Source organism: Aegilops tauschii, chromosome 7 (assembly GCF_002575655.3).
Source record: "Aegilops tauschii subsp. strangulata cultivar AL8/78 chromosome 7, Aet v6.0, whole genome shotgun sequence".
In the NCBI taxonomy this organism is placed as follows: Eukaryota; Viridiplantae; Streptophyta; class Magnoliopsida; order Poales; family Poaceae; genus Aegilops; species Aegilops tauschii.
In genome coordinates, this window is record NC_053041.3 from 444769222 (window position 1) to 444840058 (window position 70837).

General features: G+C 48.5%; 4 protein-coding genes and 1 long non-coding RNA gene across 10 annotated transcripts; 3 read left to right on the top strand and 2 right to left on the bottom strand.

The window, feature by feature from the left end:
• The first annotated feature begins 3890 nt into the window (after positions 1-3890).
• LOC109732672 (uncharacterized) lies at positions 3891-12489 on the top strand. 2 transcript variants are annotated; one of them, XM_020291853.4, is made up of 8 exons: positions 3891-4319; positions 4449-4589; positions 4753-4845; positions 4922-5048; positions 6120-6226; positions 6312-6392; positions 11788-11873; positions 11965-12489. In XM_020291853.4, exons 1-8 carry the CDS (start codon positions 3945-3947, stop codon positions 12182-12184), a joined length of 1230 nt encoding a protein of 409 aa, XP_020147442.1. In that variant the 5' UTR covers positions 3891-3944; the 3' UTR covers positions 12185-12489. The 2 variants fall into 2 exon arrangements, with proteins under 2 accessions (XP_020147442.1, XP_073360398.1); XM_073504297.1 differs by having other exon boundaries at positions 3910-4358.
• An 8323-nt stretch (positions 12490-20812) lies between these two features.
• Positions 20813-23224, top strand: LOC109732674 (putative protein ABIL2). 4 transcript variants are annotated; one of them, XM_040394027.3, is made up of 9 exons: positions 20813-21150; positions 21277-21359; positions 21498-21648; positions 21731-21830; positions 21974-22063; positions 22155-22203; positions 22290-22399; positions 22511-22614; positions 22704-23224. In XM_040394027.3, the coding sequence occupies exons 1-9, from the start codon at positions 21034-21036 to the stop codon at positions 22878-22880; spliced, it is 981 nt and encodes a 326-aa protein (XP_040249961.1). In that variant the 5' UTR covers positions 20813-21033; the 3' UTR covers positions 22881-23224. The 4 variants fall into 4 exon arrangements, with proteins under 4 accessions (XP_040249961.1, XP_020147447.1, XP_040249963.1 ...); XM_020291858.4 differs by having other exon boundaries at positions 20814-21150; positions 21971-22063; XM_040394029.3 differs by having other exon boundaries at positions 20814-21150; positions 21971-22063; positions 22167-22203.
• Positions 21057-22378, bottom strand: LOC120967784 (uncharacterized). 2 transcript variants are annotated; one of them, XR_012189172.1, is made up of 4 exons: positions 22250-22378; positions 21828-22140; positions 21265-21635; positions 21057-21136 (listed from the first exon to the last, which is right to left on the bottom strand). It is a non-coding gene; the product is annotated as an uncharacterized lncRNA (long non-coding RNA). The 2 variants fall into 2 exon arrangements; XR_005761504.3 differs by having other exon boundaries at positions 21828-22071; positions 22250-22377.
• A 1411-nt stretch (positions 23225-24635) lies between the features above and the next one.
• LOC109732673 (probable pre-mRNA-splicing factor ATP-dependent RNA helicase DEAH5) lies at positions 24636-28381 on the bottom strand. The gene has a single exon (XM_020291855.4). The coding sequence runs from the start codon at positions 28203-28205 to the stop codon at positions 24957-24959; it is 3249 nt and encodes a 1082-aa protein (XP_020147444.1). The 5' UTR covers positions 28206-28381; the 3' UTR covers positions 24636-24956.
• A 3623-nt stretch (positions 28382-32004) lies between these two features.
• LOC141027245 (uncharacterized) lies at positions 32005-32907 on the top strand. Its single transcript, XM_073504233.1, has one exon. It carries the CDS (start codon positions 32005-32007, stop codon positions 32905-32907), a length of 903 nt encoding a protein of 300 aa, XP_073360334.1.
• Positions 32908-70837: the final 37930 nt, after the last annotated feature.

The window sequence follows — 70837 nt, forward strand, 5'->3', positions numbered from 1 at the left end:
ATGTGCACAATGTGACCAAGGAGTTGATCACGGGATGATGTGTTACGGAACGAGTAAAGAGACTTGCCGGTAACGAGATTGAACAAGGTATCGGGATACCGACGATCGAATCTCGGGCAAGTACTATACCGGTAGACAAAGGGAATTGTATACGGGATTGATTGAATCCTTGACATCGTGTTTCATCCGATGAGATCATCGTGGAACATGTGGGAGCCAACATGGGTATCCAGATCCCGCTGTTGGTTATTGACCGGAGAACGTCTCGGTCATGTCTGCATGGTTCCCGAACCCGTAGGGTCTACACACTTAAGGTTCGATGACGCTAGGGTTATAGGGAATAGATATACATGGTTACCGAATGTTGTTCGGAGTCCCGGATGAGATCCCGGACGTCACGAGGAGTTCCGGAATGGTCCGGAGGTAAAGATTTATATATGGGAAGTCCTGTTTTGGTCACCGGAAAAGTTTCGGGTGCTATCGGTAACGTACCGGGACCACCGGGAGGGTCCCGGGGGTCCACCAGGTGGGGCCACCGGCCCCAGAGGGCTGCGTGGCCCAAGTGTGGGAGGGGACCAGCCCCAGGTGAGCTGGTGCGCCCCCCCACCAGGGCCCAAGGCGAAGAGAGAAGGGAAAAGGGGAAACCCTAGGCTCAGATGGGCCTAAGGCCCACCTAGTGGTGCGCCCCCCTCTCTCCCCCCTTGGCCACCCCTCCAAGTCCCATCTAGGGCTGGCCGCCACCCCTAGAGGTGGAAACCTAGGTGGGGGCGCAGCCCCTCCCTTTCCCCTATATATAGTGGGGGTTTGGGGCTGCCATAGACACGAGAACATCTCCCTCATGGCGCAGCCCTACCCCTCTCCCTCCTCGTCTCTTGCGGTGCTTGGCGAAGCCCTGCTGGAGTACCACGCTCCTCCACCACCACCACGCCGTTGTGCTGCTGCTGGACGGAGTCTTCCCCAACCTCTCCCTCTCTCCTTGCTGGATCAAGGCGTGGGAGACGTCACCGGGCTGCACGTGTGTTGAACGCGGAGGCGCCGTGGTTCGACGCTTAGATCGGAATCAACCGCGATCTGAATTGCTACGAGTACGACTCCTTCATCCGCGTTCTTGCAACCCTTCCGCATCGCGATCTTCAAGGGTATGAAGATGCACTCCCATCTCTCTCGTTGCTAGTTAATCCATAGATTGATCTTGGTGATGCGTAGAAAATTTTGAATTTCTGCTACGTTCCCCAACACATACCTAGTTCAATCTCGTTACCGGTAAGTCTCTTTACTCGTTACGTAATGCATCATCCCATGACTAACTCATTAGTCACATTGCTTGCAAGGCTCATAGTGATGTGCATTACCGAGAGGGCCCAGAGATACCTCTCTGATACACAGAGTGACAAATCCTAATCTCGATCTATGCCAACTCAACAAACACCATCGGAGACACCTGTAGAGCATATTTATAATCACCCAGTTACGTTGTGACGTTTGATAGCACACAAGGTGTTCCTCCGGTATTCGGGAGTTGCATAATCTCATAGTCATAGGAACATGTATAAGTTATGAAGAAAGCTATAGCAACAAAACTAAACGATCATTATGCTAAGCTAACGGATGGGTCTTGTCCATCACATCATTCTCTAATGATGTGATCCCGTTCATCAAATGACAACACATATCTATGGTCAGGAAACTTAACCATCTTTGATTGACGAGCTAGTCAAGTAGAGGCATACTAGGGACACTCTATTTGTCTATGTATTCACACATGTACTAAGTTTCCGGTTAATACAATTCTAGCATGAATAATAAACATTTATCATGATATAAGAAAATATAAATAATAACTTTATTATTGCCTCTAGGGCATATTTCCTTCAAAAATATGAGCGTCTGTCCAATTGGTGTATGGTATGTTTGGTCATGAATACAAGGAACGCCCGGGATGGCATTCACCCCCGTTCATCTTTGGTTTTAAAAAACCTCAGGGCGTTATGGTTTGTGTGCACGGGAGGATGTTGCAATAGAAGGGGTTGAGGCAACCGAGTGGTCTTTAATGAAAGATTTGTTCACGGGCACGATTTTGAAGATCCGGACGAAGTAGATGGCGAGGTGAAGGAGAACTGTGGCCATCCTCGGTGCATCAACTATGTAGACATGGACGATTCGAATCCGACCAAGAAGTGTACCTCTCAGGTTGATGGTAATGCTGGTTCGGCTCCCCTCCTGGAAAGGTGGTGTTGCGTGTAGGGTGTTCGAAGGGAACAATTAGTTGGTTATCATACCGCATGGGGGGCCACTCTTAGTCCGCCTCCTAAGAGCGACCCTAGGCATAGTTGAGGAAGTCATTAACTGGTAGCTGCTCGGTAAACTGGCGAGTAGGGGATTAATAAACTAATCAGCAGGTTAATCAAATAATCGACCGATTTATCAGTTTATCGGCTACTCAATGACTATGAGTAGGGATTAATCGGCAAGTTAACTGGTTAGTCGGACGAATTCTTGAACTGGAATCCCAGGAAAGTCAAGAAAAAATGCTTCTAAGGATAAAGGTACAACAAGTCGGGTAACCCTAGGAAAATATATGTCAGGCTCGATAGCGGTAGGCTCTCTTGCGGAGCACTGCCTGGAGCAATGAGTATCGTGAGCTGGAATTGTTGTGATATTTAAACACTATTACATTTCAAGAGCTTTGCGACCTTGCGAGGTAGACTGAACCGTTGATGGCTCAATATTCGACATTTTTTATGGATATTTCTTAGGGTTTTTGAAGGGTTTTTGTTGTTTTTCACTATTTTACCTACGCTAATCCTTTGAGAACGAAGAAATTTTGTTACCTACTTGATGTGCGGGAGGTATGATTGTGATCTCTATAATAGAGAAGAAAATGTAGAACATTCTTTATTCCAACGCTAATATGTGAAAGAAATATGAAAGGAGTTGAAGAAAGATTATGGTATTTGTCTAAAGACTAAAGCTAAAAAACCTTGTTCATATTAGGCAAATGATTAATGGACTGGATTACTCAAGCTTACGAGTTCCATTCCATGATTTTTGTGGTGGCAGTATGGCATATATGGGAGAATAGAAACTCATGTTGCAATTGTGAGGTACTTTCTCATCCTACTTGTGTTGCTGGAATAATTAAGGCTTATATTGACTTTATCTTGTTGAATAGCAATAGATTAGCAGGCTTCAACAGGTGTGAGACATGGACATCAATTCAAAAATGGTCTTGATACGTGTCAAATATATCTATAATTTTTTATTATTAAATGCTATTATGTTATCACTTTTGTATATTTTATATGCCATTTTATATTATGTTGTTCGCCAATCACTTATCCTTGCCGAAAACACAGGGGTCCAAATGTTTCAGGTGGCCTTAGACTATCTCTCGGTGATTAAGGAAGTCCAACAACAAGGCTTGGACAGATCCCGACTGGTGTTATTGTCTATGATAATAAGAATGGAGCTACAAAGTTTACATCATGTACTTTTAGACATGTTGTTCATATGTGTAATGAGGTTGCTCATGTTCTGGCCAAATCGGCAGAACAAGATTCTGGTTCTAGTTGGTTTAATGAGTGTCCTGATATGATGAAGGCCATTATCTGTAGTGAACAACCTTGAATGAATGAATTAGGAGCTGCCCATTTTTTTTTTAAAAGATTACATTCAAGCAGATCCATTGAAGACCAACACTTACCGATCGATTTGATTTCTATAATAGCAATAGCCGTGTTTTGATATGATGATCATCTGGAAGATCAGACGCGTTGGTATTTGTGTATGGATGGACAAGATTTGGACTTTGAAATGCCAAAACTAAGTTTATAATCAGAAAAAGATGAAAAATCTAAAACGCTGCTGTACCATTTTCGGTGTTCCGAACTTGGGACTGGTGTTCCTCTGTATCGACGAGCAATAAAAAAAAAACAGCAGCGGCAATGCTGGCTCCTCCCGCCTCCATCCGTGCCCTCGCCTTCCACCGCCGTCTCCCGCTCCTCCGCCCCAACCATCCCACCCTCCTTCCCCACTCGCCAGGCCCGCCTCCGCCTCCGCCCCCGCGCCCCTGCCCCGCCCCCACGCGCTCCCTCATGGCCTTCTCCGCCGAGACAGCCGGCGAAGAGGCGGAGGAGGAGGCTCTCCCCGGGGCCGCCGGCGCTGGAGGCGGCGGCGAGGTGAGCTCGGAGGAGTGGCAGCGATGGGGCACCTCCTCGCCCCTCCCGACCGTGGTGGTCTCCGTCGTCCGCCAGCTGCTCGAGATGGAGTCCGTGGCCGGCGAGAAGATGCGGTTTGGCGGCGTCGGCTCCAAGCTGAAGGCAACGCCCTTTTTCTTAACCCCCCTACGGGATCCGGAGGTCATGGCTGCCTCCGTGCTCGACATGGCAGGGGTTGAATCGACGGGAATGCTAGCGAAATCACGTCTCGACTTTTCTCTCAACCTGCAGGGCGATTTCAAGGACGTGGAGGACAAGAAGCACAGGGCCGTCTACGAGACGCTCGCCGACTCCGACCAGAAGCTGCAGTACTACTCCGCCCGGCAGATTGGGTGCCGTCTGCTCGGGAGCAGGGGGTACCTGTGCCAGAAGGTAGCGTACGAGTCCGTAAAAGAATTCAGTGTTATATATACACAATGCAGCAACCCGTGTTCAATGGTTTACTGAACTGAAGCTTGTTCTTGCATACATTTACCTTTCGTTCACTATCTTAATTCCAAGAGTTTGCCTGATGTGCTTACCTCCAAAACTGCAGTGCTGGTTACCAATGGAAGATTGTATGTGCTCAAAACTCGCACCTTGCAATTTGTGGAGGGGGATAAGATTCTGGCTATACATGCATCCAAAGGTCTGTCCAAAGATTTTATGCTTCATTTGCTGTTATGTCCTTGCTTTGGATTGTGCAAGCATCTCTGTTCTTTCAGGACTTCTTGCGGCAAAACAACACTGGGAAGTTACTCTGGCAAGTGTTTGGCATCCAAGCTGCGTCGTTGTGCCTCTTTGGCATCCAAGAGCATGAAGATATTATGTGGGATGCATTCCAGCGTTCAGGTAATCTCAAACCCACCTTAGATAAAGAAACATGTGGATTCTTGCTTGGGACCAGAGCTTGTAGACCTTAACCATGTCTGTTCTGATAGGTTCACTCGCTATGTTTACTTCGATTTACGCGTAGTATGGACTGTTTGGTATGGATCCGAGATCAGGCGCTTCTTCCTGCTAGCAGGGCTCTCCTCTGCTGTGGAGGGAGGCTCTATGGTCTATTTGAAATGACGGGGAGAGACTAGAAATCTTGTTTGTTCTTTGTTTAGTTGATGGTCCATCCTTACATACATGGATGCTACAGTAATCAGTGCAAACAGTAGCTGCTCTACCTTTTGCTGTTTTATATCCCACATCCTTAACAGCTTGAAATTGAACAAATGACATCCAAGGCTACCTTTTGTTTTGTGATTCAATTAGTGGATTGTTTGTACCGAATTCCGTGTGTTGTTTCTGTTCCTTTTCTGTTTCCATTAGGTTTTTTGTTTGTTTCATATTTAGTGATCTACATGAAAGTTTTTATTATATCAATCTTGAATACCTATCATTTTCCGACTAGTCTTATAACCCGTTCACATTACCACTTCCTATTTAAGACTCTCAAAAAGATTTAAGTGAAGCATGAGAGTGCAATCATTTCTATAGAATATACCACCACCGCGCTCTAACAAATATAAGTGAAGCACAAGAGCAACTGCATAGCTCAAAAGATATAAGTGAAGCACATAGAGTATTCTACCAAATTATGATAGATGTATGTCTCTCTCAAAAGGTGTGTCCAGCGAACAATGATTGTCGCAAACTAATAGCTATTGAACTGAATCCTTTGCTCCAGTTGCATTGATTGATCACGGCAGAACTTCAGAAGTTGATGTTTCACACAAAAAATGCATATTGCAAGTATCAATGCTTGGATCATTTTACTAGGAATGAATTGTTCTGTGGATCTCATTTAATTACTTTTTAGGGGAAATATCCTGTTTAATTGTTTCAGTAATTAATTTTGTAACCATATGGACGTGTATGATTATCCATGTTCTTCACATTTAAATACTGTATTTCCGTTCTGGTTTGTCCCAGGAAAGGAGAAGGTCTCATTTCTGTACCCAAACAAGAGTGCAACCCCCAAGTCTGTCAATGATCTTAAATTTGATGATTTTACCATGAATGCCGGCCTTCAGGAGGGAGTGTGTATTTCTTGTCTTTAAGCGTGTATTCTGTGGCTGTTGGTATGTATTAGTAGATGGTAATGAGTTAACTTCTGCAATATAGGGAGTGCAACATGAACCTCTTAACTTAGTTTTGCTTGATGGTACCTGGAGTAATTCTGCTGCATTATACAGAAGGCTGAAGGTATGATTCTGTGCATTCCTCATTTAGCATACTGCACTCCTATTAGTTTGTGTCCAGTTCCTCCTGAAAAATCTTTGTTGCTATATTGATGTAATCTTGGTTTGCATACGACAAACTAGTTTGGCCGTTCAGATAAGCTTCATCTTTTTCCTTCTTCCATGTGATTGTCTACTCCCATTAGACAAGCAAGGGGAAACAAGGGGAAACCACAAGTTGTCATTTGGGCTGCGCCTAGATCCTGTGAGCCAGCAGAGGAGAGCAGATTCTGCCTAGATTCTGTACAACAACAACAACAACAAAGCCTTTAGTCCCAAACAAGGTGCGGTAGGCTAGAGGTGAAACCCATAAGATCTCGCGACCAACTCATGGTTCGGGCACATGGATAGCAAGCTTCCACGCACCCTTGTCCATAGCTAGTTCTTTGGTGATACTCCAATCCTTTAGATCTCTCTTTACGGACTCCTCCCATGTCAAATTCGGTCTACCCTGACCTCTCTTGACATTCTCTGCATGCTTTAGCCGTCCGCTATGCACTGGAGCTTCTGTAGGCCTGCGCTGAATATGCCCAAACCATCTCAGACGATGTTGAACAAGTTTCTCTTCAATTGGTGCTACCCCAACTCTATATCGTATATCATCATTCCAGACTCAATCCTTCCTCGTGTGGCCACACATCCATCTCAATATACGCATCTCCGCCATACCTAACTGTTGAACATGTTGCCTTTTAGTCGGCCAACACTCAGTGCCATACAACATTGCAGGTCGAACCGCCATCCTGTATAACTTTCCTTTTAGCTTTTGTGGCACTCTCTTGTCACAGAGAATGCCAGAAGCTTGGCGCCACTTCATCCATTTGGCTTTGATTCGATGGTTCACATCTTCATCAATACCCCCATCCTTCTGCAGCATTGACCCCAAATATCGAAAGGTGTCCTTCTGAGGCACCACATGCCCATCAAGGCTAACCTCCTCCTCGCGCCATCATGTACTCGGTTTTAGTTCTACTAAGCGTAAACCCTTTCAATTCCAAGGTTTGTCTCCATAAAACTTCCTATTTACCCCCGTCCGACTATCGTCAACTAGCACCACATCATCCGCAAAGAGCATACACCATGGGATATCTCCTTGTATATCCCTTGTGACCTCATCCATCACCAAGACAAAAAGATAAGGGCTCAAAGCTGACCCCTGATGCAGTCCTATCTTAATCAGGAAGTCATCAGTGTCAACATCACTTGTTTGAACACTTGTCACAACATTATTGTACATGTCCTTGATGAGGGTAATGTACTTTGCTGGGACTTTATGTTTCTCCAAGGCCCACCACATGACATTCCGCGGTATCTTATCATAGGCTTTCTCCAAGTCAATGAACACCATACGCAAGTCCTTCTTTTGCTCCCTGTATCTCTCCATAAGTTGTCCTACCAAGAAAATGGCTTCCATTGTCGACCTCCCAGGCATGAAAGCAAATTGATTTTTTTTCAATCTTGTCATTCTTCTTAAGCGGTGCTCAATGACTCTCTCCCATAGCTTCATTGTATGGCTCATCAGCTTAATTCCACGGTAATTAGTACAAGTCTGAACATCCCCCTTGTTCTTGAAGATTGGTACTAATATACTCCGTCTTCATTCTTTTGGCATCTTGTTTGCCCGAAAAATGAGGTTGAAAAGCTTGGTTAGCCATACTATCGCTATGTCCTCGAGTCCTTTCCACACCTCAATGGGGATACAATCAGGGCCCATCGCCTTGCCTCCTTTCATCCTTTTTAAAGCCTCCTTGACATCAGACTCCTGGATTCGCCGCACAAAACGCATGCTGGTCTCTTCAAAGGAGTCGTCCAGTTCAATGGTAGAACTCTCATTCTTCCCATTGAACAGCTTGTCGAAGTACTCCTGCCATCTATGCTTAATCTCCTCGTCCTTCACTAGGAGTTGGTCTGCTCCGTCCTTGATGCATTTGACTTGGCCAACATCCCTCGTCTTCCTCTCGTGGATCTTGGCCATCTTATATATGTCTCTTTTGCCTTCCTTCGTGCCTAGCCATTGGTAGAGGTCCTCATATGCCCGACCCCTTGCTTCATTGATAGCTCGCTTTGCGGCCTTCTTCGCCATGTTGTACTTCTCTATGTTGTCTGCACTCCTATCTAGGTATAGGCGTATGAAACAATCTTTCTTCTCCTTAATCGCCTTTTGGACATCATCATTCCACCACCAGGTATCCTTAGCTTCGCTTCTCCTTCCCGTGGACACTCCAAACTCCTCGGAGGCCACCTTATGCAAGTCACCATCTTCATCCACACATTGTCCGCATCCCCTCCTTCCTCCCAAGGGCCCTCCTTAATGACCCTCTCCTTGAACGCCTGAGCTACCTCCCCCTTGAGCTTCCACCACTTTGTTCTAGCGACTTTGGCACGCTTATCCTGCTGGACACGGATACGAAAGCGGAAGTCAGCAACCACCAGCTTATGCTGAGGGACAACACTCTCTCCAGGTATCACCTTACAATCTAGGCATGCACGCCTATCTTCTCTTCTCGAGAGGATGAAATCAATCTGGCTAGAGTGCTGGCCACTACTAAAAGTCACCAGATGTGATTCTCTCTTTTTAAAGAGTGTGTTAGCTACAATCATGTCGTAGGCTAGAGCAAAGCTTAAGACATCTTCTCCTTCTTGATTCCTGATGCCATAGCCAAAGTCCCCATGCACCCCTTCAAAACCTGTGTTAGATGTGCCCACGTGGCCATTGAGGTCTCCTCCTATCAAGAGCTTCTCGACAATCGGTACACTCCTAACCATGTCCTCCAGGCCTTCCCAGAACTCCCTCTTGGTGTTCTCATTGTGGCCTACTTGCGGGGCATACACGCTGATAATATTGAGAACTAAGTCCCCAACTACCAGCTTGACCAGGATAATCCGGTCCCCACGTCTCTTGATGTCTACCACTCCATACTTGAGGCTCTTGTTGATCAAGATGCCTACACCATTTCTGTTTGCAGCCGTCCCCGTGTACCACAGCTTGAAGCCGGTATCCCCTGTTAGGAAGTATTAGAGCTTAGGTTATTTTTTTAGCACGCGCAACTCGTGCCGATCCAATCGCCACCAATTTCCTCTCGGCCGGACATTGCCTCCCCCACGATGCCGCCGTCTTCCTCTGGTCGGCTCGCGCTGCCTTCACTCCCCCTTCACGCGCCCTATCCAGATCGGGAGGTTGAGCCGCCCCGGTCAAATGCTGCGTCCAGATCGGGCTGCTTCGGCACCCTCGGATCGGGCCAACTCGGTCAACGCCGTCGCGCCAGATCCCATCGCCCTGAAGATCGCCGCCGCCCCAGTCAACGTTGCACTGCCGAATCACGTGCAGGTCTCCCGCGCCTGCCGGTGCTCCCGCTGGCTGCTCTCCAAGTCAGCCTCTCCAGGAGCGTTCTGCTCCACGTGCAAGCCCTGCGTGTTGCTTCCTGCATGCAACTGTAGGTTTGGTGTGTCTCCTGCCGTCCGCATGTGCTTCTCCAATCGGCTTGTGGCTGCTCATGTTTCTGGTCTGCGTGCTCCGTGCTAGCTGGATCGCATCTGGGTCAACGCCGATGCTCTGTTCCCGCCCGTCCGTGTGCGTGCTGCTGCGTTCAGGCTGCTGTGCTAGCTACTGCTTTGCTACTGCGTTCGCTCCTGCCTGCTAGATGTTGCCTTACGCTTCATGCACTTTTTTTTAGGTGTCGCGTGCTCTTTTGCTAGTTTTCTTTTTGTCCTCCGCGTCCACCAAATCCGTTGATATTTTGTGTTTTCTCATGTCATGTGAGTCCACCATACCTATGTCCGTCAGCTTTTTTCTGGTCATTGTCCTCTGTATACGATATTTGTGGCCTCTCTTTGCATTGTTGATCTAAGCCCATTCTCCGCCGAGCTTCTTTCGTTGTCGGTTTTCATGGGCCATGATTCTTTAAGCAATGCTTCTTCTCTTGATGTGCCATCTTCTTTTGACAACCCATCTTCTCTTGATACTTATCTTGTATTTTCAAGTGATGTGGTGTCTTCCTCTGATGTGCCATCTATTCGTTATCCCCTTTGGCGACTCGATAGGTTTTGAAGACTCTTCATGCTACAACGACACTCTCAAGACGCGGATTTGGATTATCATTTTTTTCTAGTTTTATACTTCTTCAAATGTAATGCTATTGCATACGCTTTGCATTTGAGGGGGGGGGGGGGGTGTTAGGAAGTATTAGTATAGGTCTAGGAGTCCTTATTAGTCTATGTCTAGTTTCCTTGCACCTCAAGTCATGTGTAATATATATATGCCCCTTGGGCCTTCAATAAAGATAAGTTGCTTTCCTAACACTGGCCAATACTAGACCTATACTAATACTTCCTAACACCCCCCACCTCCTTCGCCTTCGCGGGCGGGCAGGAGCCGGCGTATCGTGGTGTAGATTGAGGCGTGCTTGAAGCAGTGTCGGCCATGAGAGAAGGGCAGCGGCCCGAGCAAGATTGGATCGAGAGATCGAGAGGAAGAACTCGATCGGGAGGGCGAGTTGCGGCGCCCGAAAAAAAAACCTAAGCTCTGATACCATGTTAGGAAAGCAACTTATCTTTATTGAAGGCCCAAGGGGCATATATATTACACATGACTTGAGGTGCAAGGAAACTAGACATAGACTAATAGGGACTCCTAGACCTATACTAATACTTCCTAACATCCCCCACCTCCTTTGCCTTCTGACCCCTCCATTTGGTTTCTTGGACGCAAAGGATATCAACACTTCTCCTTAACGCTGCATCAACTAGCTCCCGAAGCTTCCCTGTCAGAGACCCTACGTTCCAGCTACCTAAGCGAACCCTGCTAGGCTCGGCTAGCTTCCTTACCCTTCGCACTCGTCGAGTCAAATGCGAAGACCCTTGCTCATTTTTCACTACATCCGGGCGCCGATGTAGCGCGCCACTAAGGATGCGACGACCCGATCCTCGCTTACTTGACGCCGTATCCAGATCAAGATACGGCGCGCCAATGGGGGGGGGGGGGGCTTGCCCATTTGACAGCACACCCGGGTTCCGATGTGGCGCGTCGCTGAGAGGGTTACGCCCCAACGAAAATCTTTTGGGATTCATCTTCACAAGAATGGCTGAGTTTTTACATTGGCTCGCCAAGCCTATCACAACCCTCCTCCTTTACCCGGGCTTGGGACCGGCTATGTTGAGACAACATAGGCGGAGTTTCTGCCTGGATCCTGTAATTTTGGTAATTTAATTTATTTGGTTGAACTGAAGAGGGTTAGAGGGTGCCCCAAGGGTCACCAGTTCACACCTCTAGGTTAAAGTCAGAGTGTTAAGCAGGAGTGTATAATAAAGCATGTTAAAACTGACAAGCAGCTAAGTGGGTCCTAATAATCTGATGTTTATAGGAGAGATGGACTGCAATATGGGGGGAGGAAGATATACCTTGTATCTCACTGTCTATGCTGAGCGCATCGGTGATGCATAAACTGCGGTGAGCTAAAAACTAAACTTTTTGTGTCTTTATCGGTTGTTTTCTTCGTGTCTCTTACACTTACTTTTGCTGATATATTTCCGTAAAACAGACCTCAGCCGGCATGGGATCGTACCTGCACTGCAGCAGCCGCAGCCGGCCTCCTCTCAGAACTGCACATGCGGCCTGAGCTCAGCGCTTTTAAACTGGAAGAGCAAGCCGAGGCAGTAGAGTGCTCGCTTGATATCTTGCTAGACGCTCTCACCGTGCGACGGGTTCGCCTGGGTCGATCAATTACTCGAAAGCAGAGACATAGAAGAGACTGCATATAGTTAAAGATGCTAGCAGTTTCGGCAGAGATCATGATATTTCCTTGGAAGGCTTATTTGATCTTTTTTGCAGAATTGGAGGAGAATTGCTCATATAGATCCTTTAGGTCACTAATTCATCACTCTTCGGTGTTCATTTTGTTAGCGTTGATGCTACGGCTTACCTTCAAGAGCAGAATTTTGGTAACAAACTGACGTGGAAACTAAACGCGCAAGTTACACGGTTGTAAGGTTTTGCAGCTGCGATATTAGAAACAGATTGAAATGAAAAAGAAAAATCTGGAGATATATCCGATTCATGTTAATCATTTCCACGTCCAGAGTGTTTCTTTCTTAAACCTGATAATCCACAGGTACTTGTGACTCCTTTTTATGCTGGTGGTGTGTTCATGTGATGAATAGCAAAAGTTATATTTTTCTGACAAGCTAATCAATCAACAGGAAGTTGGTGCTATGTAGTTCTAGGAATTGTTCCATATCCCTACAACATCTATTGTGAAATCTCCTGTCCGTTTCAAAAAAAAAAAATTGTGAAATCTCCTGTATTCCGATGCCTGCAGGATACAGAGCGGAATCAGAATCGGAGGTGGTATGTCACTCGCTCTTGAACCCTGAACTTGATCGCATTGTTCACCAAACCTTGAGGGGAACAGGTGATGGAGACAAGTGCAAACTTGCAATCTCGCGGCGTACTTTGCAACTGTTGGTCACGGGACCTGAATTTTTGACACCACCCTTATCCTCAATTCACATTCAATTCCCAGATCCTCTAGTCTCATAGGGCTGATTTTTTTTTTTCGAGAAACTTTCAATCTATTTATCTTTAATCATGGTAATACAAAGAACAACAGAGGTAATAAGAATTATAATCATGTCTGTGGACCACCTAGTGACGACTACAAGCCTGGAGCGATCTGAAGGCGCGCCGCCGTCGTCGCCCTTCCCTCACCGGAGCAGGGCAAACCTTGTTGTAGTAGACAGTCGGAAAGTCGTCGTGCTAAGGTCCCATAGGACCAGCGCACAAGAGTAGCAACCATAAAATCGTAGATAAGAAAGATCAAACATGTAAACATCCAAACAAAGATGAATGAAAACCAGATCCAAACAGATCCATCAAAGACCGGCACCGACCGGATCCCGCGAGATCCGACAGAGACAAACCTCCACACGTCCTCCGATAATGCTAGACGCACCATCGGGACGGGAATAGAACGTGTGAGACATTATTTCTATTAAGGGACATCACCGCCGCCACACTACCCCAACCAAGACACTGGATCTGACAAGAACAAGAACAGGGTCCCTCCCGCCGGCAGGGGACCGAGATCCTCCAAACCTCCATGGCCTAGAGGCCATCCGAGATGTGGCGGACCGGCGGCGGCGCCGACCAGAGGAGAAGAGCTTTTCTTGTGGAGGAGGAAAGAGATGCCTCATTGGTGTCATAGGGCTGACATTAAAGTACTCCCTCCGTGTCAAAATAAGTGTCGTTCATTTAGTACAAAGTCGAGGGAGTACACAGTTTGGCAGCAGTGTGTTAGCATCTACTAGTATTAATGAGATCGTTAATTTGGCGAAAACACTCTCAACTCTCATCATCACTCAATCCCCTCAAAATCCTGCTCCATCCTCATCTGACTTCATTCTTGTATTCTGGGGCGTATGTTTCCCCTGAACCATGTCCTTTTATCCAGTTCTGGTAGACTTGGCTAGGGTTGACACGCAGTCTCCCCTCGCGTGCTGTAATAAGTGATACTGTGTTTGGTTTCGTTTCGTTAAAATGGATCCGGGGCAGGAGCCCTTTTCTTCTAAAAACAACACAAGAGCAACTCAAACAAAAAACACGAGCAACTGAAACATATACAATTTTTATTTGCGTCTTGGCTGACATTCCCTCACTACAACACTAGTAGGAGTACTAGAATTTCCATACAACCTATCCATCTACGGAGTATTTATCCAGCACCACGTATGCCTGCTGATCCGGCGCGATGTGCGCCAGTTTCTGATGAATCAGCGGCACACATGCAGGCTCCAGATTCCCGAGCCGTTGGCCCAGCCCAGGCAGTGTGAAAGCAATAACCAGACACAACTGCCATGAAACAATATACTAGTTGCATCCATGGGCGAGAGACACAGAGGACAGAGCACTTTTGACTTTGCTTAATCAAGGCGAAAGCCAATCATGTCCCAGACAGAGGAAATAGTACTACTAGTTAATCCCCCAAGGTTCTTGCTTGGAGTTGAGCCTATATGGTACAGTACTAGGGGAAAGCAAAGCATTTCTTCTGGATCCTGTGGGTACCTGCCCAGCCCTGCATACATTTAGGGCGTGTTTGGTTGCCCGCATTAGGCCCAGCCTGGTTCACGTGGAAAGAAAGTGGGCTGTTTGGTTGCCTGCTTTTACTGTGAGGCCCGCATCGCACGGAATTTAAAGCACGTCCAGGCCAGACCCAGGGGAAACATCCGAATCGGCAGTAGCTCGCGAGCCTGGCTCGTGCGAGGCAGGGGAGGGCGACGCGCTTCTCCTCTCGTGCGAGCAGGGGAGATGGCGCGAGCTCGCCCGCGTCGCCGAAAAATCGGCGGGAGGATTTCGGCTCACCTCCCGCCGAGTCCATCCCTATTTAGCCCTTCCCTCACCGCCCCAACTCCTGCCACCATTCTCCCTCCGTTCGAGCTTGCCGACGCGCATCGGCACCGACGAGCAGGTAGCGCATCTTCATCGGCCGGCGGTCCACGACGTTGGTGCTCCTTCACCGGCCGGCGTTGATCTTCCACCACCGCCCCCCTCGTCCTCAAGCTGCAGCCATGGCCTCTGTGAGTTCAATCCCCTTTCTCTCTGTTCCTTCTAGCTAGATCTGAGCTGCAGCTAGGGTTTGATCTAGATGCATGGTTGATTAGTGGTCTGATCTGATAGCTGCTATGGTTGATTGCTATGCTGCGGTTGCAATTTGTGGTAGGGCTAGATGTTCAAGCATGTGGTAGGCTAGATTAGTAGTAGAGTTTGAAGTTGAACCTTGTGCTTGTGTTGAATCATGCTTAGATCTGTGATTTGTAGCTATTGGTTGTCCATTTGTAGCATGCTGTTTGTTGTAGTTGTATGTTCCTGCTCATAGATTGTCCGGTCTGCTTGGTATGATAGCGATGAAGCATGTGCTTACTATGATAGCATGTATGCTTCTGCTATCATGGATTGTCCAGTATGTTGTGTGCTATGCTTACTGTCAATGCGTGCTACGATTGTAGGACATGACCACGCAGACGCAAAATCTTAGTCAGGCCCTTGTCGTGTCCGGCAGCCAGTTTGCTCCATCGTTTGTCGAGGACTCGCAGCCTATGTCCCAGATGGCACCTGATTCAGAGGTGTTCGCCTCTGACTCCCTCTATGTGCCAGTAGTGCTCGTTGGGCCAACTACTGCTGCTGCTGCTGCCGCTGCACTCAAGCTAGCAGCAGCAAAGGCAAAGAAGGATGGTAGGTCGAACAACATGAAGTGGCAGCCGTTCATGTCCATGTTCGTGCCGAACAAGATGTGTGAGCTCATCTCTAGTGGAGTTAGGACTGACAAGGGCTTCAAGGAGGTGCACTTGAACACCATTGCGAAGCAGGTATTCGCGTTCTGTGGGCAAGAGGTGTCTGCCACCCAGGTGTACAACCACATGAGGAAGTGGAGAAGTCGATGGTCCAAGTGTCCAAGCTGAGAGACCTTAGCGGTGCCTCATGGGATGAGAACACTTGCTCCATTGTTCTGGAGGCAGAGCACTACGCCGGCCATGTCGCGGTTAGCTCACAACCCTCTTTCATACTGTCCATCATTGCCTACTCCTAATCGCAACTAACAACACTTGTGTTTCATTCTTAGGACCACCCAAGGGACGCTGAGTTCCTCAACACACCCATACAGAACATCAACCAGATGCAGCACATCTTCTACTTCGGGCTGGCAACTGGGAAGCATGCCATGGGCTCGGAGGAGCCTCTTGGTTCTCCCATGCCAGACTTCCCTGGGACCCCGGACGTCGAGGTCCTCGATGGCCCTGACAAGCCCGCTGCGAAGCCCTTCTGAAAGATCGTGGATGTCGCCTAGAGGGGGGGTGAATAGGCGCTTTAAAATAATTATGGTTTAGGCTTGAACAAATGCGGAATAAACCTAGCGGTTAATTTGACAAGCACAACACCTACAACAACTAGGCTCATCTATGTGCACCAACAACTTATGCTAAGCAAGATAAACAACTAAGTGATAGCAAGATATATGACAAGAAACAATATGGCTATTACAAAGTAAAGTGCATAAGTAAAGGGTTCGGGTAAGAGATAACCGAGGCACGCGGAGACGACGATGTATCCCGAAGTTCACACCCTTGCGGATGTTAATCTCCGTTTGGAGCGGTGTGGAGGCACAATGCTCCCCAAAAAGCCACTAGGGCCACCGTAATCTCCTCACGCCCTCGCACAATGCAAGATGCCGTGATTCCACTAACCGACCCTTGAGGGCGGTCACCGAACCCGTACAAATGGCAACCCTTGGGGGTGGTCACCGAACCCGTACACTTTGGCAACCCTTGGGGGCGGTCACCGATACCTGTCAAATTGCTCGGGGCGATCTCCACAACCTAATTGGAGACCCCGACACTTGCCCGGAGCTTTACACCACAACGATTGAGCTCCGAACACCACCAACCGTCTAGGGCGCCCAAGCACCCAAGAGGAACAAGCTCAAGGGCACCAAGCACCCAAGAGTAACAAGCTTCTCAACTTGTAACTTCCACGTATCATCGTGGAGAACTCAAACCGATGCACCAAATGCAATGGCAAGGGCACACGGAGTGCCCAAGTCCTTCTCTCTCAAATCCCACCGAAGCAACTAATGCTAGGGAGGAAATTGAGAGGAAGAACAAGAAGGAGAACACAAAGAACTCCAAGATCTAGATCCAAGGGGTTCCCCTCACATAGAGGAGAAAGTGATTGGTGAAAATGTGGATCTAGATCTTCTCTCTCTTTTCTTTCAAAAACTAGCAAGAATCCATGAAGGGATTGAGAGTTAGCAAGCTCGAAGAAGGTCAACAATGGGGGAAGAACACGAGCTCAAGAGATAAGGTAGAATGGGGAAGAAGACCCCCTTATATAGTGGGGGGAACAATCCAACCGTTCCCCCCCACTTCAGCCCCGCAAAGAGCGGTACTGCCGCTTGGCCAGCGGTACTACCGCTCCCCCTCGCGGTACTGCCGCTGGGCCCAGAGCGGTACTACCGCGGTGGTCAGGGCGGTACTACCGCACACGGGCGATACTACTGCCCCCACTGCCGCAGCTAGTACCGCAAAACCCGACACGGAAAAAGACCCCTCGAATTGAGGCGGTACTAGCACGAAGCCGCAGCGGTACTACGGCTGGGGGCTACAGCGGTACTATCGCTCTGGAGCGGTACTGCCACTTGTAGCACCCAAGCGGTATTACCGCTCCGGCCCGCGGTACTACCGCTGGGACCAGAGAGGACACACTTCCACGACAACAAGTATACTCCACGAGAAACCAAAACTGCCATAACTTCTGCATATGAGCTCCGAATTGAGCAAACTCAAGCTTGTTGGATACAAGACGACGAGTAGCATCAAAACAACGATTGGTTATAGTAAGAAGAGGCAGGGAAGGTATGCCAACAAAATAGAGGAGTGAAACCTCCAACCAAGAAGAACCGGCATAACCTCCAACATCGAAAACATCATAGAAGATGTGAGTGAACTCCGTTTTTGATGAACTCGAGCTTGTCATCAAGATGACCATAAGCTCCAAAACTCACAAAGAGAAGAACCAAACAAGAACCAATAAAGATGATGCAAGGATGCAATGGTTTGAGCTCTCTATGAACGATACGATCAAGCTACTCATCGAGAGCCCCCCTTGATAGTACGGCAATCGATCCTATAACCCGGTCTCCCAACTACCATCATGAGACCGGTAAAATAGAAAACCTATCAAGAGCAAACCTTTGCCTTGCACATGGTCCACTTGAGCTAGATGATGACGATCTTGACTCCCTAAAGTTGGACCACCTTTCTTGATTGCGTTGGCTCGATGAAGACTAGTTGATTGCTCCCCCATACTCCACTATGGGTGAGCCACCCTTCCGCACATCTTCACAAGTCCATTGTCACCACAATGGACGGCAAGCTTCAAGCATTTGATCTCTTCATGATGCGTCACTTGAACTTGCACACCGCAACATCTTCACAAGTCCATTGTCACCACAATGGACGGCAAGCTTCAAGCATTTGATCTCTTCATGATGCTTCACTTGAACTTGCACACCGCAACCTAACCCCACAAAGAACTCTCACGAAGATCATGGGTTAGTACACAAAGCGTAATTGACAATGCTTACCACACCATGGGATCGCTTGATCCCTCTCGGTACATCTTCTACGCTTTGTGAGTTGATCAAGTTGATTCACTCTTGACTTAGTCTTGATCAACCTTGAATCTTTTCAACTCTCTTCATTTGGATGATGTCTTGAAGATATACATGAATGATCACACAATCTTCTTCTCCAAGACATGCTTGCAATAAGCTCAACTCTCACATGACCAATCTTTGGATAATTCCTTAATAACACCTTGGTCACCACATAAACTCCTTGAAACCAACACATGGACTTCAAGAAATGCCTATGGACAAATCCTTCAAATATAACTCAAGGCAACCATTAGTCCATAGAGATTGTCATCAATTACCAAAATCAAACATGGGGCACCGCATGTTCTTTCACCTTCGACAAGCCATTTGACCCTGTCCATGATAGGAAGAGGAAAAGAGGTGGCCTGATGGAGGAGGAGATCAATGTCTCCTGCAGCATGACTGAGGCGGTGAAGGAGGTGGCAACAGCCGTCAGGGAGTGCAAGCCCCTCGACGTCCACCCTGACCTGTATGGCGCTGTCATGAACCAGGGTGGCTTCAGCGACGAGGCTCTCATGGCAGCTCTCAGCCACCTGCTTGACAACAAGGCCCAGGGTGTTGGGTTCGTTGCCATGGCCGACGCTCACAGGGTGCTGTGGCTCAGGAGCTGGTTGGGCAAGCACTACTACTAGAGTAGTGCTGCCTGTGAGCGTGCATGATCCCCGACGGCGATGGCGGTGGCGACGACGATGACAACATACATTTTGTGTAGCTAGGGCTCAAAAACTATTTGATGGTCTGTATATTTTGGTGAGGTGGTATATACTAACCCCTCACGCTGATGGTGAACTTGCGGTGGTAGGACGACACCCTCTTTTGGACGTGGTGGTAGGTTAACACCAAGGTAGTGCTAGAAAGAACTTGCTATGTCGTATGATCATGCATGCTTTACTTCTCTTCTGCTCCATTGTTGTTTGTGTGCTACTTTACTTGCTACTTGTGTGCTCCATTGATTTGCTGCTTCAACTCTTGCTCTTGTGCATTGCTAGGGCAAGTGGTATGCCGTGTTCATCGGTAAGGTCCCAGGGGTTTATAGTTCATGGGAAGAAGCCAGTGCACCAGTGGCATCGTATAGCAACAACACCCATAGAGGGTTCAAGACTAGGCAGGCAGCAGAACAAGCTTACTTCGAGTTGGTGCGAAAGCACGTCAACACTGTTGACAGTCGCAAGGTTGGAGGTGTCAAGGTGGATCGTCAGTTTGGGCTGAAGCTGAAGAACTTCATCATCTTCGCCCAGCTCATCGCCATTGCTGTGCTGTGGCATTGGTGTGCTAGGTGTGCGTAAGCTCACCAACTAGGGTACAAGGTAAGCACAACATGTACGCCGTATGCAACCAAACGCCGTGTTCATGTGCCGCTCGGGCCAATGCAGGCAACCAAACAAAGTGCACTTGGGTATTACCTAATGCAGAGACACCAGATGCAGGCAACCAAACAACTGGCAGATGGCGTATTAGGGCCTGTTTTTGCTAAACCAGGCTGGTTTGAGAAGTGTATGCGATGCAGCCCTGTAGCAAACGACAACCAAACACGCCCTTAGTGAAGGAGGTACCTGCCCAGCCCTGCACACATTTAGTGAAGGATTGATATCAGTAAGCTGGGGTTGTTGTTGAGAAGAGCATCTTTAGAGTTTGTGATTATGATGAGACCAGCAGTATGGTCATGAGGAGGGCGGGCCCATATGCGTGGGGGCAGAAATGATGAACACTACATGGAAAGAAAAGAAAGCAACCGAGTGTCCGGAGCCAAATCTCATCCTGACTTCTCTCTTTTCTTTTGATTTGAGCCTTTTGGTTACCTGGATGGATGCACACTGTGAGCCAAAAGCATCTTCACCAACTGACTAGATGTGGTTAACTCAGTGCCTAGCCCTACCGACTTCACTTCACTTCACTTCACTCTGCAGTGCTTTGCCTGTCAGTCACCTGCTCCTTGCTCTACATGGAAACGGATTACCACCATAGCCGTGGGGTACATGTAGTGGACTAGCTGATAATATAACTAGGAAAGTGCGCAGTCCTACATATGCAGTCAACATCCAGTAGAGTGACTGGAGCAGTTGTTATCTTACCACAGATTCACAGGTCTCCTGTTGCCTTAATTGCCTAGAAAAGAGGGTAGGTCTCCTGTTGCCTTGCCTTGCCTTGCATGGCATTATTATATGCCTGTTTCTGCCGTTGCCGGGCCATCACTACAGCTACTCTTCCAGCACTAGTTAAACAAATACCTGTCGTGCTAATGACTAACCCCCGCGGCCTTCTTCCTCCCGGCTAAATGAATTCATCGCCATGAGTGCTTCCCCACTTCTGCACCACCATCGCCATAACATCCTATACTCCCCCCATCCAGCTTCCTGATCAAACGAGACTTGAGAGAGGCAAAGGAACAGAGGGCTAGTCCGAATGGTGGAAGCGGTGGGGACTTACCCGAGAAGAGGCGCCGCCGCTGACACGGGGATGCGCGTCGCTCCGGAGGAGGTGCAGATGGGGGAGACATTCATCTTATCTGAAACCATCAAGGTCAGTTTATTATCCATCAAATTTTCTTTAGAACTAACTCGACGCCCAAATAAATAGCACCAAATTAAGCATTTGGAACAGATATTGCTTGGGCATTTTCATATCAACAACAACCTCTCTATGCAGGATCTCATGACGCTGCGGTCGCAACTGTATTCTGCAGCTGAGTATTTCGAACTAGCCTACATGCAGGAAGACGGAAAGCAGGCGTATGTCCATATACCCATTGCTTCCTCCCGTATGCTGCTGCACAAGATCATCTAGCTAATCAGCAGCAAGCTTCCACGCTTTTGCAATTTGTGCCTGGTTCGCTCATTTTTTATTTATGTGTATGCATATGGGCACAGGGTGGTGAGCAATCTTAAGGAGTACGCCGTGAAGGCCCTCGTCAACACTGTAGACCACCTAGGGTCCATATCCTTCAAAGTCTCCAGCCTTGTCGGTCAAAGGTTCGACGAGGTGGCCGAAGCCAATCTGCGGGTCTCCTGCATCCAGCAGGTTTTAGTTAGTGCCTCCCAAGTTCAGCAGTAATATCCTTGTAATATGCTTTCGGATTAACTAACGAGGTGGTTGGTTTCAGAGAACTCAAGCGAGCCAAGCATGCATGAATAAAGAAGGCCTGACGCAGCAATCTTTGGTGATCACCGCTCCAAAGTATCACAAGAGGTACATCTTACCAGGTAAGTAAGTAGCCATAAGATATCTTGGTGCCTTTCCTGTGACTCTGTTTTCTAGCTTGTCGGCACATTCAAGATGCAAGACAAGCGAGTAAGAGTCAACCTGGGGGAGACATCTTGATCCCTTGCACACGTGATTTCAGCAGGAAATGATTCAATTCCCGATGCTGTGCCCAACTTCAGCGAGATGAATAAGGTCAAGAACAGGACTACGCAGATGCATCCGGCCTTCAGTGGTAAGGATCTGCAATCCATGAAAAATGGCCGACATGTATTGGATATATATCTTAAACTCGATTTTGACCTGAAATGCCTACATGTTGGCAGCAACACCCGCAGCTCAAACAAAAAGCAAAGACAAGCAAGCTTCATTCAGGTCAGTTTCACTTTGCAAACCACAAAAATCAGCTTGGGTTTCTTACTTTGCCGCTGAGTCGCCAAACTGAAAGTTACCATTTGCAGCAAGCTCCGGTCGATAGCCCGTGCACCTTCCCAGCGTGCACGTTCATCCTCTCCAGCGCAGCATACTCGCTTCGTGCCACCTTCTGATACTGCAATACCCACCAAAAGAGGTATAATTGTAATAAGTCCAATCAACAACTGATGGTGGTATAGCAGTAAATTTTCTCAATTAATTAAATATATACTGATGTTCTGTAGCCAATTTTGTTTCGGTGAAACAGATAAAAGATCGGATTCACCAATTTCTTCGACAACTCCACTCACAAGGTCTGGGTCACTCTCAAAGAAGCCATCCTTGCTCAAGACATCAAGTGTCAGGGTCCAGGTAACTCAAGCTGGCTTGTGAACATAAGATTATCAGGAATGATATGCCTTACAGCACTGACACAATATTTCATGTTGCTGAAAATGCAGACAACTTCAGATCCCAAGAGATTGGCACCGCTGCGGTCATATGCTGACAGATACAAAGACGATCCCAAGGAAAACGAGCAGACTCCAAAGAAGAGCAAGAAGTTCCTCAAGTCGCTGCTCAGTAGGCGCAAGTCAAAGAAAGAAGAACCACTGCCCTGCTACTTCGATGACTACTGACTCCTGACACCAGATGGCACCACCCAGTTTCTGAATACTTCTGCTTCAGTCTTTCCCTGGCAAAGTCTTGATATAAATATCATCACTGTATAGCAACATAGTTACAGGTCGTCAATGTTAATAATATAAGCGCAAGACGGGAGTTCCAGGAAGATGTCCCCACTCCCCTTATCCGGTTTCCCCACTTTTTGTTGTGTGTTATGCATCATGACTTGGCCGTTGTGGTCACTCTCTCGATAATCTTGGCAATCAGCAGTATACAGAAACTTGGAATATGTTGTACTGAGCAGCAATCAGGAAGTAGCGCTTCAGCAATCTGATCTTAGTGGTCAGGTAGCGTTCAAGTATTTTGTCATCACTTTGGTGTATGTACCACGGAGTATAATGCTGCCAACACGTAGCAGCTCTCCTCTGCAGTAAATTACTTCGCCTGAAACAGTAGCCACACGAAGTATAGTACAACTCTGGTTGCATAAGTCCATAAAAAATGTTCTTCTCTATCTTCTATGTGAATTTATGATACACAAAACGCACAGCTAGAGAGAGAATGCCAATCGAACAACATGATGTGCCAAATCTGATTGGACAGTAGCTAGAACATGCCATGCAGAGAAATACTGTCATTTTTTCTTACTATCTGGAATACAAAACATGCTATAATTTCTAGTTGTCAGCTCAACCGGCTATGAGCTACATTAGGAGGAAGTCTGGAGTTGTTTCTAATTTCGTATACAAGTTTGCAATTTGGACTTGTTTTTCGCATAGACTTGGTATGACTTGTTGATAAAAGGCTAAAATTCCTTGATTTGTTTTAACAAGAATTCTGAACTTCTGATTAGCTGTATTAAATTGAATACACCATAAAAGGTTCAGGACTAGCATTCCAGATAGTGCTCTGAAGAGCATAAATGATACAGTCAAAAGGCATTTCCTAGGTTATCTAATACTCCCTCCGTCCCCTCAAGCTTAGTACAACTTTGTACTAAAGCTAGTACAAAGTTGAGACAATTATTTTGGGACGGAGGGAGTAGCTTGCAAGAATACGCTTGCAGCACTGGAGCTTCACCAGTAAGTTGATGAAAGACTGAGTTCAGAAACAACAATTCATTTTATGTTCAAGGGACCTTGGAACCAGTTATCTCTATCATATACTACTAGCTTTAGAAACAACAGCCCTAGCAACTAACAGTCCATATGTCTGGCATCGGATCATCATCTAACAAAAAGGACAACACTATGGAAAAAAGGACAAATGATCAGGAAGGTGGTAGCACTTGAGCTCAAATTCTTCAACACAATGCTCACAGAGCCACCTGATTATAAAAGCACATAACAAGAATATATTTATCATCGCTAGTTGCTGCTTAACCTATCTGACCAAGTGCATCTTATCGACTACAAATTGCAATACTACTCCTTTATAGACCCTAAAGACACCAAGGAAGGCGAACGACCATGGTGAAACTCTAGGATGGGAGGGGATGATAAGGAAGCAATTCTTACCGAGAGAAGGCCAAGTTGCAGGGAGGATATGGGAGGCGGTAGGGGCTGAGGCGCCGTCGGCGGTGGCCAGGCTCTGCTGGGACAGCGTCGGCGAACAAGGCGAGGCAGTGGAGGTTGAGTGGGCAGAGGAGGCAGGCGCCTCTCGGACGGGGAAGAGAGATTACAGTTTACGGACGGGGATAAAAGGGTTTGGCGAGTAATTCTGAGGTTTGCTCGGTTCAATACTGGCACACCAAATGGGTCTCAAGACTTGCCTGCCAAACGAGGCCTAAACCAAGTGTGAATCATAGCAATTCAAAGTGTTCCACTCAGCATTTATACACGCTTAAGGAAAATAAAGCTTCGTGACGGGAATAACTTATCTGCATTCGTACACCAAACTAGCCTCACAAGACTTCCAACTTCAAGCCAAAAACCAAAACAAAGAAGAAAAGCTACATGGATGTGCCACCATTCACTATACTGCTAGTATCATACCAAGAGCTTACTGTGTATTTACACTTCGATAACTACTCAAGCTTACAGCAAGGAAAAAGGTGCCAAGAAAGAAGCAAATTTATGTACCGACAAAGATCACCCACGGCGCTTGCTGAGGCGCCACGAGTTGGGCTCGTTGTATCTGTCGTACAGAGGCTCAATCCTCTCCTGGCGCTTCCGCTTGCTCATCTTTGTCGAATCCATGGATCTGTAGAACCTCGGTGCCAGCTCGACGAGCCACGCTGGGTTGATGGCTGTCACCTCCCTCATGTACTCTTTTGTGGTCATGACAATCTCATTGTAAATCACCCACTCTGGCTGCTGATGAAAGAGGGCGCTGCTTGGGTGGATATACACCTGCTGATGATCGGCAAGTGTCCTGTATCCTCCCTGGGGATCCTTCTTGGCAGAGTTGAAGAAGAAGCCTGCGGCGATGGCTCTCCTTACCTTGGTGAGATCGTTGCCGGCAGAGACAACGTCAAGCCGATACCTGTCCATGATCTCCAGGAGCTGCTTCCTCACATCCTGTGCCCTCCTTAGTGATGTTATCTGGAGAAAATTCTCGAAGCACCATGGCCCTGAAAACTGCTTTGCCTTCCACGCCTGATACACAGTGAGTAACGTGATGTGATCCCCTTCTGGCTGGAAAAAGTTGCCCCTCTTCCGATCTGCCTGATCTTGTTTTTCCCTTGGCCGGTAGAATATATTGCCAGTTTGGATCATTGCAATGATAGTCACTATTTCATCACTGCATCCGAGGTCCACACTAGCAAGGAGCATTTTTGAAAGTGGCGGTTCTTGTGGAAACTCAGCCATCTTTCTCCCCAGCTTGGTAAGCAGGCCTTCTTCATCCAAGGCACCAAGGCTGTACAGCTGTTCCATAGCAGAGATAAGCGCTTGAGGTGCTGGAGGGTCCATGAAGTCGAATGACACTAGTTCATTTATCCCCATTGCCTTCATATTAAGAACCGTCCACCCCAGGTTAATCCTCTGAATTTCTGGAATAGTCGTGGCGGGCATTTCATTACGATAGGCGCTCTCAGTGTACAGACGGTAACACTTGCCTGGGCCCGTACGCCCAGCACGTCCTGCTCTTTGTTTAGCTGATGCCTGTGAGATCGGAGTGATAACCAGTGAATCCAGTCCTCGTTTCGGATTATACACATTGAGTTTTGCAAAGCCTGGATCAACAACATAGTATATCCCATCTATCGTAATAGATGCTTCGGCTATGTTGGTGGCCACAATCACCTTCCTCTTCCCAAGAGGAGCAGGTTCAAAAATCTTTGATTGCATTTCAGTTGGAAGAGCACTGTAAACTGGATTGACTAGCAACTCTGGTACATCGTTACCCAGCACCTTCATCCTCTCATGAAGAGAGTTACAGGCCTGATCAATCTCTTCCTGGCCAGTCAAGAACAAGAGGATATCACCTTCGGGTTGACTCAGATGGATCTGCAATACTGTGATCAATGCAGCATCCATGTAATCGCTCTCTGGCTCCTTTGCATATAGTATCTCCACGGGAAACGTTCTCCCTGGAATCGTGAAAATGTTGCAATTAAAAAAATATCTAGAGAATTTCTCTGCATCAAGAGTGGCGGAAGTGACAATTAACTTGAGATCAGTTCTCCGCCTAATGAGCTGCTTCAGCAAGCCAAAGAGAATGTCTGTATAGATGGTCCTCTCATGTGCCTCATCAAGCATGACCACAGAATAACAAGAGAGGTTCTTGTCTACCATAATCTCCCGTAGGAGCATGCCGTCTGTCATGTACTTAATGACCGTATCAGGTCCAGTTCGATCGTCAAAGCGTATAGAATAACCAACTTCCTCTCCCAATGGACAACCAAACTCCTCTGCTACCCGCTTTGCAACAGACTGCGCAGCAACCCTGCGAGGCTGCGTACACGCAATTTTCCCACCTTCAGTATAGCCTGCCTCAGCAAGGTACTGAGTAACCTGCGTAGTTTTCCCTGACCCTGTCTCCCCGATAACAACCAAAACTTGATGGTGATGTAGAGCTTTGATAAGCTCATTCTTCAGCCGGTAAATGGGAAGGTGCTGCCTCTGCTCCTGTATTGGAAGGCTCGACCTCTTCCCAAATGTTCCTGTCTTCCCATAAGCCTGTTTCTTCCAGTCCGGCATGCTCTGTGCTGATAAGCCGGCGCCCCTCATTTCCTGTGCAAGGCACCGCCCACCTGCATCAGGTAAAGGATCCTCCCACTGCCGATTCAGATCCTTGGGGATGGAATCAAGCAATGCTCTCTGCTCCTGGCTACGGATATCACGCCGCTCCTTGACAAGCGCAGTCTGCAGTGCCGCCACTCGGCTCAGTGACCCCTCAGGGTTCTTGGAAATCCTCACCGGGGACAAGTCAATCGAGGACCGGCCCTGTCCAGATAAGAACGGCGGCTCATCTTCGTTAAGCTCAATCTCGAGCTCCTCCTCCACTTCTTCTTCTTCCTGGTAATGTATCCCCCAATCATCATCATCGAACGCAGGGCAGTCTCTCACATTCAGTGCCCCCGAAGCAATCAGCTGCTTCAGTTCCCATCTCTCCGGGGAGCTCATTCGCCTGACCGGCCTTCGTGGTGCAGGCCGAGCACCGTCCTCCTCAATCACAATTCCAGACAGCCCAATCCTCTTCCCAGAGGTTCCGGCAGGATCAGCAGATCGATTCGCCCTCCGAACAGCGTCCTGACCATCGCGCCGTGGTGGCGGGAGTGCCCTTCCAGTTTCCTGATCGATGTCCGCCATCGACAATTCCAGATTGCCCCACTGCACGGACACGACCTTGACAAACACCTCCTGGCCGCGCTTCACGGAGGCGGGCATCCGGGAGGTGTGGACTAGCCCCTCGCGGCCGCGCGCCCCGTCGAGGCGGACGAAGCACCCGGCGTCCACCACCCGGATGACCGTCCCGTGGCACACCTGGTGAAGCTCCGGACCCCCGGCCCCATCCTCCTCCTCCTCCTCCTCCTTGTCATCAGGGCTCCTGGTGCCGGTACTGAGGCCATCGGCGGTGGGGTTTCGGGGGGCGGGGGCGGGGGCGGGGGCGGGGGCGGGAGCGGGAGCGGGAGCGGCGTCGGGGATGGCGTGGATGACGGTGTGGAGGGTGCGGGCGAGGTAGTCCGGCACCACGAAGTCGTGGTCCTTGAGCTTGGCGTCGAACTCAGCGACGGAGGGGGAGGCGCGGCCGAGGTGGACGATGAACTCGGCGACGTTGCGTTGGACGTCGCCGAGGTGGGCCTCCAGCTCCGAGGAGACCTTGGAGACGAGGGATAGATAGGTGAGCCTTCGGATCCCTTCGCTCACCGCGTCGGCCGGGCTCGCCTTCGTCATGGGTGCGCGGGCGCGGGCGCGGGCGCCGGCGGTGGGTGTTCGCGCCGCGGCGAGAGAAAGAGGATTCGTCAGAGTCAGCGCAGATGCGTTGTTGCTCGAGTATAATGTACATTTATTAGGGCCCAAATCATATACGGCTCGGAGGCGAAGTCGGTTTCTCAAGTCAAGGCGGTTTCGTGTCGAGTTCTTTTTTTTTAATGAAGCCACGTTTTATTCATCGAAAATACCAGAGTCTGTGGGGGTAGAGATTTGGTCGTGGGGTTGAATCATTGTATATAGCCATGCCCTTTTAAACATAAAATTACATGTAAAATTTGCTGCCCTGGTTCTAATTCCAGAGATAACTGAGGCATAACGGCCTCGGCTATCCTTTGCAATATCACTTGCCACATGTTTATCAACAAAACTCTGAATCTTCAAATACCTAAATCTTCTGCCAGAGATGCCTTCGCAGTACGTGATCGCTTTCAGTATAGCGGCTTCCTATAATTCCAATATGATGAGAGAAGAGCTTCTCAGAATTTTTTTAAACTGGTCAAGACACACCGCAAGAGCACACCTCCTCATGCTCGAGTTTGAAACGCATGCGTCGACATGGATTTTTGCAAACCCCGTCGAAGGAGCCCTAGGTCGGGTGGTCCTTCCTGTTGCAGTTGGGTGCACGCCTCTGTTAGTGACCGTTGGGCGCGAATTTGGTGAAGATGGTTCCACGCGCACCTTTTGTGAATAGTAAATTTGAAAAAATGTTAAAAAATAAAAAAATCTTGTAATATACATAGTCAACCGGTATACTCACGTATAAAGTTTCACGAAGAAATCACATCGTGGTAATCTGTGCAAAAATGACAAAATCGAAGCTATATTAAAAAACACGGTTTGATGAATAGTATTGTCACAATTGTAGTTTCTACACTAAGAATATCATGGGTGTTAATACATCACGAAACTTCACACATGAGTAGAATGGTCGACTAAGTTTCATACCATGAAATTTCAAAATTTTCTAAAAAAAATCAGTATTTTTTATGAATTTACTATTCACGTGGGTGCGCATGCAACCATGCCCACCTTTGTACTTTCGATTTATTTTTTGCTAATTATAAATTATGGAGAATTGCTCTTCATCACTATTCTGGAAGTTCAACGTTAACGAGACCACGTCAGATAATTCACAACAAAAATTGTTGCTTGATACCATCTACCTACTTGGTGACAAGTGAAGATTAAACTTGAGGATGCTTATATAATTGGCGTATCTATAATTTTGGCATGTTCATGCTACTTTTATATCAATTTTATATAATTTGACACCTTTTTATACTATTTGATTGGACTAACCTATTAATTCAGTGTTCAATGTCACTTGTTTTATGTTTGTTTCTAAAAATCACATAATTGTTATTTTCCAAAGCCCCCCAAAAATATAAATATATATGTCACGCAAAGGGATCATCAGAGGACTAGAGGGGCCCAAAGAAGCACCTGGGCGGTGCCCCAAGCCTTTTATTCCTCGTAAATACAATCTCGTTCATTTCTTTTTAGTTCTTTAATATTATGAATTTTAATTTCTTTGCAAACAAAAATCATTGCCAAACACTCGATACATTAATTATTGTAACTAGCAAAGCTGGTGGGATAGACAAACTCGCTAGTCTAAGTTGAGGACTAAGAGAAGTTTCTTGGTTTTGTGCAAGACTAAGAGAAGAAGCATATGCAGCTGAAGCAACGGGCCCATATGTGATGGCTGAAGGATGACAATAGGAACATTAAGTATCTGGAGTCGGTAGCCTCGGCGAGGAAGAAAACTAACAGAATAAAAGAGTTGAGGAAGGAGGATGGATCGGTGGTAGAGGCAGGCGAGGAGATGACTAACTATGTGTGCTCGTTTTTTCAGGACCTTTTCTCAGCAACATCTAATCCTCATCGATTGCCGGAACTCCTTGAGAAGGTGCAGCCGCGGGTTACTGAGGCCATGAATAACATCTTGCTTGCTGAATTCACTCCCGAGAAGTAAAGGCGGCACTGGACCATATCGACGATCTAAAGGCCCCGGGACCGGATGGCATGCCGTCGATTGTGTTTAAAAGGCATTGGCATTTTATGGGGGGCCAAGTAGTGGATGAGGTGATGCGAGTGTTGAATGGAGGAGACATGCCTGAAGGGTGGAACGATACTCATGTGGTCCTAATCCCCAAGGTAAAGAATCCACAGAGAATAAAGGATCTTCGGCCAATCAGTTTATGCAATGTTCTGTACAAGCTAGTCTCCAAAGTGATAGCCAATAGACTAAAGATGATTCTCCCATTGCTGATTTCTGACAACCAGAGCGCGTTTGTTCCGGGAAGATTGATAACGAATAATGTACTTATCGCTTATGAGCTCTCTCACTATGTCATGAATAAGAAGAGTGGGAAGGATGGGTACACGGCGGTGAAGGCCGACATGAGCAAGGCATATGACCGGGTAGAATGGTGCTTCCTTGAGGCGATGATGTGCAAAATGGGCTTTAGGAGGGAGTGGGTGGACTTAATCATGAAATGCGTCAGAACGGTCCGGTTCCAGATCATAGTTAACGGGGAGCTGACACACCAATTCTGCCCATCGAGAGGTTTGCGCCAGGGGGATCCGGCATTCCCTTATCTGTTTGTAATATGTGCTGAGGGGCTGTCAGCCTTGCTTCATGATGCAGAACAACGAGGGAGGATAAGTGGGATCAAGGTGTGCCCGAGAGCACCATGCGTATCCCACTTGTTCTTTGCTGATGACTCTATGTTATTGATGAAGGCGAAGCAATAGGAGGCCGAGGCATTACACGATATATTACAGCTGTATGAAGAATGCTCGGGTCAGTGCATCAATGTAGAGAAGTCAGCCCTCATGTTCGGTCCCAACACGGAGGATGGAGTTAAAGAGAGCATCAAGAACACACTCAATATAAGGAGTGAAAATTGAAATGAGAAGTACCTTGGGCTCCCTGTACATGTGGGTCGCTCTAGGAGGAAGACTTTTGCATGCATAAAAAAGAACATGTGCGGGAGGGTCTATGGCTGGCAGGAGAGGCTACTAGCAAAAGAGAGTAAGGAGGTGCTTGTTAAAGGTGTAGCACAGGCGATCCCTAATTACGCAATGTCATGTTTTGATCTGACTAAAACCTTCTGCGGCGAACTGAACACATTGTTGGGCAAGTTCTGGTGGAGTCAACAAGACAAACAAAACCCGATGCACTGGCTAAGCTGGGACAAGCTTACTCAACCCAAAGCAATGGGAGGCTTAGGATTCGGGGATATGCATAGTTTCAATATAGCTATGCTCTCAAGGCAGGGCTGGAGATTGATCCAAAACCCTGAGAGTTTGTGTGCTAGAGTTCTCAAAGCCCGGTACTTCCCACATAGTAGTGCACTTGAGGCGATAGCTCATGACGGCATCTCATATGCTTGGCGCAGCATCCTACATGGGCTCAATCTTGTGAAACAAGGCTACATATGGCGGATTGGGGATGGGGCTACAATGGATATTTGGAACGACCCATGGCTGCCGAGGGCCTGGTCGAGACGGGTCATTACGCCGAGGGGGGCGAGCTTGCTGACTAGGGTTGAGGAGCTTATAAGCCCGGTTACCGGACAGTGGGATGGAGAGCTAGTGCGGGACACTTTTTGTGAAGTAGATGCCTGGCATATCTTGCAAATCCCTTTGAGGGATGGAGTGGACGATTTCATCGCCTGGCACTTTGATAGTAAGGGGAACCACTCGGTAAAAAGCGCTTATAAGCTGCATGTCGAACTGTGCAAGCAGGAGCACAATGGGGCACCGGGAACGAGTTCAGCTGATGGTGGGAGACTGGATGCAACGACTGATCAGTCCTGGAAAAGGATATGTGCCGTGCCCACGGAAGCTTCAGATGTTTGTCTGGCGGCTGCGCCATGAATCGCTGGTTGTATGTGCAAATTTGATGAGGAGGGGCCTCAAGTTAGACCAGTCGAAGTGCTTCTTCTGCGGTAGAGCCGAGGAAGATGGAGCGCATCTGTTCATAAAATGTAAGCACGTCAAGCAAGCCTGGAGGGAGTTGGGCATGGAGGAGGAGAGAAGCAGACTAGAGGAATTCACAAGTGTGCACGCCATGTTGGATGCCCTGTGGGGCTTTTCTGAAAAGAAACGGGTGCTTGTTATCACTTTGTGGTGGCAGTGGTGGAATATTAGAAACGAGATCAGAGAAGGGGAGCTGGCGCCAGGGGTCACTGAAACTATAAGAAGGGTGAGATGCGGCGCTTTGGAGTATGCGGAAAGATTTGTGCCTAAGAAGAAGGATAGACAGGAGGGGAAATGGCGGCCACCCAGTGCAGACGAGCTCAAAGTTAACCTCGGCGGAGCTTTCATACCTGGCAGTAGTTTCTGCGGGTGGGGCGCTGTGATTCGGGACTCCACAGGACACATCATTGCGGCTAGAGCAGGTCGACATGAGCAAAATGCGGATGCCTTTGGAGCGGAAATTCAGGCTATGGCTGGAGCCGTCGCCCTTGCGGCTGACATTGGTGCTGTCCGGGTTATATTCGAGACCAACTCCCAGTTGTTGGCCGAGGCGCTTGACGTACGCAAGACTGACTCGTCGCCCTATGCTGTCGTCATTGAAGACATTAAGCTCCAGCTAAAGCTCTGGTTTGCAAGACATAGGTACGCGCATGCAGACGAAGTGAGAATACCGTAGCACATGAGTTGGGCCAGATTGGTCGTATGTGTTTGCCTGATATATGTATGCAGTGGGAAAATGATGTACCGCCCTCAATGGCTGCTTGTGCGTTGGGCGATTTGCCCGCGCACCGTTAATCTATAAAGCTTTGCTTTGCTTTAAAAAAATCATCCTATCGGATCACGGGTTCCGGCAAAACCCTCAAGGTTTGAACTCTGGGGTGCGCGCGAAGTTCTTTCCTCCCTACCAATCCGCGTCCTAACTGGCTAAGATCTCAAGAACAAACTCGACGAACTCACCACACAAAAGACACAAGATTTATACTGGTTCGGGCCACCGTTGTGGTGTAATACCCTACTCCAGTGTGGTGGTGGTGGATTGCCTCTTGGGCTGATGATGAACAGTACAAGGGGAAGAACAACCTCCTGAGGTTGAGGTGTTCTTGTGCTTAGTGAACTTGTGGGTGTGTGTGGATGGAAGATGGAATCGATCCCCCTGCTACGGTGGCTAGTTCTACTTATATAGGCCCTGGTCCTCTCCCCAAATATTGAGCGGGAAGGGAGCCAACAACGGCCAATTTGAAAGGGGACAATGAGTACAACTTATCCTGACAAAAGCGGTCTTCGCCTGCGAAAGGCTCTGGTGGTGACGCCGCCTTGGGCTCCATGGTGACCTCCATCCTGCTGTCCTGCTGGTCTTGGTCTTGTTGCACTGATATGGAAACCTTTGCTTGATGCCTCGGTACTCTGCGCCTGCGCTTGCTCCCTTAGCACCAAAGAGGAAACAAGGACACTCCGCGTGCTGGCGCCCACCTGGCGCCCGTCTGATCTTGATCGTCATGGCTCACGTCACGAGAACCTCGTGAGGTTTGCCCTGCCTTGATCTCTCCGCTCCTCGCTAGGCAACCTGGTGAGGCCGCTCCCGAGGAGGTCTTGTGTCGTCCGCCTCGCGAGGGTCTTGAATGCCTTGTTGATGAAGATGGGCCGTACAGGCCCGCTAGCACAGCCACGCCGCGGGCCGCAGATAGGAAAGTCTGGGGACCCCCGTTCCCAGAACGCCGACAGTAGCCCCCGGGCCCAAGGCGCGCTCGGGCTTGGCTTCGAGGCGAAGCCAAAGGTCAAGTACGGAGCGTCGGGGGCCCCAAAAGCCTGCGGCCTCAGTCGACGCGTGGCGGTTGATTGGACGTGGGCGTCTCCGCTTCCCCACGCTGCCTCGGCAACTGCCCGACTTGACAAAAGGCTGGCGCGGACAACGCTTACCTTCACTGCTCCCCTTCGCCTTGCTCCAGATCCCCTTTCTTGCGCCCTGCCTCTGAAATCCTCAGATCTGCTTCCATCTTCTTCTGCATCAGCGACTAATGGCGCCGCGCAAGGTCAAGACTTCCGCATCGCCGGCTTGGTACGAGCCAGCGCTCGATGTGCGCAACGTCTCGGGAAAGAGCCTCGCCGCCACACGCTTGCCGACGGCGGGGGAGAGCAACGAGAGGTGGAAGACGGAGCTCCGGCTTGCCTCTGACGTGCCGGAGCCCGAGGGGTGCACCTTCTTCCCCTTCTTCACGAGCAGCATCGCCGCCGGGTTGGTTCCCCCCTTTTCTGACTTCTTCTATGAGGTCCTCGACCACTACGGGCTGCAGGTGCTGCATCTTCATCCCAACTCCATCCTTCTCCTGTCCATCTTCGCCTACTATTGCGAGGCGTATCTGGGCGTGATGCCGTCCGTGGCTCTGCTGCGCCACTTCTTCTTCCTCCGCGTCACCGAGGGCCATATCTCCGGGTGCGCCAATTTCATTGCGGCCGGCAAGGCCAACTCGATCTCGAATACCGGGAAGAAGGCCGACAACCTCAGGGCCTAGTGGGTCATGATGGGCGCCAAGTGCGTCCACTCGCGCTTGGCGCTATCGACGGAGGTGCCCCAGTCCGACAAGGGGTGGTCGTGCACGAAGCTCACTGATGAGCGGGCGTCGTCTGTGCTGGAGCAGATGAAGGTCGACCTGAAGCTGGGCAATGCGAAGGTGGCCAAAGTGACAGGGGCCATGCTCCTGAGGGAATTCTTGACGCTGCGCGTTGCTCCACTTCAGGCGCGCGTGCACGCCCTTTGTGGAGGCTTGGAGATGAAGAAGACAAGATTCACCTGAGGCCGGAGGCCCTGCCTGACGATGAGCTGACTGCTGTCATGCGCCTCTTGGTTGGGGACAGCTAGGAGTACCCGCCGAGCGCCTTCATTCCCTTGTTCCGTTGGGGAACGTAGTAATTTCAAAAAAATACCTACGCACACGCAAGATCATGGTGATGCATAGCAACGAGAGGGGAGAGTGTTGTCCACGTACCCTCGTAGACCGACAGCGGAAGCGTTATCACAACGCGGTTGACGTAGTCGTACGTCTTCACGATCCGACCGATCAAGTACCGAACGCACGGCACCTCCGAGTTCTACACACGTTCAGCTCGATGACGTCCCTCGAACTCCGATCCAGCCGAGTGTTGAGGGAGAGTTTCGTCAGCACGACGGCGTGGTGACGGTGATGATGTTCTACCGACGCAGGGCTTCGCCTAAGCTCCGCAATGATATTATCGAGGTGTAATTTGGTGGAGGGGGGCACCGCACACGGCTAAAAGATCTCAAGGATCAATTGTTGTGTCTCTGGGGTGCCCCCTGCCCCCGTATATAAAGGAGCAAGGGAGGAGGAGGCCGGCCCTAGGAGGGGGCGCACCAAGTGTGGAGTCCTACTAGGACTCCCTAGTCCTAGTAGGATTCCACCTCCCATATGGAATAGGAAAAGAGGAAGGGAAAAGGAGAAGGAAGGAAGGGGGCGCCCCCCTTCCCTAGTCCAATTCGGACCAGACCAAGGGGAGGGGTGCGGCCACCCTTGAGGCCCTTTTTCTTCTTTCCCGTGTGGCCCAATAAGGCCCAATACGTATTCCCGTAACTCTCCGGTACTCCGAAAAATACCCGAATCATTCGGAACCTTTCCGAAGTCCGAATATAGTCGTCCAATATATCGATCTTTACGTCTCGACCATTTCGAGACTCCTCGTCATGTCCCCGATCTCATTCGGGACTCCGAACTCCTTAGGTACATCAATATACATAAACTCATAATAAAACTGTCATCGTAACTTTAAGCGTGCGGACCCTACGGGTTCGAGAACTATGTAGACATGACCGAGACACGCCTCCGGTCAATAACCAATAGCGGGACCTGGATGCCCATATTGGCTCCCACATATTCTACGAAGATCTTTATCGGTCAGACCGCATAACAACATACGTTGTTCCCTTTGTCATCAGTATGTTACTTGCCCGAGATTCGATCGTCGGTATCTCGATACCTAGTTCAATCTCATTACCGGCAAGTCTCTTTACTCGTTCCGTAACACATCATCCCGCAACTAACTTATTAGTCACAATGCTTGCAAGGCTTATAGTGATGTGCATTACCGAGTGGGCCCAGAGATACCTCTCCGACAATCGGAGTGACAAATCCTAATCTCGAAATACGCCAACCCAACAAGTACCTTTGGAGACACCTGTAGAGCACCTTTATAATCACCCATTTACGTTGTGACGTTTGGTAGCACACAAAGTGTTCCTCCGGTAAACGGGAGTTGCATAATCTCATAGTCAGAGGAACATGTATAAGTCATGAAGAAAGCAATAGCAACATACTAAACGATCGGGTGCTAAGCTAACGGAATGGGTCAAGTCAATCACGTCATTCTCCTAATGAGGTGATCTCGTTAATCAAATGACAACTCATGTCTATGGCTAGGAAATATAACCATCTTTGATTAACGAGCTAGTCAAGTAGAGGCATACTAGTGACACTCTGTTTGTCTATGTATTCACACATGTATTATGTTTCCGGTTAATACAATTCTAGCATGAATAATAAACATTTATCATGATATAAAATATATAATACTTTATTATTGCCTCTAGGGCATATTTCCTTCATTCTCCCACTTGCACTAGAGTCAATAATCTAGTTCACATCGCCATGTGATTTAACATCAATAATTCACATCACCATGTGATTAACACCCATAGTTCACATCTCTATGTGACCAACACTCAAAGGGTTTACTAGAGTCAATAATCTAGTTCACATCGCTATGTGATTAACACCCAAAGAGTAATAAGGTGTGATCATGTTTTGATTGTGAGATAATTTTAGTCAACGGGTCTGTCACATTCAGATCCGTAAGGATTTTGCAAATTTCTATGTCTACAATGCTCTGCACGGAGCTACTCTAGCTAATTGCTCCAACTTTCAATATACATCCAGACCGAGACTTAGAGTCATCTAGATTTAGTGTCAAAACTTGAATCGACGTAACCCTTTACGACGAACCTTTTGTCACTTCCATAATCGAGAAACATTTCCTTATTCCATTAAGGGTAATTTTGACCGCTGTCCAGTGATCTACTCCTAGATCACTATTGTACTCCCTTGCCAAAATCAGTGTAGGGTATACAATAGATCTGGTACACAGCATGGCATACTTTATAGAACCTATGGCCAAGGCATAGGGAATGACTTTCATTCTCTTTCTATCTTCTGCCGTGGTCGGGCTTTGAGTCTTACTCAATTTCACACCTTGTAACACAGGCAAGAACTCTTTCTTTGACTGTTCTATTTTGAACTACTTCAAAATCTTGTTAAGGTATGTACTCATTGAAAAACTTATCAAGCGTCTTCATCTATCTCTATAGATCTTGATGCTCAATATGTAAGCAGCTTCACCGAGGTCTTTCTTTGAAAACTCCTTTCAAACACTCATTTATGCTTTGCAGAATAATTCTACATTGTTTCCGATCAACAATATGTCATTCACATATACTTATCAGAAATGCTGTAGTGCTCCCACTCACTTTCTTGTAAATACAGGCTTCACCGCAAGTCTGTATAAAACTATATCCTTTGATCAACTTATCAAAGCGTATATTCTTACTCCGAGATGCTTGCACCAGTCCATAGATGGATCGCTGGAGCTTGCATATTTTGTTAGCACCTTTAGGATTGACAAAACCTTCTGGTTGCATCATATACAACTCTTCTTTAATAAATCCATTAAGGAATGCAGTTTTGTTTATCCATTTGCCATATTTCATAAAATGCGGCAATTGCTAACATGATTCAGACAGATTTAATCATAGATACGAGTGAGAAACTCTCATCGTAGTCAACACCTTGAACTTGTCGAAAACCTTTTTGCGACAATTCTAGCTTTGTAGATAGTGATACTACTATCAGCGTCCGTCTTCCTCTTGACAATCCATTTATTCTCAATTGCTTGCCGATCATCGGGCAAGTCAACCAAAGTCCATACTTTGTTCTCATATATGGATCTCATCTCAGATTTCATGGCCTCAAGCCATTTTACGGAATCTGGGCTCACCATCGCTTCTTCATAGTTCGTAGGTTCGTCATGGTCTAGTAACATAACCTCCAGAACAGGATTACCGTACCACTCTGGTGCGGATCTTACTCTGGTTTACCTACGAGGTTTGGTAGTAACTTGATCTGAAGTTACATGATCATCATCATTAACTTCCTCACTAATTGGTGTAGAAGTCACAGGAACAGATTTCTGTGATCCAATAAGGGAGCAGGTACAGTTACCTCATCAAGTTCTACTTTCCTCCCACTCACATCTTTCGAGAGAAACTCCTTCTCTAGAAAGGATCCATACTTAGCAACGAATGTCTTGCCTTTGGATCTGTGATAGAAGGTGTACCCAACTGTCTCCTTTGGGTATCCTATGAAGACACATTTCTTTTATTTGGGTTTGAGCTTATCAGGATGAACCTTTTTCACATAAGCATCGCAACCCCAAAATTTTAAGAAACGACAACTTTGGTTTCTTGCCAAACCACAGTTCATAAGGCGTCGTCTCAACGGATTTTGATGGTGCCCTATTTAACGTCAATGCAGCTGTCTCTAATGCATAACCCCCAAAACGATTAGTGGTAAATTGGTAAGAGACATCATAGATTGCACTATATCCAATAAAGTACGGTTATGACGTTCGGACACACCATTATGCTGTGGTGTTCCAGGTGGCATGAATTTGTGAAACTATTCCACATTGTTTTAACTGAAGGCCAAACTCGTAACTTAAATACTCTTCTCCACGATCAGATCGTAGAAACTTTATTTTCTTGTTACGATGATTTTCTGCTTCACTCTAAAATTATATGAACTTTTCAAATGTTTCAGACTCTTGTTTCATTAAGTAGATATACCCATATCTGCTCAAATCATCTGTGAAGGTCAGAAAATAATGATACCTGCTACGAGCCTCAATATTCATCGGACCACATACATCTGTATGTATGATTTCCAACAAATCTGTTGCTCTCTCCATAGTTCCGGAGAACGGCGTTTTAGTCATCTTGCCCATGAGGCACGGTTCGCAAGCATCAAGTGATTCCAAAATCCCATCAGTATGGAGTTTCTTCATGCGCTTTACACCAATATGACCTAAACGGCAGTGCCACAAATAAGTTGCACTATCATTATTAACTTTGCATCTTTTGGCTTCAATATTATGAATATGTGTATCACTACGATCGAGATCCAACAAACCATTTTCGTTGGTGTGTATGACCATAGAAGGTTTTATTCATGTAAACAGAACAACAATTGTTCTCTAATTTAAATGAATAACCGTATTGCAATAAACATGATCAAATCATATTCATGCTCAACGCAAACACCAAATAACACTTATTTAGTTTCAACACTAATCCCGAAAGTACAGGGAGTGTGCGATGATGATCATATCAATCTTGGAACTACTTCCAACACACATCGTCACCACGCCTTTTACTAGTCTCTGTTTATTCTGCAACTCCCGTTTTCGAGTTACTACTCTTTAGCAACTGAACCAGTATCAATTACTGAGGGGTTGCTATAAACACTAGTAAAGTACACATCAATAATCTGTATATCAAATATACCTTTGTTCACTTTTACTAGTCTCTGTTTATTCTGCAACTCCCGTTTCGAGTTACTACTCTTAGCAACTGAACCAGTATCAATTACCGAGGGGTTGCTATAAACACTAGTAAAGTACACATCAATAATCTGTATATCAAATATACCTTTGTTCACTTTGCCATCCTTCTTATCCACCAAATAGTTGGGGTAGTTCCGCTTCAGGTGACCAGTCCCTTTGCAGTAGAAGCACTTAGTCTCAGGCTTAGGATAGGACCAGACTTAGGCTTCTTCACTTGAGCAGCAACTTGCTTGCCGTTCTTCTTGAAGTTCCCCTTCTTCCCTTTGCCCTTTTCTTGAAACTAGTGGTCTCGTCAACCATCAACACTTGATGTTTTTCTTGATTTCTACCTTCGTCGATTTCAGCATCACGAAGAGCTCGGGAATTACTTTCGTCATCCCTTGCATACCATAGTTCATCACGAAGTTCTACTAACTTGGTGATGGTGACTAGAGAATTCTGTCAATCACTATTTTATCTGGAAGATTAACTCCCACTTGATTCAAGCGATTGTAGTACCCAGACAATCTGAGCACATGCTCACTAGTTGAGCGATTCTCCTCCATCTTTTTGCTATAGAACTTGTTGGAGATTTCATATCTCTCAACTCGGGTATTTGCTTGAAATATTAACTTCAACTCCTGGAACATCTCATATGGTCCATGACGTTCAAAGCGTCTTTGAAGTCCCGATTCAAAGCCGTTAAGCATGGTGCACTAAACTATCAAGTAGTCATCATATTGAGCTAGCCAAACGTTCATAACGTCTGCATCTGCTCCTGCAATAGATCTGTCACCTAGCGGTGCATCAAGGACATAATTTTTTCTGTGCAGCAATGAGGATAATCCTCAGATCACGGATCCAATCTGCATCTTTGCTACTAACATCTTTCAACATAATTTTTCTCTAGGAACACAAAATAAACACAGGGAAGCAACAACGCGAGCTATTGATCTACAACATAATTTGCAAAATACTATCAGGACTAAGTTCATGATAAATTTAAGTTCAATTAATCATATTACTTAAGAACTCCCACTTAGATAGACATCTCTCTAATCATCTAAGTGATTATGTGATCCAAAGCAACTAAACCATGTCCGATTAACACGTGAGATGGAGTAGTTTCAATGGTGAACATCACTATGTTGATCATATCTACTATATGATTCACGCTCGACCTTTCGGTCTCTGTGTTCCGAGGCCATATCTGTATATGCTAGGCTCGTCAAGTTTAACCTGAGTATTCCGCGTGTGCAACTGTTTTGCACCCGTTGTATTTGAACGTAGAGCCTATCACACCCGATTAACACGTGGTGTCTCAGCACGAAGAACTTTTGCAACGGTGCATACTCAGGGAGAACACTTTTATCTTGAAATTTTAGTGAGAGATCATCTTATAATGCTACCGTCAATCAAAGCAAGATAAGATGCATAAAGGATTAACATCACATGCAATCAATATAAGTGATATGATATGGCCATCATCATCTTGTGCTTGTGATCTCCATCTCCGAAGCACCGTGCTTGTGATCTCCATCTCCGAAGCACCGTCATGATCACCATCGTCACCGGCGCGACACCTTGATCTCCATCGTAGCATCGTTGTCGTCTCGCCAACTTATTGCTTTTACGACTATCGCTACCGCTTAGTGATAAAGTAAAACTATTACATGGCGATTGCATCTCATACAATAAAGCGACAACCATATGGCTCCTGCCAGTTGCCGATAACTCGGTTACAAAACATGATCATCTCATACAACACATTATATCACATCATGTCTTGACCATATCACATCACAACATGCCCTGCAAAAACAAGTTAGACGTCCTCTACTTTGTTGTTGCAAGTTTTACGTGGCTGCTACGGGCTTAGCAAGAACCGTTCTTACCTACGCATCAAAACCACAACGATAGTTTGTCAAGTTGGTGCTGTTTTAACCTTCGCAAGGACCGGGCGTAGCCACACTCGGTTCAACTAAAGTGAGAGAGACAGACACCCGCCAGTCACCTTTAAGCAACGAGTGCTCCGAACGGTGAAACCAGTCTCGCGTAAGCGTACGCGTAATGTCGGTCCGGGCCGCTTCATCTCAACAATACCGCTGAACCAAAGTATGACATGCTGGTAAGCAGTATGACTTATATCGCCCACAACTCACTTGTGTTCTACTCGTGCATAGCATCAACGCATAAAACCAGACTCGGATGCCACTGTTGGGGAACGTAGTAATTTCAAAAAAATTCCTACGCACACGCAAGATCATGGTGATGCATAGCAACGAGAGGGGAGAGTGTTGTCCACGTACCCTCGTAGACCGACAACGGAAGCGTTATCACAACGCGGTTGATGTAGTCGTACGTCTTCACGATCCGACCGATCAAGTACCGAACGCACGGCACCTCCGACTTCTACACACGTTCAGCTCGATGACGTCCCTCGAACTCCGATCCAGCCGAGTGTTGAGGGAGAGTTTCGTCAGCACGACGGCGTGGTGACGGTGATGATGTTCTACCGACGCAGGGCTTCCCCTAAGCTCCGCAATGATATTATCGAGGTGTAATTTGGTGGAGGGGGCACCGCACACGGCTAAAAGATCTCAAGGATCAATTGTTGTGTCTCTGGGGTGCCCCCCTGCCCCCGTATATAAAGGAGCAAGGGAGGAGGAGGCCGGCCCTAGGAGGAGGTGCACCAAGTGTGGAGTCCTACTAGGACTCCCTAGTCCTAGTAGGATTCCACCTCCCATATGGAATAGGAAAAGAGGAAGGGAAAAAGAGAAGGAAGGAAGGGGGCGCCCCCCTTCCCTAGTCCAATTCGGACCAGACCAAGGGGAGGGGTGCGGCCACCCTTGAGGCCCTTTTTCTTCTTTCCCGTGTGGCCCAATAAGGCCCAATACGTATTCCCGTAACTCTCCGGTACTCCGAAAAATACCCGAATCACTCGGAACCTTTCCGAAGTCTGAATATAGTCGTCCAATATATCGATCTTTACATCTCGACCATTTCGAGACTCCTCGTCATGTCCCCGATCTCATCCGGGACTTCGAACTCCTTAGGTACATCAATATACATAAACTCATAATAAAACTGTCATCGTAACTTTAAGCGTGCGGACCCTACGGGTTCGAGAACTATGTAGACATGACCGAGACATGCCTCCGGTCAATAACCAATAGCGGGACCTGGATGCCCATATTGGCTCCCACATATTCTACGAAGATCTTTATCGGTTAGACCGCATAACAACATACGTTGTTCCCTTTGTCATCAGTATGTTACTTGCCCGAGATTCGATCGTCGGTATCTCGATACCTAGTTCAATCTCGTTACCGGCAAGTCTCTTTACTCGTTCCGTAACACATCATCCCGCAACTAACTTATTAGTCACAATGCTTGCAAGGCTTATAGTGATGTGCATTACCGAGTGGGCCCAGAGATACCTCTCCGACAATCGGAGTGACAAATCCTAATCTCGAAATACGCCAACCCAACAAGTACCTTTGGAGACACCTGTAGAGCACCTTTATAATCACCCATTTACGTTGTGACGTTTGGTAGCACACAAAGTGTTCCTCCGGTAAACGGGAGTTGCATAATCTCATAGTCAGAGGAACATGTATAAGTCATGAAGAAAGCAATAGCAACATACTAAACGATCGGGTGCTAAGCTAACGAAATGGGTCAAGTTAATCACGTCATTCTCCTAATGAGGTGATCTCGTTAATCAAATGACAACTCATGTCTATGGCTAGGAAACATAACCATCTTTGATTAACGAGCTAGTCAAGTAGAGGCATACTAGTGACACTCTGTTTGTCTATGTATTCACACATGTATTATGTTTCCGGTTAATACAATTCTAGCATGAATAATAAACATTTATCATGATATAAGGAAATATATAATACTTTATTATTGCCTCTAGGGCATATTTCCTTCATGTTCCACCGCAAGGACTGGGAGCCGATCGTGGCCTCCAGGCCGACCTTTGACGCGCGCGGGCTGGTGCCGCCGGTGCCCACCGGGGGCTCTGCCACGCCGAAGCCAGTGGAGCTATCTTCTGATGAGTCCCGCGGGAAGGAGGAAGAGGAGGTGGACTCGGAGGAGACCCCTGAGGAGATGGGAGAAACCTCCCCCTTGAGCAAGGCCGACATCCTCCGTGCCCTACCAGATGACGCCAAGATCGACGCCCGCCAGGAGGAGGGGGAGCTGCCCCTCATCCCGACAAGGGGTAGATCGTCGCTGGTCTCTCGAGATGCTGCCCCCGCCTTGACGCCGCCCAGAGTTGCCTCCAGCCATTCTGCTGCGCCGTCTTCTGCTCCCGGAGCCCGTGTGCCCACTTCTCAGGCTCCGAAGCTTTCGGGTTTTAGGCTCTCCAACCGGAAGGTGGACTATGTCGCGGTGGATCAGTAAGTTCTTCGAGCTTCGTCTTGTTCCTGCTTGTACTTGCTATTTTCTGACATTCACCCTTGGTTGATCAGGCCGATGTTGGAAATATGCCCTAGAGGCAATAATAAATGGTTATTATTATATTTCTTTGTTCATGGTAATTGTCTATTATTCATGCTATAATTGTATTGTCCGGAAATCGTAATACATGTGTGAATACATAGACCACAACGTGTCCCTAGTAAGCCTCTAGTTGACTAGCTCGTTGATCAACAGATAGTCATGGTTTCCTGACTATGGACATTGGATGTCATTGATAACGGGATCACATCATTAGGAGAATGATGTGATGGACAAGACCCAATCCTAAGCATAGCATAAAAGATCGTGTAGTTTCATTTGCTAGAGCTTTTCCAATGTCAAGTATCTTTTCCTTAGACCATGAGATCGTGCAACTCCCGGATACCGTAGGAGTGCCTTGGGTGCGCCAAACGTCACAACGTAACTGGGTGACTATAAAGGTGCACTACGGGTATCTCCGAAAGTGTCTGTTGGGTTGGCACGGATCGAGACTGGGATTTGTCACTCCGTGTGACGGAGAGGTATCTCTGGGCCCACTCGGTAATGCATCATCATAATGAGCTCAATGTGACTAAGGCGTTAGTCACGGGATCATGCATTGCGGTACGAGTAAAGAGACTTGCCGGTAACGAGATTGAACAATGTATTGGGATACCGACGATCGAATCTCGGGCAAGTAACATACCGATTAACAAAGGGAATTGCATACGGATTGATTGAATCCTCGACACCGTGGTTCATCCGATGAGATCATCGTGGAACATGTGGGAGACAACATGGGTATCCAGATCCCGCTGTTGGTTATTGACCGGAGAGGCGTCTCGGTCATGTCTGCATGTCTCCCGAACCCGTAGGGTCTACACACTTAAGGTTCGGTGACGCTAGGGTTGTAGAGATATATGTATGCGGAAACCCGAAAGTTGTTCGGAGTCCCGGATGAGATCCCGGACGTCACGAGAGGTTCCGGAATGGTCCGGAGGTGAAGAATTATATATAGGAAGTCCAGTTTCGGCCACCGGGAAAGTTTCGGGGGTTACCGGTATTGTACCGGGACCACCGGAAGGGTCCCGGGGGTCCACCGGGTGGGGCCACCTATCCCGGAGGGCCCCGTGGGCTGAAAGTGGAAGGGAACCAGCCCTTAGTGGGCTGGGGCGCCCCCCTTGGGCCTCCCCCATGCGCCTAGGGTTGGGAACCCTAGGGGGGAGCTTCCCCCTTGCCTTGGGGGGCAAGGCACCCCTTCCCCCCTTTTGGCCGCCGCCCCCCCTTGGAGATCCCATCTCCCTGGGCCGGCGCCCCCCCAGGGGGCCTATATAAAGGGGGGAGGGAGGGCAGCAACCTACAGCCTTGGGCGCCTCCCTCCTCCCCTGCAACACCTCTCTCTCTCTCGCAGAAGCTTGGCAAAGCCCTGCCGAGACCCGCTACATCCACCACCACGCCGTCGTGCTGCTGGATATCCATCAACCTCTCCTTCCCCCTTGCTGGATCAAGAAGGAGGAGACGTCGCAGCACCGTACGTGTGTTGAACGCAGAGGTGCCGTCCGTTCGGCACTCGGTCATCGGTGATTTGGATCACGGCGAGTACGACTCCGTCATCCACGTTCATTGGAACGCTTCCGCTCGCGATCTACAAGGGTATGTAGATGCACTCCTCTCCCCTCGTTGCTAGTAGACTCCATAGATGCATCTTGGTGAGCGTAGAAATTTTTTAAATTATGCTACGATTCCCAACAGTGGCATCATGAGCCAGGCCTATGCGTAGTTACTATGCATGAGTAGAACACAAAGAAGTTGTGGGCGTTGAGTTTGCCAATTCTTCTTGCCGCTACTAGTCGTTTCTTGTTTCGGCGGCATTGTAGGATGAAGCGGCCCGGACCGACCTTACACGTACGCTTACGTGAGACAGGTTCCACCGACTGACATGCACTAGTTGCATAAGGTGGCTAGCGGGTGTCTGTCTCTCCTACTTTAGTCGGAACGGATTCGATGAAAAGGGTCCTTATGAAGGGTAAATAGAAATTGGCAAATCACGTTGTGGTCATACGTAGGTAAGAAAACATTCTTGCTAGAAACCTACAAACCACGTAAAAACTTGCAACAACAATTAGAGGACGTCTAACTTGTTTTTGCAGCAAGTGCTATGTGATGTGATATGGCCAGAAGATGTGATGAATGATATATGTGATGTATGAGACTGATCATATTCTTGTAATAGGAATCACGACTTGCATGTCGATGAGTATGACAACCGGCAGGAGCCATAGGAGTTGTCTTTATTATTTTGCATGACTTGCGTGTCATTGAATAACGCCATGTAAATTACTTTACTTTGTTGCTAAACGCGTTAGCCATAGAAGTAGAAGTAATCGTTGGCGTGACGACTTCATGAAGACACAATGATGGAGATCATGGTGTCATGCCGGTGACGAAGATGATCATGGTGCCCCGAAGATGGAGATCAAAGCAGCATAATGATATTGGCCATATCATGTCACTATTTGATTGCATGTGATGTTTATCATGTTTTTGCATCTTATTTGCTTAGAACGATGGTAGTAAGTAAGATGATCCCTTATAATAATTTCAAGAAAGTGTTCGCCCTAACTGTGCACCGTTGCGAAGGTTCGTTGTTTCGAAGCACCACGTGATGATCGGGTGTGATAGATTCTAACGTTCGAATACAATGGGTGTTGACGAGCCTAGCATGTACAGACATGGCCTCGGAACACACGCAATACACTTAGGTTGACTTGACGAGCCTAGCATGTACAGACATGGCCTCGGAACACGGAGGACCGAAAGGTCGAGCATGAGTCGTATAGAAGATACGATCAACATGGAGATGTTCACCGATCTTGACTAGTCCGTCTCACGTGATGACCGGACACGGCCTAGTTAAACTCGGATCATGTTTCACTTAGATGACGAGAGGGATGTCTATCTGAGTGGGAGTTCATTAAATAATTCGATTATATGAACTTAATTATCATGAACTTAGTCTAAAATCTTTTCACTATGTCTTGTAGATCAAATGGCCAACGTTGTCCTCAATTTCAACGCGTTCCTAGAGAAAACCAAGCTGAAAGATGATGGCAGCAACTATACGGACTGGGTCCGGAACCTGAGGATCATCCTCACAGTAGCCAAGAAAGATTATGTCTTAGAAGCACCGCTAGGTGAAGCACCAATCCCAGAGAACCAAGACGTTATGAACGCTTGGCAATCACATGCTGATGATTACTCCCTCGTTCAGTGCGGCATGCTTTACAGCCTAGAACCGGGTCTCCAAAAGCGTTTTGAGAAACATGGAGCATATGAGATGTTCGAGGAGCTGAAATTAGTTTTTCAAGCTCATGCCCGGGTCGAGAGATATGATGTCTCTGACAAGTTCTTCAGCTGTAAAATGGAGGAGAACAGTTCTGTTAGTGAGCACATACTCAGAATGTCTGGGTTGCACAACCGCTTGTCTCAGCTGGGAGTTAATCTCCCAGATGACGCGGTCATTGACAGAATCCTCCAGTCGCTTCCACCAAGCTACAAGAGCTTTGTGATGAACTACAATATGCAGGGGATGGAAAAGACCATTCCCGAGGTATATTCAATGCTGAAATCAGCGGAAGGGGAGATCAGAAAAGAACATCAAGTGTTGATGGTGAATAAAACCACTAAGTTCAAGAAGGGCAAGGGTAAGAAGAACTTCAAGAAGGACGGCAAGGGAGTTGCCGCGCCCGGTAAACCAGTTGCTGGGAAGAAGTCAAAGAATGGACCCAAGCCTGAAACTGAGTGCTTTTATTGCAAGGGAAGTGGTCACTGGAAGCGGAACTGCCCCAAATACTTAGCGGACAAGAAGGCCGGCAACGCCAAAGGTATATGTGATATACATGTAATTGATGTGTACCTTACCAGTACTCGTAGTAGCTCCTGGGTATTTGATACCGGTGCGGTTGCTCATATTTGTAACTCAAAACAGGAACTACGGAATAAACGGAGACTGGCGAAGGATGAGGTGACGATGCGCGTCGGGAATGGTTCCAAGGTCGATGTGATCGCCGTCGGCACGCTACCTCTGCATCTACCTACGGGATTAGTTTTAAACCTCAATAATTGTTATTTAGTGCCAGCTTTGAGCATGAACATTGTATCTGGATCTCGTTTAATTCGAGATGGCTAATCATTTACCGAGAATAATGGTTGTTCTGTTTATTTGAGAGATATGTTTTATGGTCATGCCCCGCTGGTCAATGGTTTATTTTTGATGAATCTCGAACGTGATGTTACACATGTTCATAGTGTGAATACCAAAAGATGTAAAGTTGATAACGATAGTCCCACATACTTGTGGCACTGCCGCCTTGGTCACATTGGTGTCAAGCGCATGAAGAAGCTCCATGCAGATGGACTTTTGGAGTCTCTTGATTACGAATCATTTGAGACGTGCGAACCATGCCTCATGGGTAAGATGACCAAGACTCCGTTCTCTGGAACAATGGAGCGAGCAACCAACTTATTGGAAATCATACATACCGATGTGTGCGGTCCAATGAGTGTTGAGGCTCGCGGAGGATATCGTTATGTTCTCACTCTCACTGATGATTTAAGTAGATATGGGTATGTCTACCTAATGAAACACAAGTCTGAAACCTTTGAAAAGTTCAAGGAATTTCAGAGTGAAGTCGAGAATCAACGTGACAGGAAAATAAAATTCTTACGATCAGATCGTGGTGGAGAATATTTAAGTCACGAATTTGGTACACACTTAAGGAAATGTGGAATAGTTTCACAACTCACGCCGCCTGGAACACCTCAGAGAAACGGTGTGTCCGAACGTCGTAATCGCACTCTATTGGATATGGTGCGATCTATGATGTCTCTTACCGATTTACCGCTCTCATTTTGGGGCTATGCTTTAGAGACTGCCGCATTCACTTTAAATAGGGCTCCGTCGAAATCCGTTGAGACGACACCGTATGAATTATGGTTTGGGAAGAAACCTAAGCTGTCGTTTCTAAAAGTTTGGGGATGCGATGCTTATGTCAAGAAACTTCAACCTGAAAAGCTCGAACCCAAATCGAAAAAATGCGTCTTCATAGGATACCCTAAGGAAACTATTGGGTATACCTTCTACCTCAGATCCGAAGGCAAGATCTTCGTTGCCAAGAACGGGTCCTTTCTAGAGAAGGAGTTTCTCTCGAAAGAATTGAGTGGGAGGAAAGTGGAACTTGATGAGGTGATAGTCACCCCTTCCGAACCGGAAAGTAGCGCAGCGCGGGAAAATGTTCCTGTGGTGCCTACACCGACTGGGGAGGAAGTTAATGATGATGATCATGAAGCTTCGGATCAAGTTACTACTGAACTTCGTAGGTCCACAAGGACACGTTCCGCACCAGAGTGGTACGGCAACCCTGTCCTGGAAATCATGTTGTTAGACAACGGTGAACCTTCGAACTATGAAGAAGCGATGGCGGGCCCGGATTCCGACAAATGGCTAGAAGCCATGAAATCCGAGATAGGATCCATGTATGAAAACGAAGTATGGACTTTGACTGACTTGCCCGATGATCGGCGAGCCATAGAAAACAAATGGATCTTTAAGAAGAAGACGGACGCGGATGGTAATGTGACCATCTACAAAGCTCGACTTGTCGCTAAGGGTTATCGACAAGTTCAAGGGGTTGACTACGATGAGACTTTCTCACCCGTAGCGAAGCTGAAGTCCGTCCGAATCATGTTAGCAATTGCCGCATACTATGATTATGAGATATGGCAGATGGACATCAAAACGGCATTCCTTAACGGCTTCCTTAAGGAAGAGTTGTATATGATGCAGCCGGAAGGTTTTGTCGATCCTAAGAATGCTAACAAAGTATGCAAGCTCCAGCGCTCAATTTATGGGCTGGTGCAAGCATCTCGGAGTTGGAACATTCGCTTTGATGAGATGATCAAAGCGTTTGGGTTTACACAGACTTATGGAGAAGCCTGTGTTTACAAGAAAGTGAGTGGGAGCTCTGTAGCATTTCTCATATTATATGTGGATGACATACTATTGATGGGAAATGATATAGAATTCTTGGAAAGTATAAAGGCCTATTTGAATAAGTGTTTTTCAATGAAGGACCTTGGAGAAGCTGCTTATATATTAGGCATCAAGATCTATAGAGATAGATCAAGACGCCTCATTGGTCTTTCACAAAGTACATACCTTGACAAGATATTGAAGAAGTTCAATATGGATCAGTCCAAGAAGGGGTTCTTGCCTGTATTGCAAGGTGTGCAATTGAGCACGGCTCAATGCCCGACCACGGCAGAAGATATAGAAAGGATGAGTGTCATCCCCTATGCCTCGGCCATAGGGTCTATTATGTATGCCATGATGTGTACCAGACCTGATGTAAACCTTGCCGTAAGTTTGGTAGGAAGATACCAAAGTAATCCCGGCATGGAACACTGGACAGCAGTCAAGAATATCCTGAAGTACCTGAAGAGGACTAAGGATATGTTTCTCGTTTATGGAGGTGACGAAGAGCTCGTCGTAAAGGGTTACGTCGACGCTAGCTTCGACACAGATCTGGATGACTCGAAGTCACAAACCGGATACGTGTATATTTTGAATGGAGGAGCAGTAAGCTGGTGCAGTTGCAAGCAAAGCGTCGTGGCGGGATCTACATGTGAAGCGGAGTACATGGCAGCCTCGGAGGCAGCACAAGAAGCAGTCTGGATGAAGGAGTTCATTACCGACCTAGGGGTGATTCCCAATGCGTCGGGCCCGATGACTCTCTTCTGTGACAACACTGGAGCTATTGCCCTTGCGAAGGAGCCCAGGTTTCACAGGAAGACCAGGCATATCAAGCGTCGCTTCAACTCCATTCGTGAAAGTGTTCAAAATGGAGACATAGATATTTGTAAAGTACATACGGACCTGAATGTAGCAGATCCGTTGACTAAACCTCTCCCTAGGGCAAAACATGATCAACACCAGGACGCAATGGGTGTTCGATTCATCACAATGTAACTAGATTATTGACTCTAGTGCAAGTGGGAGACTGTTGGAAATATGCCCTAGAGGCAATAATAAATGGTTATTATTATATTTCTTTGTTCATGGTAATTGTCTATTATTCATGCTATAATTGTATTGTCCGGAAATCGTAATACATGTGTGAATACATAGACCACAACGTGTCCCTAGTAAGCCTCTAGTTGACTAGCTCGTTGATCAACAGATAGTCATGGTTTCCTGACTATGGACATTGGATGTCATTGATAACGGGATCACATCATTAGGAGAATGATGTGATGGACAAGACCCAATCCTAAGCATAGCATAAAAGATCGTGTAGTTTCGTTTGCTAGAGCTTTTTCAATGTCAAGTATCTTTTCCTTAGACCATGAGATCGTGCAACTCCCGGATACCGTAGGAGTGCTTTGGGTGTGCCAAACGTCACAACGTAACTGGGTGACTATAAAGGTGCACTACTGGTATCTCCGAAAGTGTCTGTTGGGTTGGCACGGATCGAGACTGGGATTTGTCACTCCGTGTGACGGAGAGGTATCTCTGGGCCCACTCGGTAATGCATCATCATAATGATCTCAATGTGACTAAGGCGTTAGTCACAGGATCATGCATTGCGGTACGAGTAAAGAGACTTGCCGGTAACGAGATTGAACAAGGTATTGGGATACCGACGATCGAATCTCGGGCAAGTAACATACCGATTGACAAAGGGAATTACATACGGATTGATTGAATCCTCGACACCGTGGTTCATCCGATGAGATCATCGTGGAACATGTGGGAGCCAACATGGGTATCCAGATCCCGCTGTTGGTTATTGACCGGAGAGGCGTCTCGGTCATGTCTGCATGTCTCCCGAACCCGTAGGGTCTACACACTTAAGGTTCGGTGACGCTAGGGTTGTAGAGATATATGTATGCGGAAACCCGAAAGTTGTTCGGAGTCCCGGATGAGATCCCGGACGTCACGAGAGGTTCCGGAATGGTCCGGAGGTGAAGAATTATATATAGGAAGTCCAGTTTCGGCCACCGGGAAAGTTTTGGGGGTTACCGGTATTGTACCGGGACCACCGGAAGGGTCCCGGGGGTCCACCGGGTGGGGCCACCTATCCCGGAGGGCCCCGTGGGCTGAAAGTGGAAGGGAACCAGCCCTTAGTGGGCTGGGGCGCCCCCCTTGGGCCTCCCCCCATGCGCCTAGGGTTGGGAACCCTAGGGGGGAGCTTCCCCCTTGCCTTGGGGGGCAAGGCACCCCTTCCCCCCCTTTTGGCCGCCGCCCCCCCTTGGAGATCCCATCTCCCTGGGCCGGCGCCCCCCAGGGGGCCTATATAAAGGGGGGAGGGAGGGCAGCAACCTACAGCCTTGGGCGCCTCCCTCCTCCCCTGCAACACCTCTCTCTCTCTCTCTCGCAGAAGCTTGGCAAAGCCCTGCCGAGACCCGCTACATCCACCACCACGCCGTCGTGCTACTGGATCTCCATCAACCTCTCCTTCCCCCTTGCTGGATCAAGAAGGAGGAGACGTCGCAGCACCGTACGTGTGTTGAACGCGGAGGTGCCGTCCGTTCGGCACTCGGTCATCGGTGATTTGGATCACGGCGAGTACGACTCCGTCATCCACGTTCATTGGAACGCTTCCGCTCGCGATCTACAAGGGTATGTAGATGCACTCCTCTCCCCTCGTTGCTAGTAGACTCCATAGATGCATCTTGGTGAGCGTAGAAATTTTTTAAATTATGCTATGATTCCCAACAGCCAATGCCTTCGGCGAAGAAAAGAAAGGAGGATATAATGGCCGCCACCCCCTCTGCGGAGAAAGGAGACGACAACACTCGCACCTTCCCAGCCCGGTCGCCCTCGCGAGGCCAAGAGGAACATCATCGGGAGGAGTCAGCTCCTATGGCCCTGCTGGCTCCGGAAGTGCCGGTGCTTGGCTCGGCTGATGAGGCCCCAAAGGCTCAAGAGCCCTTGGTTTCCCAGGCTCTGGTGATGACGTCGATTCCTCCTTCTGCTGCGCCACTACTCCTAGGTTCTTCTGCTTCCTCCGTCGCCTTGGAGCGCGTTCTTTCAGAGATGGCCCAACTGCGGGAAGATCTCCTGGGCGCGGACCCGCGCCTGGTAGTCGGGCGCCTGGAGCTGGCCTCTGGCTGGCTTCATTCTAACGCGGCGGTCCGAGCGACACTGAACCAGGCCGCGACGGCCTCCGAGGAGGAGAAACGGGCCACCGCACAAGATGCGGCCGATCATGAGGTGGCGCTGAAGGACGCCAAGGCCGCTCGCGACCGCTGCCGGGTGTTGGAGGACGAGCTGAAGAGTCTGCGTGACCAGCACGCCGAAGAAACCCGTGGCTGCCAGGCGAAGGAAGAGGAGATGAGGGCCCGGGAGGACGCCGTCAGGGACCGCGACGCTGGGCTGCGGAGGGCTGGCGAAGGCGCAGGCCGCGGAGCACGACCGGCTGGAGGAGCTGGAGCAGAAGGTGAAGGCGAAGGAGGTCAACCTTGACGCCAAGGCGAAGGTCCTGGCCGAAGACCGCGAGACCTTCGCGCTTCTCAAGAAGAGGGTGGTGCTGAAAGCGCTCTACGAGAAGGGCTTGGAGAGGCCACTGTCCACCGATGAGGATGGCCCCGCCAAGCTTCTTCCCTACTTGGTTGACGCGCTTGAGGAGGTCGTGGCCGGCATCGGCCCCATGGCAGAGGACGATGTTGGGGAACGTAGTAATTTCAAAAAAATTCCTACGCACACGCAAGATCATGGTGATGCATAGCAACGAGAGGGGAGAGTGTTGTCCACGTACCCTCGTAGACCGATAGCGGAAGCGTTATCACAACGCGGTTGATGTAGTCGTACGTCTTCACGATCCGACCGATCAAGTACCGAACGTACGGCACCTCCGAGTTCTACACACGTTCAGCTCGATGACGTCCCTCGAACTCCGATCCAGCCGAGTGTTGAGGGAGAGTTTCGTCAGCACGACGGCGTGGTGACGATGATGATGATCCACCGACGCAGGGCTTCGCCTAAGCTCCGCAACGGTATTATCGAGGTGTAATATGGTGGAGGGGGGCACCGCACACGGCTAAGAGATCTCAAGGATCAATTGTTGTGTCTATGGGGTGCCCCCTGCCCCCGTATATAAAGGAGCAAGGGGGAGGCAGCCGGCCAAGGGGAGAGGCGCGCCATAGGGGGGAGTCCTACTCCCACCGGGAGTAGGACTCCTCCTTTCCTTGTTGGAATAGGAGAAGGGAAGGGAGAAGGAGAAAGAAGGAAGGGTGCGCCTCCTTTCCCTAGTCCAATTCGGACCAGACCATGGGGAGGGGTGCGGCCACCTTTTGAGGCCTTTCTCTCCTTTCCCGTATGGCCCATTAAGGCCCAATACGAATTCCCGTAACTCTACGGTACTCCGAAAAATACCCGAATCACTCGGAACCTTTCCGAAGTCCGAATATAGTCGTCCAATATATCGATCTTTACGTCTCGGCCATTTTGAGACTCCTCGTCATGTCCCAGATCTCATCCGGGACTCCGAACTCCTTCGGTACATCAAAACACATAAACTCATAATAAAACTGTCATCGTAACGTTAAGCGTGCGGACCCTACGGGTTCGAGAACTATGTAGACATGACCGAGACACCTCTCCGGTCAATAACCAATAGCGGAACATGGATGCTCATATTGGTTCCCACATATTCTACGAAGATCTTTATCGGCCAGACCGCATAACAACATACGTTGTTCCCTTTGTCATCAGTATGTTACTTGCCCGAGATTCGATCGTCGGTATCTCGATACCTAGTTCAATCTCGTTACCGGCAAGTCTCTTTACTCGTTCCGTAATACATCATCCCGCAACTAACTCATTAGTCACAATGCTTGCAAGGCTTATAGTGATGTGTATTACTGAGTGGGCCCAGAGATACCTCTCCGACACTCGGAGTGACAAATCCTAATCTCGAAATACGCCAACCCAACAAGTACCTTCTGAGACACCTGTAGAGCACCTTTATGATCACCCAGTTACGTTGTGACGTTTGGTAGCACACAAAGTGTTCCTCCGGTAAACGGGAGTTGCATAATCTCATAGTCATAGGAACATGTATAAGTCATGAAGAAAGCAATAGCAACATACTAAACGATCGAGTGCTAAGCTAACGGAATGGGTCAAGTCAATCACATCATTCTCCTAATGATGTGATCCCGTTAATCAAATGACAACTCATGTCTATGTCTAGGAAACATAACCATCTTTGATCAACGAGCTAGTCAAGTAGAGGCATACTAGTGACACTCTGTTTGTCTATGTATTCACACATGTATCATGTTTCCGGTTAATACAATTCTAGCATGAATAATAAACATTTATCATGATATAAGGAAATAAATAATAACATTATTATTGCCTCTAGGGCATATTTCCTTCAGTCTCCCACTTGCACTAGAGTTAATAATCTAGTTCACATCGCCATGTGATTTAACACCAATAATTCACATCACCATGTGATTAACACCCATAGTTCACATCGTCATGTGACCAATACCCAAAGGGTTTACTAGAGTCAATAATCTAGTTCACATCGCTATGTGATTAACACCCAAAGAGTACTAAGGTGTGATCATGTTTTGCTTGTGAGATAATTTTAGTCAACGGGTCTGTCACATTCAGATCCGTAAGTATTTTGCAAATTTCTATGTCTACAATGCTCTGCACGGAGCTACTCTAGCTAATCGCTCCCACTTTCAATATGTATCTAGACCGAGACTTAGAGTCATCTAGATTAGTGTCAAAACTTGCATCGACGTAACCCTTTACGACGAACCTTTTGTCACTTCCATAATCGAGAAACATATCCTTATTCCACTAAGGATAATTTTGACCGTTGTCCAGTGATCTACTCCTAGATCACTATTGTACTCCCTTGCCAAAATCAGTGTAGGGTATACAATAGATCTGGTACACAGCATGGCATACTTTATAGAACCTATGGCCGAGGCATAGGGAATGACTTTCATTCTTTTTCTATCTTCTGCTGTGGTCGGGCTTTGAGTCTTACTCAATTTCACACCATGTAACACAGGAAAGAAACTCTTTCTTTGACTGTTCCATTTTGAACCACTTCAAAATCTTGTTAAGGTATGTACTCATTGAAAAACTTATCAAGCGTCTTGATCTATCTCTATAGATCTTGATGCTCAATATGTAAGCAGCTTCACCGAGGTCTTTTTTGAAAAAACTCCTTTCAAACACTTCTTTATGCTTTGCAGAATAATTCTACATTATTTCCGATCAACAATATGTCATTCACATATACTTATCAGAAATGCTGTAGTGCTCTTCACTCACTTTCTTGTAAATACAGGCTTCACCGCAAGTCTGTATAAAACTACATCCTTTGATCAACTTATCAAAGCGTATATTCCAACTCTGAGATGCTTGCACCAGTCCATAGATGGATCGCTGGAGCTTGCATATTTTGTTAGCACCTTTAGGATTGACAAAACCTTCTGGTTGCATCATATACAACTCTTCTTTAATAAATCCATTAAGGAATGCAATTTTGTTTATCCATTTGCCAGATTTCATTAAATGCGGCAATTGCTAACATGATTCGGACAGACTTAAGCATAGATACGAGTGAGAAACTCTCATCGTAGTCAACACCTTAAACTTGTCGAAAACCTTTTTGCGACAATTCTAGCTTTGTAGATAGTAACACTACTATCAGCGTCCGTCTTCCTCTTGACGATCCATTTATTCTCAATGGCTCGCCGATCATTGGGCAAGTCAATCAAAGTCCATACTTTGTTCTCATACATGGATCTCATCTCAGATTTCATGGCCTTAAGCCATTTTGCGGAATCTGGGCTCACCATCGCTTCTTCATAGTTTGTAGGTTCGTCATGGTCTAGTAACATAACCTCCAGAACAGGATTACCGTACCACTCTGGTGCGGATCTTAATCTGGTTGACCTACGAGGTTCAGTAATAACTTGATCTGAAGTTTCATGATCATTATCATTAACTTCCTCACTAATTGGTGTAGGTGTCGCAGAATCTGGTTTCTGTGATGATCTACTTTCCAATAAGGGAGCAGGTACAGTTACCTCATCAAGTTCTACTTTCCTCCCACTCACTTCTTTTGAGAGAAACTCCTTCTCTAGAAAGGATCCATTCTTAGCAACGAATGTCTTGCCTTCGGATCTGTGATAGAAGGTGTACCCAACTGTCTCATTTGGGTATCCTATGAAGACACATTTCTCTGATTTGGGTTTGAGCTTATCAGGATGAAACTTTTTCACATAAGCATCGCAACCCCAAACTTTAAGAAACGACAACTTTGGTTTCTTGCCAAACCACAGTTCATAAGATGTCGTCTCAACGGATTTAGATGGTACCCTATTTAACGTGAATGCAGCTGTCTCTAATGCATAACCCCAAAATGATAGTGGTAAATCGGTAAGAGACATCATAGATTGCACTATATCCAATAAAGTACAGTTATGACGTTCGGACACACCATTACACTGTGGTGTTCCCGGTGGCGTGAGTAGTGAAACTATTTCACATTGTTTTTACTGAAAGCCAAACTCGTAACTCAAATACTCTTCTCCACGATCAGATCGTAGAAACTTTATTTTCTTGTTACAATGATTTTCCACTTCACTCTGAAATTATATGAACTTTTCAAATGTTTCGGACTTCTGTTTCATTAAGTAGATATACCCATATCTGCTCAAATCATCTGTGAAGGTCAGAAATTAATGATACCTGCTACGAGCCTCAATATTCATCGGACCACATACATCTGTATGTATGACTTCCAACAAATCTGTTGCTCTCTCCATAGTTCCGGAGAACGGCGTTTTAGTCATCTTGCCCATGAGGCATGGTTCGCAAGCATCAAGTGATTCATAATCAAGTGATTCCAAAATCCCATCTGTATAGAGTTTCTTCATGCGCTTTACACCAATATGACCTAAACGGCAGTGCCACAAATAAGTTGCACTATCATTATTAACTTTGCATCTTTTGGCTTCATTATTATGAATATGTGTATCACTACGATCGAGATCCAACAAACCATTTTATTGGGTGTATGACCATAGAAGGTTTTATTCATGTAAACAGAACAACAATTATTCTCTAATTTAAATGAATAACCGTATTGCAAAAAACATGATCAAATCATATTCATGCTCAACGCAAACACCAAATAACACTTATTTAGTTTCAACACTAATCCCAAAAGTATAGGGAGTGTGCGATGATGATCATATCAATCTTGGAATTACTTCCAACACACATCGTCACCTCGCCTTTTACTAGTCTCTGTTTATTCTGCAACTCCCGTTTCGAGTTACTACTCTTAGCAACTGAACCAGTATCAAATACCGAGGGGTTGCTATAAACACTAGTAAAGTACACATCAATAACATGTATATCCAATATACCTTTGTTCACTTTGCCATCCTTCTTATCCACCAAATAGTTGGGGTAGTTCCGCTTCCAGTGACCAGTCCCTTTGCAGTAGAAGCACTTAGTCTCAGGCTTAGGACCAGACTTAGGCTTCTTCACTTGAGCAGCAACTTGCTTGCCGTTCTTCTTGAAGTTCCCCTTCTTCCCTTTGCCCTTTTCTTGAAACTAGTGGTCTCGTCAACCATCAACACTTGATGTTTTTCTTGATTTCTACCTTCGTCGATTTCAGCATCACGAAGAGCTCGGGAATTACTTTCGTCATCCCTTGCATACTGTAGTTCATCACGAAGTTCTACTAACTTGGTGATGGTGACTAGAGAATTCTGTCAATCACTAATTTATCTGGAAGATTAACTCCCACTTGATTCAAGCGATTGTAGTACCCAGACAATCTGAGCACATGCTCACTGCTTGAGCTATTCTCCTCCATCTTTTAGCTATAGAACTTGTTGGAGACTTCATATCTCTCAACTCGGGTATTTGCTTGAAATATTAACTTCAACTCCTGGAACATCTCATATGGTCCATGGCGTTCAAAACGTCTTTGAAGTCCCGATTCTAAGTCGTTAAGCATGGTGCACTAAACTATCAAGTAGTCATCATATTGAGCTAGCCAAACATTCATAACGTCTGCATCTGCTCCTGCAATAGGTCTGTCACCTAGCGGTGCATTAAGGACATAATTCTTCTGTGCAGCAATGAGGATAATCCTCAGATCACGGATCCAATCCGCATCTTGCTACTAACATCTTTCAACATAGTTTTCTCTAGGAACATATCAAAATAAACATAGGGAAGCAACAACGCGAGCTATTGATCTACAACATAATTTGCAAAAATACTATCAGGACTAAGTTCATGATAAATTTAAGTTCAATTAATCATATTACTTAAGAACTCCCACTTAGATAGACATCCCTCTAATCCTCTAAGTGATCCCGTGATCCATATCAACTAAACCATGTCCGATCATCACGTGAGATGGAGTAGTTTCAATGGTGAACATCACTATGTTGATCATATCTACTATATGATTCACGCTCGACCTTTCGGTCTCCGTGTTCCGAAGCCATATCTGTTATATGCTAGGCTCGTCAAGTTTAACCTGAGTATTCCGCGTGTGCAACTGTTTTGCACCCGTTGTATTTGAACGTAGAGCCTATCACACCCGATCATCACATGGTGTCTCGGCACGAAGAACTTTCGCAACGGTGCATACTCAGGGAGAACACTTATACTTTGATAATTTAGTGAAGGATCATCTTATAATGCTACCGTCAAACAAAGCAAGATAAGATGCATAAAGGATTAACATCACATGCAATCAATATAAGTGATATGATATGGCCATCATCATCTTGTGCTTGTGATCTCCATCTCCGAAGCACCGTGCTTGTGATCTCCATCTCCGAAGCACCGTCATGATCACCATCGTCACCGACGCGACACCTTGATCTCCATCGTAGTATCGTTGTCGTCTTGCCAACTTTTGCTTTTACTACTATCGCTACCGCTTAGTGATAAAGTAAAACTATTACATGGCGATTGCATTTCATACAATAAAGCGACAACCATATGGCTCCTGCCAGTTGCCGATAACTCGGTTACAAAACATGATCATCTCATACAACAAATTATATCACATCATATCTTGACCATATCACATCACAACATGCCCTGCAAAAACAAGTTAGACGTCCTCTACTTTGTTGTTGCAAGTTTTACGTGGCTGCTACGGGCTTAGCAAGAACCGTTCTTACCTACGCATCAAAACCACAACGATAGTTTGTCAAGTTGGTGCTGTTTTAACCTTCGCAAGGACCGGGCGTAGCCACACTCGGTTCAACTAAAGTGAGAGAGACAGACACCCGCCAGTCACCTTTAAGCAACGAGTGCTCGCAACGGTGAAACCAGTCTCGCGTAAGCGTACGCGTAATGTCGGTCCGGGCTGCTTCATCTCACAATCCCGCTGAACCAAAGTATGACATGCTGGTAAGCAGTATGACTTATATCGCCCACAACTCACTTGTGTTCTACTCGTGCATAGCATCAACGCATAAAACCAGGCTCGAATGCCACTGTTGGGGAACGTAGTAATTTCAAAAAATTTCCTACGCACATGCAAGATCATGGTGATGCATAGCAACGAGAGGGGAGAGTGTTGTCCACGTACCCTCGTAGACCGATAGCGGAAGCGTTATCACAACGCGGTTGATGTAGTCGTACGTCTTCACGATCCGACCGATCAAGTACCGAACGTACGGCACCTCCGAGTTCTACACACGTTCAGCTCGATGACGTCCCTCGAACTCCGATCCAGCCGAGTGTTGAGGGAGAGTTTCGTCAGCACGACGGCGTGGTGACGATGATGATGTTCCACCGACGCAGGGCTTCGCCTAAGCTCCGCAACGGTATTATCGAGGTGTAATATGGTGGAGGGGGGGCACCGCACACGGCTAAGAGATCTCAAGGATCAATTGTTGTGTCTATGGGGTGCCCCCTGCCCCCGTATATAAAGGAGCAAGGGGGAGGCAGCCGGCCAAGGGGAGAGGCGCGCCATAGGGGGGAGTCCTACTCCCACCGGGAGTAGGACTCCTCCTTTCCTTGTTGGAATAGGAGAAGGGAAGGGAGAAGGAGAAAGAAGGAAGGGTGCGCCTCCTTTCCCTAGTCCAATTCGGACCAGACCATGGGGAGGGGTGCGGCCACCTTTTGAGGCCTTTCTCTCCTTTCCCGTATGGCCCATTAAGGCCCAATACGAATTCCCGTAACTCTCCGGTACTCCGAAAAATACCCGAATCACTCGGAACCTTTCCGAAGTCCGAATATAGTCGTCCAATATATCGATCTTTACGTCTCGGCCATTTTGAGACTCCTCGTCATGTCCCCGATCTCATCCGGGACTCCGAACTCCTTCGGTACATCAAAACACATAAACTCATAATAAAACTGTCATCGTAACGTTAAGCGTGCGGACCCTACGGGTTCGAGAACTATGTAGACATGACCGAGACACCTCTCCGGTCAATAACCAATAGCGGAACATGGATGCTCATATTGGTTCCCACATATTCTACGAAGATCTTTATCGGCCAGACCGCATAACAACATACGTTGTTCCCTTTGTCATCGGTATGTTACTTGCCCGAGATTCGATCGTCGGTATCTCGATACCTAGTTCAATCTCGTTACCGGCAAGTCTCTTTACTCGTTCCGTAATACATCATCCCGCAACTAACTCATTAGTCACAATGCTTGCAAGGCTTATAGTGATGTGTATTACTGAGTGGGCCCAGAGATACCTCTCCGACACTCGGAGTGACAAATCCTAATCTCGAAATACGCCAACCCAACAAGTACCTTCGGAGACACCTGTAGAGCACCTTTATGATCACCCAGTTACGTTGTGACGTTTGGTAGCACACAAAGTGTTCCTCCGGTAAACGGGAGTTGCATAATCTCATAGTCATAGGAACATGTATAAGTCATGAAGAAAGCAATAGCAACATACTAAACGATCGAGTGCTAAGCTAACGGAATGGGTCAAGTCAATCACATCATTCTCCTAATGATGTGATCCCGTTAATCAAATGACTACTCATGTCTATGGCTAGGAAACATAACCATCTTAGATCAACGAGCTAGTCAAGTAGAGGCATACTAGTGACACTCTGTTTGTCTATGTATTCACACATGTATCATGTTTCCGGTTAATACAATTCTAGCATTAATAATAAACATTTATCATGATATAAGGAAATAAATAATAACTTTATTATTGCTTCTAGGGCATATTTCCTTCAGATGAGGCACGCGTCCTTTCCTCGGCCACGCTTACGCGGGTCTTCAGCCACCTTTACCTTCGCGATCCCTCCGCCCGCCTTGACGAGCTGCTGGAGCCTGTAGATGAGGGGTGTTGTACAGCTGCTACCGCCGCCGTGAAGGGCCAGGTGGAGGCCCTGCTGAAGAAGTTCCGCGGCTTCGCTCTCGCGCCTTTGGCCGACGCTGCAGGTGAAGGCGATGCTACCAAGGAAGGAGCACCTCTTGTGGGTGATGGCGGTGTCCAGGGGTGACTTGCTTGCGGCTGCTTTCCTGTTTTTATCCCTGCAACATGTAGCATGCCTCGTGGAGGCGTTTAAAATCGTGCTTGGTATTTGGGAGGACGATATGGCTTGTAATATTTGCTTTGAGATCTTGCGATTTTTCTTCCTATTTGCTTCGTGTTCTGCGTCGGCAGAGCCCGGCCCCGCGCATACCTCAACCGCCGTTGGGCCGACCAGAGACCAGGACGGACCAAGGAGTGAGGTGCTACGTGACCAGTTAGGCTCCTGAGTCGCGATGCTCAGGAGTCCCCCTTGACGCGCAAACAGCTTATAGGAAGAATACACGGGGATAGGTTAATGTTCTACGTCGGCAGAGCCCGGCCCCGCGCATACCTCAACCGCCGTTGGGCCGACCGGAGACCAGGACGGACCAAGGAGTGAGGGGCTACGTGACCAGTTAGGCTCCTGAGTCGCGATGCTCAGGAGTCCCCCTTGACGTGCAAACAATCTCCATACCTTTGCCCTCGCCGAGGCCCGGCTCGGGAGGGGCGCGCGACGACCAGGTCCAGGAGACCTGGTTGGGTGGCGTACGCTTGGGCGTGACCCGAGCGCAGCCCCCGTGCCCAGCCCCCTTGTGCGGCTCTCCCGAGGGGAGGCGTTGTGGTGAGGCCGGACACTGAGCTCTGGGGCTCCCTGAGGTTGGTACAGTCGTGAGGCCGCCCTCAGTTGTTTATCACCAGCGCGGAGCATAGTGCTTCCGCTTGTGCACGGGCATAGCCACTCCTCGGCAGTGTCGACAGCCAGCGCGGATCATGGTGCTTCCACTTGTGCGTGGGAGGGGGGCTCCCTCTACGGAGAGCCCCCGGGGCGTGTACAGCCCCACCCTGACACGTGGCTTGCACGGTAGGGCTAGACGAGGTGTATTTGGGCACTCGTGAGCCAGCGCAGGACTCACGAGGCCCTACCTCAAGGCGGGCTGCGCCTGGTCTTGGTTCTTGTTCGCTGTGCTGGTCCTGCGAGGTGGCCAGACAACCTGTGTCGAATGAATCTCCTGAGGTTATCGCGTGAGAGGGCCGAGCACCAACGACCCCAGGAGGTGACGTGAACGGGACCGGCCCACCAGACAGAGCTCAGCCGTTGGATTTATCGATGCTGCAGGGACGGGCCTGAGCACAGACGCCGTGCCTAGCCTACTCACACGAAGGATCCTAAAGAAAGACGGCCGGCGCGCGGCTCCCGTGACGATCGAGCAGGTAATAGTCATAGATAGGTTAAGCATAGGAAGCAAACTAGCTCAAGTAGATACAGGAAAGATACACGCCACTGGGTCAGGCCCGAGTGGCTTGGGGATGATGCAGCCCGAGAGGCGTCCCTAGCAAGGTAAGCTAAAGACATAAGAAAAAGGGATACATGCCACATGGACGGACCCACGTGGCCTGGGAATGATGCAGCCCGAGGGGCGCTCCCAGCTAAATAAACTTGGAAAGTGTCACCTGGTTCTGTCGATGAAGAGATGTCGGGGCAGCTGAAGGTACGCGGCGAAGGAGTCGCTCCTCATGAGCCACCGGGGCCCTGAGCCTCGGGAGGCTCTGGGGGTCCAGGCGGTTCCTCGAGGACCGTCTCCATCTTCGTCAGCACTGCGTGGTGCCTGGCCTCCTGAGTCGCCAGGATGCGCCGCAAGTTGCGCTGGTAGGCGGACGATACACTCGGCAGGCCAAAAGGCATGCGAACGTAGCTGTGTAGTGGACCCTCGCAGCGGCCCACGCGCGAAGGCCAGAAAGGCTCCTGAGATGCGGCCCTGTTGAGCCATGGGACATCGATGCAGACGCGCAGCCCAGCATCCTTGCTTGGATGGGGAGCTGCGCCTCGTGAGCGGCGGTCGCCGCGCATGGCCCTTGCGTCTTGCAATTCCTGAGTGGTCTTGGTGATGAACTCCTGAGCGGTGGGCGCTCCTCGCCCTGTGTTCTCCTGAGGGAAACATGCTGTGAAGCACGCCTCCAAGTGGTGCCCGAGCGCCTCCCTCATGATGTTGGCAAGGTCTGAGGCCCTCCAGAAGAGAGCCCCCGAGCCTTGCCCGAGAAGGGCGCCGGGCGCGCCTTCCTATGCGATGGAGGGAGGCGCCCCTGGAGCGGGCGCTGATCCTGATGAGGTTCCAGTTGCGACGCCACCCTCCTGAGGTCCTGCACGGCGCAACTGCTTCTTCTTCTTCTTGGGGATGGCCTCAGGAGGGCCCTCACCCTTGCTGTCGGGGTCGTCGATTGCTGTAGCTTGAAAAGCACGCTCGAGGGAGCACACCGCATCTCTTTCTTCACATGGGACTGTGATGATTCCGCTGCTTCCCGGCATCTTGAGGACATTGTAGCCATGATGGGTCACTGCCATAAACTTGGCCAGGGTTGGATACCCGAGGATCGCGTTGTATGGCAGACGGATGTGCGCGACGTCGAAGTCAATGAGCTCGGTGCGGTAGTTCTTGCGTTCTCCGAAGGTGACAGGGAGGCGGACCTGCCCTATCGGTGTGGTGGAGCCGTCGGTCACTCCTGAGAAAGGCTTGGTAGGCTGAAGCTGATCATACGTCACTTGGAGGTTGTCGAACGTGTCGACGGACAGGACGTTGAGCCCTGCACCGCCGTGGATGAGGGTTTTGGTGACTTGCACGTTGCTGATGACTGGGGAACAAAGCATCAGGAGGGCGCCAGCGGTGGCTGCGCACTTGAGCTGATACGCCGAACTGAAGGTGATGGCGCACTGGGACCACCTGAGCGGGCGTGTGGCCTCAAGCTTGGGGAGGACTACATTCACTTCACGAGCAAACTATTTGAAGATGCGCTGTGAGGCTGGGGCCTGAGCTCCGCCTAAGATGCAGGCGATAGCACGTGGCTCCTGGAAGCCCCCAGCCCCCTCGTCTTGATGGTGGTCGTCATTCCTTCTTGGTGGTGGCGGTAGTGGTGGAAGATCGGCGTTGCCCTAAGGACGGTCCTCACGAGGCTGGTCCCTCCAGGCGCCCTCGCGAGGCTGATCCTGCCAGCAGGCCTCACGAGGTCGGTCGCGCCACTCCTGGCGCGGGCCACGGTCGTCCCAGCGTCCGCCACCACGTCCTGCTCCCCGGCCGTAGCCCCGGTCGTTGCGCTCGGGGCGTCGACCGAAGTGTCCTTCTCAAATGGCTCTGAGCTCTTGACAGTCGCTGGTGTTGTGGGTGTGCAGGTTATGGAAGGCGCAGAACGGTCGGCTGCTCTTGGATGACTCGGGCTGATCTCTGCCGCGCTTGGTGTCCGGCTCCGCCGCGAGCACGGCTGCTCCCTTGCGCTTCACGTCCTTGGCCTTGGCTTTCTTCTCCTCCGTATCCGCAGCCGGGAGCTCAAGGAGGGAGAGGCGCCCTTCCTCAGCTCTTGCGCACTTGGTCGCCAGGTTGAACAGCTCCTGAGATGTGCACAGTTCCTCGTGGATGGCGAGCTCCTCCTTCATCTTGACGTCGCGGACGCCATCAGAGAACGCGGAGATGATGGCCTCGTCTGTCACCTTGGGGATCTTAAGGCGGACGTTGTTGAAGCGCTGGATGTACTTCTGGAGGGTCTCTCCTGGTTGTTGCTTGACGCAGCGCAGGTCACCCGCGGCCGGCGGGCGGTCGCGAGTGCCCTGGAAGTTGGCGACGAAGCGGTCGCGCATCTCGTCCCAGGAGGAGATCGAGCCCGGAGGCAGGTTCAGGAGGCACGAACGGGCGCCGTCTTCGAGCGCCATGGGGAACCAGTTCGCCATGACTTTCTCGTCGCCATTGGCCGCCTCGATGCTCAGCTCGTAGAGCTGCAGGAACTCCGCGGGGTCGGGAGTGCCGTCGTAGCGAGGAGGCAGATCCGGCTTGAACTTGCCCGGCCAAGCGACGCTACGCAGCTCGGGTGTGAAGGCGCAGCAGCCGGCCGTGGTCGCCGGGGCCCGTCTTGGAGGCGGAGCTTGGTCTTGACGCCCTCGTGCCGCCACAGCAAGCAGCGCGGGGCCCTTCCGCGGCAGACGATCCTGGCGCGGCGGCGCGAGGAGTGGCGGAGCGTTCTCTTGTGGTCGAGGAACTTCTTGGCAGCTTCTTTCTTCACGCGCGGGCGCCGGACGCGGTGGGTCGCGCCGCGGAGGCGCGCGCCTTGGCGCCAGAGCGCCGTCTTGGGGCAGAGGTGGTGGAGGTGCTCCGTGAGCTACGTCGCCTGTAGCTGGCGAAGGGCGAGGCGGAGAGAGGGATGGCGCAGGGGAGCCCCATGCGGCGCGGACAAGCTCGGCGATGCGGTCGAGCCAGTCCTCATAGAGGTCGTCGACTGGGCGCTAGCGCAGGAGCTCGTGCGCCATGAGGAGCGCGGCCCGTGCGTCCATGGGAGCGCGACGAGAGTGGGATGACGAACCGGCGGGAGTCGGCGATGGAGTGGCGGTGCGGCCGTCCCGCCGCACCGAGGGGTGCAGCGAGGACGCTTGCTGCTCGTTCCCCGCTGGGCCGGTGGTGGCGTTGGCGGCAGGCAACGGAGAACGATGAGGTGGCCCGCCGACGGGAGCCGTCTGAGCGACGCGGGTGGCAAGGGCGGCCCGACGCTCAGCACGAGCACAGCGAGCGTCCGCCATGGAGATGACGGAGCGAGGCGACGCGGAGCGACGGAAGGGAAGCTTCGGCGCACCCCTACCTGGCGCGCCAAATGTCGGATCACGGGTTCCGGCAAAACCCTCAAGGTTCAAACTCTGAGGTGCGTGCGAAGTTCTTTCCTCCCTACCGATCCGCGTCCTAACTGGCTAAGATCTCAAGAACGAACTCGACGAACTCACCACACAAAAGACACAAGATTTATACTGGTTCGGGCCACCATTGTGGTGTAATACCCTACTCCCGTGTGGTGGTGGTGGATTGCCTCTTGGGCTGATGATGAACAGTACAAGGGGAAGAACAGCCTCCTGAGGTTGAGGTGTTCTTGTGCTTAGTGAACTTGTGGGTGTGTGTGGATGGAAGATGGAATCGATCCCCCTGCTACGGTGGCTAGTTCTACTTATATAGGCCCTGGTCCTCTCCCCAAATATTGAGCGGGAAGGGAGCCAACAACGGCCAATTTGAAAGGGGACAGCGAGTACAACTTATCCTGACAAAAGCGGTCTTCGCCTGCGAAAGGCTCTGGTGGTGACGCCGCCTTGGGCTCCATGGTGACCTCCATCCTGCTGTCCTGCTGGTCTTGGTCTTGTTGCACTGATATGGAAACCTTTGCTTGATGCCTCGGTACTCTGCGCCTGCGCTTGCTCCCTTAGCACCAAAGAGGAAACAAGGACACTGCGTGCGCTGGCACCCGCCTGGCGCCCGTCTGATATTGATCGTCATGGCTCACGTCACGAGAACCTCGCGAGGTTTGCCCTGCCTTGATCTCTCCGATCCTCGCGAGGCAACCTGGTGAGGCCGCTCCCGAGGAGGTCTTGTGTCGTCCACCTCGTGAGGCTTGGCCCCTCGCGAGGGTCTTGAATGCCTTGCTGATGAAGATGGGCCGTACAGGCCCGCTAGCACAGCCACGCCGCGGGCCGCAGGCAGGCAAGTCTGGGGATCCCCGTTCCCAGAACGCCGACACATCCGCTTGTATGGGAACTCCCCGAATTTGAAACCTTGGTTCTCAAATACCGAGAAGGAATCTGAATCTGCTGACACTACAAACCCTTGCTCTTCAGGGTCCAGGAAATATTCATCTAACATGTACATAATGTTAGTTTGGAGTATCAAAAAGCAATCAAGCTGCTACGTAAAAGCAACAACTTTTGAACATCTATGATATTAAAATGTTGCTAAACGTCTTTTCTCCCCCTATGCAAGAACTTTGCAATGCAATATTAACTCCACTTGGTGTTTTAACCCCTTCAATTGAGTGTGTGACTATTGAGTTGATGCAACAAAAAAATCATAATATGGCGACTCTAAGTTTGCTCGACGACCTCCATAATGTTATGGAGCTACACATTATGGAATCTTCCAACATTGTGACTCGCTAAAGTTTCTTTAAGAGACGAGTCCCTCACAGGTTTGCGGGAACGGATCCCGTTGCCATTCGTATTTCCCGATGGATGTATCAAAGGGAAACACTTCCTACTATTAGTAATCCTACACAACATCAACCGTCAGACCACTCGTGTGCCATTGATTTAGCTTTCATCCCACGACCGAGATATACTAGGGAATACCTTGCCCCATTCAAACCTTCCTCTTTGATGTAGACACGTTCATATGGTCTTCCTAATCTTGCATGTTTCCTCTTCCCGAACTAATTTTCTCACTTTAGTTCCTCTCTCCTGCCTATCACCCACCTCACCGCCCAACACGTCATCCACCTGCGATGCCCTAGTTCTCTCCACTGGTGCTGCCAGTTTCGATCCCCTTCATCTCGTGCTTCCTATCCACTTCATTGTTGATCTCTCCATCCACCGCGCCTCTGAGATTCTATCCCTTGCACCCACCACTACTCGGAGATGGGCGTATTGAGGTGCTCTATTGGTATCCACCGCAGGTCACCGCTTCTCGTCGCCTTGCCTTGAAGCTCCATCGATGCAATTGATAGAGAAACTCCTATAGCCACAAGACACAGTCGTTGGCATCGGTGCTCGTGCTCACTGCCCCGCCTTAAGAAGATACACCGTGGCCAAAGCAGAAACCAATTAACGCAAGCAATTAAAAACATAATTATGTATCTATGTTGTTTGTTCATGGAGGCAAATTATCCTTTCGGTAGATGCAGCTTTTATTTCATTGGGCACTCATCGCAGTGCATTAGAAGCATGTGTCATGTTGAAAGACAAAATAATATTCTAGGTGGAAACAAGTTATTATTTCGTTTGAAGCAAGTTCTCTAAACGATGGAATCAATTTCATGATCCTTTTGAAGCAATCAAGCAATACATCATATTGTTACACATACAAAAATCTATTATACCATGGGAAGCATAAACGTGTTGTGTTCAAAGCATACCATGAAAATTCCATGAAACTGAAGCAAATTCATTAACCCTTTTGAGTTGACGGAAGCATAAATTTGTTGTATTGAGAAGAAACATGGAAGCAAATTTTATTAAAAGGGAATGCTCAAGCTTTGACCGGTGAATGCATAAATTTGTTTTTTTGTTCAAAAGAAAACCATCTATTTTTTGTTTACACTAGCAAAAGAGCTCGTGTGTTGCAATGGGAAAAATACCACACTCCCCTAACCCAATAGCCATGACCAAAGACCCCAATAGGTTCACATCCTTTATTCAACACACGGCATCCCATCTGTGTTGCCACTTATTGTTGGGGAACGTAGTAATAATTCAAAATTTTCCTACGTGTCACCAAGATCAATCTAGGAGATGCTAGCAACGAGAGAGAGGGAGTGCATCTTCATACCCTTGAAGATCGCTAAGCGGAAGCGTTACAGGAACGCGGTTGATGGAGTCGTACTCACGGCGATTCAAATCGCGGAAGATCCGATCTAGCGCCGAACGGACGGTGCCTCCGCGTTCAACACACGTACAGCCCGGGGAAGTCTCCTCCTTCTTGATCCAGCAAGGGGAGAGGAGAAGTTGAGGGAAAGCTTCGGCAACACGATGGTGTGGTGGTGGTGGAGCTCGTGGTTCTCCGGCAGGGCTTCGCTAAGCACTAGGGAGGAGGAGGAGTTGGAGGAGGAGAGGGCTGCGCCAGGGGAAGGGGTGCGGCTGCCCTCTCTCTCCCTCAGTATATATAGGGGAAGGGGGGAGGAGGAGGCGCCCTAGGGGAGGGGCGGCGGCCACAGGGGAAACCCTAGATGGGTTTGGGCGCCCCCACCCCTAGGAAACTTGCCCCCCAAGCCGGGAGGGGTGGCTGCCCTAGGGGAGGCGCCCCCACCTCTCCACATTACGTGAGATGGGGTGGGAGGGGCGCACAGCCCCTTAGTGGGCTGATGTGCCCCTCCCCTTGGCCCGTAAGGCCCCCCAACGCTTGCCGGGGCCTCCGG

What these genes read in the sequence shown, in the direction of transcription:
- LOC141027245 (XM_073504233.1), top strand. Translation starts at nt 32,005, where the DNA reads ATGGGGCACCGGGAACGAGTTCAGCTGATGGTGGGAGACTGGATGCAA.
- LOC109732673 (XM_020291855.4), bottom strand. Translation starts at nt 28,205, where the DNA reads ATGACGAAGGCGAGCCCGGCCGACGCGGTGAGCGAAGGGATCCGAAGG.
- LOC109732674 (XM_020291858.4), top strand. Translation starts at nt 21,034, where the DNA reads ATGGTGGAAGCGGTGGGGACTTACCCGAGAAGAGGCGCCGCCGCTGAC. An exon ending in GGGTCTCCTGCATCCAGCAG is followed by an intron (nt 21,649 to 21,730) that starts GTTTTAGTTAGT and finishes GGTTGGTTTCAG; the next exon opens with AGAACTCAAGCGAGCCAAGC. An exon ending in GACAAGCAAGCTTCATTCAG is followed by an intron (nt 22,204 to 22,289) that starts GTCAGTTTCACT and finishes TACCATTTGCAG; the next exon opens with CAAGCTCCGGTCGATAGCCC.
- LOC109732672 (XM_073504297.1), top strand. Translation starts at nt 3,945, where the DNA reads ATGCTGGCTCCTCCCGCCTCCATCCGTGCCCTCGCCTTCCACCGCCGT. An exon ending in GGCTATACATGCATCCAAAG is followed by an intron (nt 4,846 to 4,921) that starts GTCTGTCCAAAG and finishes CTGTTCTTTCAG; the next exon opens with GACTTCTTGCGGCAAAACAA. An exon ending in TCGGTGATGCATAAACTGCG is followed by an intron (nt 11,874 to 11,964) that starts GTGAGCTAAAAA and finishes TCCGTAAAACAG; the next exon opens with ACCTCAGCCGGCATGGGATC.